This window comes from Rattus norvegicus, chromosome 6 (genome assembly GCF_021556685.1).
Source record: "Rattus norvegicus strain SHRSP/BbbUtx chromosome 6, alternate assembly SHRSP_T2T, whole genome shotgun sequence".
NCBI classification, from domain to species: domain Eukaryota; kingdom Metazoa; phylum Chordata; class Mammalia; order Rodentia; family Muridae; genus Rattus; species Rattus norvegicus.
The window spans coordinates 21,378,485-21,450,573 of record NC_141539.1 but is presented as its reverse complement, the minus strand read 5'-3'; the positions used below and the strand labels follow the sequence as shown (position 1 = coordinate 21,450,573).

General features: G+C 41.8%; 1 protein-coding gene and 1 pseudogene across 4 annotated transcripts; one reads left to right on the top strand and one right to left on the bottom strand.

Annotated features, from left to right (window-relative positions):
• Window positions 1-17,560: 17,560 nt before the first annotated feature.
• On the bottom strand, window positions 17,561-58,945 carry Atl2 (atlastin GTPase 2). Of its 4 annotated transcripts, XM_087552476.1 has the most exons (15): window positions 58,798-58,945; window positions 43,244-43,488; window positions 34,185-34,319; window positions 33,841-33,945; window positions 30,326-30,376; window positions 29,999-30,055; window positions 28,678-28,770; window positions 25,915-26,053; window positions 24,908-25,035; window positions 23,297-23,353; window positions 22,395-22,466; window positions 20,971-21,402; window positions 19,377-19,391; window positions 19,048-19,279; window positions 17,561-18,765 (listed from the first exon to the last, which is right to left on the bottom strand). In XM_087552476.1, exons 1-14 carry the CDS (start codon window positions 58,913-58,915, stop codon window positions 19,172-19,174), a joined length of 1,755 nt encoding a protein of 584 aa, XP_087408602.1. In that variant the 5' UTR covers window positions 58,916-58,945; the 3' UTR covers window positions 17,561-18,765; window positions 19,048-19,171. The 4 variants fall into 4 exon arrangements, with proteins under 4 accessions (XP_087408602.1, XP_087408605.1, XP_087408604.1 ...); XM_087552479.1 differs by lacking the exon at window positions 19,377-19,391 and having other exon boundaries at window positions 20,967-21,402; XM_087552478.1 differs by lacking the exon at window positions 19,377-19,391.
• An 11,319-nt stretch (window positions 58,946-70,264) lies between these two features.
• On the top strand, window positions 70,265-71,081 carry LOC148005077 (large ribosomal subunit protein eL8 pseudogene; annotated as a pseudogene).
• The last annotated feature ends 1,008 nt before the right edge of the window (window positions 71,082-72,089 follow it).

Here is a 72,089-nt window from a genome sequence, read left to right as displayed (position 1 = left end):
TGAGCTTCCTGTAGTTTGTAGAATGCATCTTGGGTAATTTGAGCTTTTTGGCTAATATCTACTTATCAATGAGTGCATACCAAGTGTGTTTTTCTGTGATTGAGTAACCTCACTCAGGATGATACTTTCTAGTTCATTCCATTTGCCTATGAATTTCATGAAGTCATTGTTTTTGATGGCTGAGTAGTACTCCATTGTGTAGATGTACCACATTTTTTTGAATCCATTCCTCTGTTGAAGGGCATCTGGGTTCTTTCTAGCTTCTGGCTATTATAAATAAGGCTGTGATGAACATAGTGGAGCATGTGCCTTTGTTGTATGTTGGAGCATCATTTGGGTATATGCCCAAGAGAGGTATAGCTGGGTCTTCAGGTAGTGTAATGTCCAATTTTCTGAGGAACCTCCAGACTGATCTCCAGAATGGTTGTACCAGTTTGCAATCCCACCAACAATGGAGGAGTATTCATTCCTCTTTCTCCACAACCTCGCCAGCATCTGCTTTCGCCAGAGTTTTTGATCTTAGCCATTCTGACGGTGTGAGGTGGGATCTCAGGGTTGTTTTGATTTGCATTTCCCTGATGACTAAGGATGTTGAACATTTCTTTAGGTGCTTTTTGGCCATTCGATAATCCTCAGCTGAGAATGTTTTGTTTAGCTCTGTACCCCATTTTTTAATAAGGTGATTTGGCTCTCTGGAGTCTAACTTCTTGAGTTCTTTGTATATTTTGGATATGAGCCCTCTATCAGATGTAGGATTGATAAAATCTTTTCCCAACCTGTTGGTTGCCATTTTGTCCTAATGAGTGTCTTTTGCTTTACAAAAGCTTTGCAATTTTATGAGGTCCCATTTGTCGATTCTTGATTTTAGAGCATAAGCCATTGGTGTTTTGTTCAGGAAATTTTTCCCAGTACCCACGTGTTCGAGACTTTTCCCCACTTTTTCTTCTATTAGTTTGAGTGTATCTGGTTTGATGTGGAGGTCCTTGATCCACTTGGACTTAAGCTTTGCACAGGATGATAAGAATGGATCGATTTTCAGGGTTGGGGATTTAGCTCAGTGGTAAAGCGCTTGCCTAGCAAACGCAAGGCCCTGGGTTCGGTCCCCAGCTCCGGAAAAAAAAAAAAAAAAAGAATGGATCGATTTTCATTCTTCTACATGCTGACCTCCAATTGAACCAGCACCATTTGTTGAAAATGCTATCTTTCTTCCATTGAGTGGTTTTAGCTCCTCTGTCAAAGATCAAGTGGCCATAGGTGTGTGGGTTCATTTCTGGGTCTTCAATTCTATTCCACTGGTCTATCTGTCTGTCTCTGTACCAATACCATACAGTTTTTTTGACTATTGCTCTGTAATACTGCTTGAAGTCAGGGATGGTGATTTCCCCCAGAAGTCCTTTTATTGTTGAGTATAGGTTTCGCTATCGTGGGTTTTTTGTTATTCCAAATGAATTTGCAAATTCCTCTTTCTATCTCTATAAAGAATTGAGTAGGAATTTTGATGGGGATTGCATTGAATCTGTAGATTGCTTTTGGTAAAATGGCCATCTTTACTATATTAATCCTGCCAATCCATGAGCATGAAGATCTTTCCATCTTCTGAGATCTTCCTCAATTTCTTTCTTCAGAGATTTGAAGTTTTTGTCATACAGATCTTTCACTTGCTTGGTTAAAGTCACACCGAGATATTTTATGTTATTTGGGACTATTGTGAAGGGTGTCGTTTCCTTAAGATGGCTTAGCTTCTACAGCTCTGTGATATGTTGTCTCCAATTGGTGCTTTTTCTTTGAAATTGCTTTAGTGGTTCAGAAACTTTTGTAACAAAATTAATGCAACAGTGTTTTGATGGTTTAATTGAATCTGTTTACTGTTTGGGGTATGTAAGTATTAAAACAATATTTATTCTTCCAATATGTGAATATGGAAAGGGGGCATTGCAAGGGAAGGAACAGGAAGCAGATTTGACCAAAACATGTTATAAGCATTGATGATATTGTGAAGCAGTAAAACATATAAAGGCTGAAATACCATAAGAAACCTCTTATTTGTAATTGATACATGTTAGAGAGGAAAGACAAACCAAATATATCAGTGTCAGAGAGAGTGCTCTTTCTTGCTTCAGGCAGAAGCACAGTACACAAAGCTTAATCAAAACGAGACTTTAATAAAAGATGCTGGGACACACACACATTCACACTCACACACACACACACTCTCACACATATATAGTCACACACACACCACATACACACACACTCACACAATCATACACACACACATACATACTCACACAATCAGACACACATACAAACTCACACACACTCACATATACACACTCACACACATAGTTACACATTCACACTCACTCATACAAACATAGACACAATTACAATTCACACATACTCACATACATATACTCTCACACCAACATACTCACATACACTCACATACGCACTCACACATACACACACCAACATACTCACACTCACACACACTCATACACACAATCACACATACTCACACACCAGCATACTTACACACACACACACTCCCATATACACATACTCACATACATTCGCACTCATACACACACACTCATACACATATGTACATACACACACACACACACACACACACACACACACAGAGTACCTAAATCTGGTCTCCAAGACACAAGGACACTTCCTTCTCTGACTCCTTTCCCATTCTCTTCAGTTCAGATGGGTTTCTTCACATGACTGGCAGCAGCCTCTAGCAGCCCTCGACTCCCATCCTCCCTGCTCCCTGGCATAAAATGCCTTCATCACCAACTCTTCTTAGAACCAACTGAGGAAAGGCATCTGATAGGACAGGATTTTGTCACATGTCCTGTCTTTAAACCAACCACTACAACCAGAGGAATGGGTACTATGCCCACTTCTGGCCAAGGCTATGGATTCATGGAGTTTTCAGTCCTTAATAATCACAAAGAAAGAGAGTAGGAAGAAGTCCTCTTACCCCAGCCAAATAGGTGCTTCTGTTAGATTAATAACAGTGATTGATATAGGACCTCATTTGAGTAGAGACTGTCTTGGAAGCTGGGCCTCAACCCAATGGAATGTTTCTAGTGCATCCAACTTCATTAATTAAGACTGAAGGAGGAAGAATCCTGAGGAGTTTGCAGAGAACCCCAGAAGGTACCTCCTCCCTTCCCTTCACACAACGGGAACTAGAAAGCAGGCATTCATATGTGTTGCTTCTCCTTTAATGTTTACTTCATCTTGAAAAGACTCTTGGTTTTCTGCAAGGGGAAGTCTGATGGTTCTGTGGGTAATAAATAACCCCTCGCTCTGAGAAATCTGATGCTTGACTCCACTGAGCCACTTGGTAACTGCAAACTGACATTACAGAAGCTTTTCCTGTGAGACCACAGATATCTAAGCCATTTCCCTCTTCAGATGACTCCAGCTGAATGGCTTTCTGTGCTATTAGTGGAACATATCCAACAATCTTTGATTTGTGGTTGCTTGATTGGGCCCTGAAAGGAGAGGCTATTTCCTTGCAAGGAGGAATAATTGCCTGGGAATTCTTCAGGGTGATATCATTCCTGTGGAGGGAGCATCAATTTTCTTGACACTGAGAATGTTTATGGGAGTGAAAGGGGGAAGAGCTTTTGAATCTCATCTCACAAAACCCCAAGCCACAGCTTAGCAGATCAAACCAGATAACTTTAAGCAAAATGTCAGCCTTCAGACTGTGCCTAGGTCAAGTGATACGCGTATATGTGGTGGGGAGGGTTATCCATGTGTGGGGGTGTATTCATGGCATGACAACCTATGGTGCTGGCCCTCAGGTGCCCTCCACCTTTTGTCTCTCAGTGGCCTGGAACACCACATGGGCCAGGCTGGTTGGCTCTTAAGCCCATGGAGACCCCCCAGTCTCTGCTTCCCATTTCACAGCACTTGGATCCCAGGTATGCTTCACACAGGACTGTTTTTAAAACTTGAATTCTAGAGATCCAAATTCAAGTCCTCAACTTGTAAGGCAAATGTCTTACCAACAGAGCCATCTCCCCAACCCCCTGCCTATGAATTCTGAACCCTTTTGCAGTCAGAGTGCAAAGAGGGCACCGAATACTCTTCACCAACAGGAGAGAAGACATTTTGCACAGGGCCATTGCAAGAGGAGCCACGTGCTTACGGCCCCACTTTAGGAGTCTTTGGCACCATCTGCTCCAAAGGAAATGACCACGCAACTCGTCACTGTGTGATTGATGCTTCCAAGGACAGCGTTTGTTTTGATGCTGGAAACCTATCTTTCTCTTGAAATCATAACAGCCAAAGGTTATCTTGGGCTTAGAAGGGAACTTTTGTCCTTAATGAGCTATTTTCTTTCTAAATAACTTGAGATTTGCAGAAAGGTTGCCAATGCAGGGCAGAGAATCCCCCTGTGCCCGCAGTCTGTCGCAGCTTTCACTGCCTTTGTCAGAATGGACAAGTGAATGCTTGCATGGGTGCTGTTCAGACAACTGGGGAGTCAAGACGTCTTAGTCTCAGCCAGCCTGTGACACAGTCTGACTTTCCTCATTTGCCAGTCTTCATGATTTTAAAGAGCCTTGGTCCAGTGTTTGGTAGGAGGTGCCTCGGTTCACTTTGGTCTGAATCTGTCAGACTAGGGCTATGAGGTTTTCAGGAAGGAGTGCCTGGGGCAGATAATTTTTAGAAAGTATAGTTACCAGAAGTTACGAGATGGCCTGCTTTGTCTCTTCCAGCCTGTTTTGAATGACGTCATATGCTGGTTTTGTGATGAATTTTTCCAATTTGAGTTTCTAGCTCCTTTAAATAGTGAGTTCCAGGCCTCTGCAGGAGCCACAGGTGGGGGAAGCAGGTGTCCCCTTTTAGAGCAATGGTTCTTGACCTTCCTAGTGCTGCCACCCTTTCACAGAGCTCCTCGTGTTGTCATGACCCCCAACCATAGAATTCTTTCTGTTGCTACTCCATACTGTAATTTTGCTACTGCTATGAATCACAATGTAAATATCTGATATTTCCAGTGTTCTCAGTCTACCCTTATGAAAGGGTTGCTGAACCCCTCAAAGGGGTCATGACCCACAAGTTCAGAGTTTTAGAGTTGGGGGCTACCTATAGTATCCTCAGTGGCCACACGTCATGGTGTTGGCTGAAGCAGAATTTCAGCAAGTCTATCATACTGCTTTCATAACGGAAAGGGACCCAGATGAACTCCCAAGTCAAGAAAAATAATGCAAGAGCAAAAGATGCGGCAGCCGAGTCTCAGGAAAGCTTCATTTTCCTAGTGATGGGAGATGGCATGAACAGGGTGTCAGAATGTGTCAGAATTGCGTCACGTTCTATCCTCTGTGTCTGCACAGCATGACTTTTGCTTATGCTTGGCAACAGAATGGGGACAAGACTCACAGGAAGCTGGCTGACAGGAAAGTCAATAAATGGGCACGACAGTGACAACTGCCCTCTCCTTGACTTCCTAAGCCCTCCATGTCACATTCTGGGACAGGGCCACTCACTGAGAGCCACATAGTTTTACTTAGCCTTGTCAGGCTCTTCGCTCCTGCAAACTCCAACCGAGAAGTCTATTTGAGACATGGAGAGAGACTTTCTGATGTCTCCTCTTCCTTGTCCGCCCTGGTTATCAGTGTTCACCCTCTCTTCAACCCTCCATCCCTTACTTTGATTGAAGACAGTGTTTCCTTATGTTGTCTAAGCTGGCCATGAACTCTTAGGCTCAAGCGATCCTCCTGCCTCAGCCTCCCCAGCCTGAGATGGCAGGCTCATAGACAGCTGCCAGTGCTGTCCCAGAATCCAGAATCCTGTGTCATGGTTCAGAACTCTAAGCCCCAGCCTCTTCTCAGACAGCGATAATAGCTCCATTCTCTCCTTTCCCACAATTCCCTAGTCCCCTAGCTTCCCACAGGCATTGAGGTGACCATGCACATTTCCAAGCACCTCACAAATGTAATTATCCCTGTCAAGAGCAAACCCAGGGTAGAAGAGGGTAAGTGAGTCCTGGACCAGGCATCAGGAAGTCTGGTGGTCCTGGTTCCAACGCCACTAGCACCAGGCAACTACCTCACCTCTCTTTCATCAGCTTTCAAATCAGACACCATTTTACCCTCCTTACCCACCTCCTCGTTTCTGTGATGTGTACGCATAGCAAGACACTCAGTGTCTCACTGGTCCTCTAGTCCCACAAGCCCAGGTCAAGTCCTTTTCTGTCTGCCATGAGCTATCCCTTAATCACAACACTTGCTGGTCACATCTGTACTCCTAACCCTCATACAAGTGTGTTAAGGACAACAGGGTCTCAAGCAAAGACGGGGCCTAGTAGAGCATTCCTGCTCTGGTACTTGTTGTAGACAGGGCATGCACATATTGTTGAATGAACAGAAGAATCAGGCAGGTAAACAAGTACTGTACGTGAACGTGCTTGTAAACTCTTGGGCTGTGCATGTATGTGAAGGGCCAGATGAGATTCGGCCATCTAACCTGTCCAGATCAGCTGCCTTGTCTAAGAACTTGCTCTGTCCTGTGGCCTGTGTCTCAAACCTGACCCTGGCCTCTAGCCAGAGTCTGATGGCAGCTGAAGACAGTTGTCTCAAATCTGCTTAAGTGGCCAACAGTTTCTCCCACTAGCTGAACCATCACCCAGACAATAAACCAGAAGATGAAAATAACTTAATTGGAGCGTTATATGGCGTCAGAGCAGGACAACCATGTGGGTCCGTTCCGAGGACCAGAATCCAAGAGGATTCCAAGAGGAGCTGGAAAGAAAGACCCAGAGGAGATCATCTGGACTTCAGAAGTGGATTCCCCAAACCCCAATTCCAATTCTACTTGACCCCTTTACATGGGTTCCGGGGGTCAAGCTCAACACACTCCATCACAGTCAGCCATCGCAGCCCTTCCACCTTAATTCTTAAGACAGGCTCTTCCACTGAACCTGGGGCACTCATTTGTTGAGTTACAGTGGGAATGCTTGCCCGTTGATCCTGGGGGGGAGACACGGCGGCTTCAAAGACCGAAAGCAAATGTGCCTCTTACTTTGAAGAGGAAACATTATCTTCCAAGGTTGTTTCTAAGCATCCTCAAAAAGACAGTCCAAAACCAGGGGCAGTCAGCACTTCACTAGCACACACACAGAAAGATGAGAGGCCAGTGAAAAGCTGCTCGCTCCCAATAATGTGCTGTAGCCAAAGGATGAACCATTAGAATCTGTTCATTCTTAGACAATAGCTACACGGATGTGATTACACTGTGTTCTGCCCCCAACCAAAAGAAAAGGAAATGAGACCTTCTAGAAGTGGAATAACTGCCTGAAGATTTAAGTGTTACAATAAAATATAGACTTCTCATTAGGGTATTATAGATTTCTTTATTTGGACAAGTGGGGTCTTTCTAATCCTTACAATCTCTAGACAATATTGAATGTGCAGATCTGAAGGCTTTTCAGTGAGGCCCTTTCTATTCCGACTGCTTCCATATCCCACGTCCTCACAGGTGAGGTGGGGACCGATACCTGGAAGTCACACATTGCACACACCCACTCACTCACCAAAAATAAAAATCTACCCATCTCTTCAGTTTTTCGATGGCACCATTGGGAGGACAGTACTGGTGCTTCAGGAGCAGTGGCTTATGAGAAAGTGATGGATGGGCAAGACAAGTCAGGGGTTGGCAAGACACATGTGACCTTGTCTACAGGACTTGCTATCTTGTAGGGAAGAAAAATGACTGAAGAGAATCCAGAGATGTAATTAGTTCTTAGAAGTGCTAGGAATTAATTCCCCAGCACCCCAGCACCCCACCACCCCCATATGTTTCCCTTCCCCCACTCACCACTACCTTTCAGGGAAATCACCCGAAAGCTGGCTGTGATCTCATGATTTTTCTGTGCAAAATCACACACAATTTGCTTTCTTTTCACCTCTGAAATTTTCCTCTGGTCACTTTCAAATTATGAGACTGTGGGAAAGGCTATTATTGTTGAAATACGAAATTGTAGGAGACGCTATTATGAAATTGGGACAAGACTAGCCAGGGGCCTCCTCCCAGCAGTAATAAAAATGGGGCTGCAGTTCACCAAAAGGAAATGCCTGAATAAAATGTCACATTGATGGAAAACTTTAAGTTAAATTCGTATTAAATCCATTTAACACTCTTTATTTTTTAAGGGGAATTGTAGTAGACTAGGACCCCTTTATTTAAAGAACTCCTCCAGCAACTATGCCAGAAAAACCTTTACTTTGGAAGATGAAATGGCCCAGAATTGTTCCTGTATAAACAAACCACAGGGACAAAAATGGAGGAGAGACTGAAGGAAAGGCAGTCCAGTGACAGGCCCAACTGGGAATCTACCTCACGGGGAGACACCAAGGCCTGACACTATTACTGATGCTATGTTGTGCTTATAGACAGGAGCCTAGCATGGCTGCCCTCTGAGGGGCCCAATCAGCAATTGACTGAGCCAGATGCAGATACTTACATCCAACCATTAGACTGAAGTCAGGACCCGTATGGTTTAGGGGAAGGGTAGAAGAAGAAGACGAAGGAAGACGGTGACTCCCTCGGAAGACCAGCCATCTCAACTCACCCGGACCCCTGGGAGCTCCCAGAGAGTGAGCCACCAACCAGGGCCCTCAGCACATGTAGAACAGAGGACTGCCTGGTCTGTCCTCAGTTCCTTGAGAGACTTGAGGCCTCAGGGAGCGGGGAGGCTTGGTGGTGGGGAAGCATCCTCTCAGGAGCAGGGGGGAAGGAAGAATGGGGTGAAGAATTGTGGGACAGGGGATGGGGGGAGTCAATGGTTGGATTGTAAGTAAATAATTTTTTTTAACTTTTTAAAATTCAAGTTTATTCTTTTTTTTTTTTTTATTAACTTGAGTATTTCTTATATACATTTCGAGTGTTATTCCCTTTCCCGGTTTCCGGGCAAACATCCCCCTCCCCCCTGTAAATAATTTTTAAAATAATAAATGTTTTCTAATCTGATGTCATATTGATTAAAGTCAAATAAATAACAAGCACAAACACAAAGCCAGATTCTAGTTTCTCTCCAAAGATGAACAAAGTTACAATCTATTGTATGGGAAAGTCTAGGCTATGGTGGATAATTTCATAAACAGGCTTCATCTGCCCCCTGCTGGAATATAGCCCTTGCTACACCCAGAAAGGAACGGTGACTGTGGCAGGTTAGCAGCTCCTAATGGAAGGCTCAACACAGTGGTTCTCAACCTTCCTAACGCTGTGACCCTTCGATACAGTTCTTCTTGTTGTGGTAACCCTCCAACCGTAAAATTATTTTTGTTGCTATTTCATATCATAATTTTGCTACTGTTATAAATCATAATGTAAATGTTTGTGTTTTCCGATGGTCTTAGGTGACCTCAGCGAAAGGGTCTTTCAGCACGCCCACCAAGGAGTTTGCAACCCACATGCTGAGAACTGCTGTCCTATCAAAGAGTCATGGACCTGTAGCTCATTAACGTGTCTCTACATGCAGCTTAGCATGAGATCCATTTAATATATGTTCTGGGTGAATGAATGAACAAGAAAGACAGGCTTCCAGCTCAGAGCAGGAGTGGTAGTTCCAAGACTTGTGAGCCCCATCCCCCCCCCAAAGGAGAAGAAAGAAAACATACAAATATTTCCCAATGCCCTCACTCATACATGCTTGAAAATAACCCGGTGCCCATCAGGCATACATGTCACCAATCAAGAACAATCTTAAGATAATTCCTACAAGCCAAGCAAACTAGTTCAATTAGAACATCCAGACTTCAAAGACATAAGTGAATTTTCTAAGTATGACTGCCAAGAAATTGTTTCTTAGGGAGTCTAACATCTAAAGCCATGCAGTGATATGCTTTAGAAGGGTTAGTAACAGCTAGTATGGCCATACAGGCACCATCTTTATTGGGGGTTCCATTCATTGATTATAAATAGTTCATGCTAGGGCTAAGAGTTCAGCATTCCATGTTCCTTAGTAGCTAGCTAGCTAGAGAGAAAATGGGACTTCAGTGAGTAGTCAGAATGACACTGGTAACATCCTTATATATGCATGCATCACAGGAAACTAGAAACAGATTTCAAATTGGGATTCGGGGGTCCTCTTTGGGAGGAGAAATGCCATGCCTCGTGCAAGGGAGAGCTGTGTTGTGATGCAGAAGTTGGAGGAAGAGGTGTGTTGATGGGGGGCAGTCAGGGTGAACTGATACTACGTCCCTCACTTTGGTAATTCTCCAAGAACTCTACCCTTTCTCAGATAGAGTGAGTCTGAGAGCACAGTGGGACCTTAAGAAGTAAAACATTATTTTGCAAGTGGGTGTTGCCGGAAACAGATATGAGGTCAGTGGCACTGAAGGTTGTTCCCATCAACACGCAGAGGCTGCATTGTGCTCTGGCTGCTTGCACGTTTAGTTCTAAGGCTCGGCGCTGTTCCCAGGAGAGCTGTTGAGCATCTGCGAGCTTCTGTAGCCTTTACGATTCCCTTCCTGCCTAAATTCTCTAGAGTGGATCCTGTTCTGTTCTTAGAACTAAGGACCCTGGTTTATTTAAAAACAAGGCACTTGGGGGCAATTGGTCTTGCCTCCCGCAGCCACAGCTTCCCTATCTTTGAATAACTTTTCAAGCACAGTGGTAAAGATCAAAAATAAATAACAAGCCATGTGCCTCACACCTAGGACATGCACTTAGCATAACTTCTCACTTCACAAACGCATACAAAAATCTAATTCCTTCCCTCCAACTTAATGTTATGACTGCTTACCTGGAAGATTTCAGTCACACTCTCCAATGTTGTCTCCCCCTCACATCCATTCTCACCACAGTAGTCAAAACAGCCCAGTTAAATACAGACAGTTAGTCAAAACAGCCCAGTTAAATACAGACAGTTCTAGCACTCTCTATTCAGTCTGCCCTAACGGCTCCCAATTCTCCCCAGTAATTCTTTTCAACAGCCTGAAAGACCCACATGTCCCGGGCCCCTGACCATCTCTTACTATTTTCTCTCTCATTGCCTGATCCCTCTCATAATTGCCTCCTAACTATCCCTTCAGAATGACACCACAGTCATCCTTAGCACACCCGAACATCTGTGCATTCCCCCACGTCCTGTCTTTGCACAACCAACACAAGTATTCACTTCTTCTCGGTGAGCCCTATCTGTCCCACTCCTAATAGAATGTTCTTACCTGCTGCCCACACTCACCTTGTTCTGTTTTTCTAACAAACCATAAAAATTTGCTTTGACATATTCGTTGCTGTCTGACTTGCCTATGAAAGCATCCTTTGCCCTTTTGTTCATTGACATTCCCTTCATGAGTATAAATACTATCCAATAAATGATTATGGGATGGATACACCAACCAAATAAATATTCCTACAATTGCTATACTCTCCCGAAACAGCCCTCTTTCTTGGCCCTCGTATATGAGACCATATCACACAGATACCTTACAACTGCTTGGTATTTACATATGACTTATTACCTACTCAGTTTTGTGAAATGAGCAAATTGAATGAGTGAATAAATACTGCTTCTATAACAGCTATACTGCCACCGCCACCGCCACCGCCACCGCCACCTCCACCTCCGCCGCTGCCATTACTAATGGTTTCCCCGTCATCCATCGACAATTACATGAACTGCAGACTTATTTTTGAGATGGCAAGAGGACGGTGTAAAAAGAGGTATTGGGGCTTTTCACATGTTCATATTTAAAGCGCTCCATGACTGATGAAGTCTAGAGGGATTCATTCTGACGTTGTATGTCTGGAGGAGTAAGAGGTTAGGTGGATGGATCCCTTTCACCTTGTGGGCAATCAGTGATGTGTGGCGTCTGTGACACACATCAGGGCAATGCTTGTGAATTCTGTAGAAGGTCAGGGACTTTATAAAAATATTTATGAGACAATGGGGAAATTCTAGATGGTGAGTTCATATTAAATAATAAGAATCATTTTCCTTTGGGAACAACAAGGGTACTGTGCTTGCTAAAATTGTGGTCTTATTTTACAACACATATGGAAACATTTATGACTGAGATGGTTTAATAGCTGGAATTGCCTTCAGAGGAAGTCAACTGTGAGATGAACGGAAGTGCACATGTGAAAACAATTAGGCTGTGTGGCATGCCATTTAGGCTAGGCAATGGACCAACGGCAATTCATTGTACTGCTCTAGGTTATGTTTGGAAATTTTCATAGAATGTCTTGAAACACCCCTTTGTCAAAGTCTTCACTAAGTTCTCATCTGATAACACATGCCACCATTCTTCAATCGGGAAAAAAACAGTAATACACACACACACACACACACACACACACACACACACACACACACACACGAGGATGAGCATGCCCACTTTTGGACTGTGGCACTGGCAGAGGCATAGTTTGGATGTTAATTAAACCTTCGCTCTTTCCAAGAACAAAGCGCTCTGTGCTAAGTAATTCAAGCATTCTTTGTCTATCATCTACAAGATTACTATAACCAGGACTTTATTCCAACAGATAAGCCTGGTCCCAGGTATAGGCAGACATTCAGGAAGCTAATTAAACCATATTGCTACACAAAAGCTCTAAAGGTAATCTAAACATTTGAGACCTTTCACCTCCATCGCTTCCACAGCATGTTACCAGGTTTTATTAATTACCGGATGCCGTAGTATACGGATGCCCAGAGAGAAAATCTAGTATCTGGTATCTAGGAGGGAGTAGTTACCAAATCCCCACCTAGTTCAACCCCAGAGCTGTTACAGGTATAAAGAAGGTAGGCAGGGGAATGACTACTTTAGCCCATTTAAAAACATTGCAAACATCAAAATGCATAGGAGACTTGTTGGGAAGAAGATGGGTGTGAGGGGAGAGGATAGGGAGCTATGACAAAGTACATTACATATGCATGGAGTCATGAAACAAAACTAAAGTGGGCTAACAAAAGACAAAAAATAAGAGAATGTTCGTTTCCAAGGCACGGAATCTAGCACGGTGCCTTCCACAGACGAAACATCAATATCACCATCCTCCCTGGGAGGCCTGACTCTGGAGGTGGTTCTCTTAAGTCCTCTCTGCTCGAAGGAGCTAAAAACTGTCAGTGTTCTGACCCATTCTCACCACTGAGATGACTGAAATGTAACTATGGCTTCTGCTTACAGGTGAAGAAGCTGAGGATCAGCTGTCCAATAGCATTTGTGCAAGTTCACGAGTCTCAAAAGTGGGAGCTAGGTGGTGGGTGGTGGTGCAAGTCTTTAATCCCAGCACTCCCGGGTAGGAGACATAGGTGAATCTCTGAGTTCAAAGTCAATACAGTCTCCACAGTGAATTTCAAGGCAGCCAGGGCTACATAGTGAGATTCTATCTCAAATTTTGGAAAACAAAGACAAGGAGAAAGTAGAAAATCTGCCTCGTGTGTGTGTGTGTGTGTGTGTGTGTGTGTGTGTGTGTGTGTGTGTGTGTGTGTTAATCCCATTTTCATGTCAAATAAAGTGAATCAGGTGATGCAAACATACATGCCAACAAAGCACCCATATATGTAAGATGAATCCCAACACACACACACACCACACACACTCACACACACACCACACACACACCACACACTCACACACACCACACTCACACACACACCACACACTCACACACACCACACTCACACCACACTCACACACACACCACTCACACACACACATTACACACACAGACACAGACACACCACACACTCACACACACACCACACACACAAACACAACACACACATACACACACACCACACACTCACACACAAACACAACACACCACACACAAACACAACACACCACACACACCACACACACCACACACACTCACATACACACACACCACACACACCACACACACACCAACACAACACACACAAACACAACACACATAAACATACACACAGACACACACACAGACATACACACCACATACACACCACACAAACACACACACCACACACAGACAAAGACACACACCACACACTCACACACACACACCACACTCACACACACATACACACACACAGACACACATACACACCACACACACAAACACAACACACACACCACACTCACACACAAACACAACACACCACACACTCACCCACACACACACCACACACACACCAACACAACACACACAAACACACCACACACTCACACACACCACACACACAAACACAACACACCAACACAACACACACAAACACAACACACACACAACACGCACATACACACCACACAAACACAACACACACACATACACACAGACACACACACCACATACACACCACACAAACACACACCACATACACACCACACAAACACACACCACACACAGACACACAAAGACACACACCACACACTCACACACACACCACACTCACACACACACAGACACACACACAGACACACATACACACCACACACACAAACACAACACACACAACACACTCACACACAAACAACACACCACTCACCCACACACACACCACACACACACCAACACAACACACACAAACACACCACACACACACCACACACATACACACCACACAAACACTACACATACACACACACAGACACACACACACCACACACAGACACCACACAAACACACACACACATAGACACCACACAAACACACACACACATACACACCACACAAACACACATACACATACCACACACACAGACACAAAGACACACACACCACACACTCACACACACACACCACACACACATAAACACACCACACACACAAACACACCACACTCACACACACCACATACTAACACTCACAAACACCACACACTCTCCCACACACAAACACAACACACACACACACACACACACACACACACACACACACACTTTGCTTTGGTATTGGCAAACTCTTTGGGAATGTGGCCCAGCAGCATATACCTAATCCAAGGCTATTACTCTTCTGTATTTCAGACTTCATCCTTTCTTTTCTCCTTCGGTTTTGTACCACGGGCTTGTCTTGAATTTTCTATTTTCCTGCCTTAAGCCTCAAATACCGCCCTAGTACTCAGAGATCCTCATGCCTCTGCCTGGGCCTCCAGAGCTCTCGGATTAAGTGTGTGGCATTCACCCAGCTGAAATTTTAGTGAATTCACCTTTAATTTCACGCGCCTCGTGGAAATGTTTTATTGGGCTAGTAACATTATTACCCCTTCGCCTTCGGTGGCTTCTGTTCCAGATCTGACTGAGGAGCTCCTGAAGTCACACTGCAGAAATATTTTGTTGCAGTTATTTTAAGGACAACTTTGCTGCCTAAATCCAGCAAAAATATATATTCAAAGAAGTTCCTAAGGGCCCAATATCAGACTAATTAATAAGGCAGCAATTCTGTGTTGCTCAGGAAGCTCCAATTTGGCTTTGACCACAAGTTAACATTTGGAGAATTCCCTGGAAGTCATCTGTTATGGACGGAGGCTGAAGACAGAATCCAAGCAAGACAGTAGTAGTTTGATTTATAAACGACAGCCAAGGGGAAACAAAGATGGCTGGCGAACACAGCTGCCAACTCCCCAAGGTGACTTTCCTTGTCCCCGGGATGGAAAATCATCAGTATGCCCGCTAAACTCATTTGGGTCGAAAGCCTAAGTGTGCAGCTCATCAAAATGTCTTATTACCTATGTGGCTAAAAGACCACACTTGTGTCTAAAAGACCACTTGGGAGAAGGGAAGGAAAATGAGGTGGTGTGCTGTGTGTGTGTGTGTGTGTGTGTGTGTGTGTGTGTGTGTGTGTGTGTGTGTGTGTGTGTGTCACAGATGACAACTTCAGTTATGGGCCTTTTACCCTGAGGCAGTGTGTCGTGTACTATTGTATATGACAGGTTATCTGGCCTGAACTTCCAGGCATTTCCCTGTCTCTGCCCCATCTTGCCATAGGAGCCCTGGGATTCCAGTTTTGGGTAGGTTCTGAGGATCCAAACTCTACCCTGAATGCTTACACAGCAAGGACTAAGCCATCTCCTCAGCCCCATCATAGATATTTGTACAGGAACGAAAATCACACACACACACACACACACACACACACACACACACACACACACACACACAATTTAAAGGAGTATCTTAAAAGTCCCTTAACTAAGCTAAAACTAAACTTTTTAAAGCCCATAATGAACTAAAGCAAGCATTCATGCCAGAATTCGTAGCCTGCTTGGTTCAACTCCACAAGCAAAATAAACCCCTGCTCAGTGTTTGAAAATAGAAGCCGTGGTTAAGAGCACTTGCTCTTCCAGAGGATCCACGTTCTGTTCCCAGCACCTATCTATACTGGGCAGCTCACAACCACTCCAGTTCAAAGGGATCAGATGTCCTCCCCTGGCCTCCGTGGGCACCTGCACTCAGGTGCACATACACACATACACACACACAAATACATAATTAAAAAATCTTTTCTTTAAAAACAAAGGCTTCAAAAGTGAAATAACACTATTTAATTTTATAAAGTGTTTTATAGACGCAAAGATGACGAGCAGTCTATATTCATGAAAAATATGACATCACCAGAGCCCCAGTTGATCCTTTCACAAAAGATATGTCTTAAAAAGATAAATTCTGTCACTGAGGAAAACCTTCATCTTTAAAAGAAAACCCTATTTTGTCCTACTACCCCAGACTAGCACAGAAAATGTGTTATTTCGATGTTTGTTATTTGATCCATTCTGTGGTGTTGTCTGCACTGCTTCTAGCTTAACAACGGCCAGGTTCTTCATCCTGAGGATAATTCTTGAGGAAAAACACGGTTTTGGGCAAGAGATATGATAGTGTCCAATGGTCTAGACTTTACTTTAAAAAAAAAAAAAAGAGGGGAGTTAAACTGTAAGTTTTTAATTTCAGAACAATTGCGTATACAACTTTATTTTTCATTCATAAAAACAATTTACAGCATTCATAAAACAAGGTGATCAGAGAAATAGAGACTTTGGGGCCGGATACTTTCTGTGTAGGAACAAATGAGAAGGCAGCTGTTCACGACAGACGGACGGAAACCAACACAGTCCATATAAAGCAGACCGGGACGGAAGCTGTACCAACCCAAGCAGATTCAGACCTTTCATGCATGAAACCCAACATTGCAATTCTCTTAAAAACCAAACAGGTGCGATTTAGGATCTTGTAAAGGAGGTTAATGAAAAAAGTAGCCTTGCATATAACACAAACACACAGTCTGTCTGTCTCTCTGTCTGTCTGTCTGTCTGTCTCTCTCACACACAACACACACACACACACACACACACACACACACAAGATGGGGATAGGGTAGAGATAGAGAGATTAAAATTAATAAATCCCCAGACAGGCTATCACGTAAAAATATCCTTCCAAGTACAGACACAGAAAAATAACTCTTTACATGCTTAGCTTTGAAGTACAATACCTTGAGCTCTAACTGTGCACCCTAACCCATTCCCTCTCAGCATCAACAAACACGAGTTATATGGTGAGATACACACTTGAAGGAACCCCTTAAAAAAGAATCACAACTTTCATTTTATATATACAACAAATTTTTAATTATGTACTGAAAATAAATTACAGGAAATAACTTTAAAATGCAACAGAGGACAAGTCACAATAAAACATTCCCATTGAATTCTCTTGGGGGTGAGATTGCAGTGCTCAAGGAAGATAAATATCACAAATATATCAAAACTTCAAACTGTCTATGCATTCACACACTGACATGAGCCACAGACATTCCTTTCACAGGACTGTACTTATTAGCCTACCACAGAACCAGATTTTGCCATAAACTACAAAACTTTTAATACAAAATTGTATTTATATATTTATAATTCATATACATGCCCTACCTGTAATTTTTAGAAAATAAAAGCTACACACTGTACAGACACTCTTAACTCACAGCTGTAGGCAACATTTTTGGATGGAATTTCTCCCCCAATAAAATTAATGGCGTATTTTATGTACATGAAAGGCTAAACTGCAAAGACAGCTCAGTTTCCCAGATAATGCATCTCCGTTCAGGGCAGGTTTACAAATTTAAAAAGGCAAGACAATGTACACCTCAGAATTACCTTCTCAGCTACGAGTTGTCATGTGATTTCTGTGAAGTTTCTGATACATGCATTTATGTAATACTGGCATTGAAGGCAGTAAAGCAATATACACTTTTAATGTAGTGGCTCAATAAAGGCTTCATTGTCATTCCGATCTGATTCTTGATACAGTGATTCATAAATTCTCTAAAAATTAAAATTTCAATGGGACACTATATTAAAGAGACTCTAAATAGATTTCTTAAAATATTTCCCTGAAATATCCTTTTACATAAGACAAATTTCACTAACATTAAATTCAGTAAAAAGAAAGAAAAGAATTAAACATGGCACAAATGTGCATGATAAACTAACGCTCCTCAGCCAATCGCCGGTCTGAGGAGACATCAAAAGAAGGCTGAAAACCAACAAACAATGTTCACACTCTGTGGCAGCCATCTGTGAGGCCAGTTACACTAAGCTACTTCTACAGTTGATTGTAAACTTTGGTTTATTTATCTGAGTTCTCATTGTACAGCAAGCATGAACAAGGGAGTCCGTGAGGAGATGAGCTGTCAGTCTGTCTTTAATCGGGCATGATGAGACACCTGGTCAGTCAGGCCTGCTTTGATAGAGTTTGTTACAGACTGCCTTATGTTTTCCTCCATCAAATTATCACCCAGGGGCTTCAATACCTGTGGTATGAGAAATGTGCAAAACAAACAAAAACATGAGGTAAAAAAAGAGTACATATAAAAACAGATATAAAAATTTCAATTTAAATCAATGACAAAAATAATCAGGAATGTGAGAAATAAAAAGATGCTTCTCCCAAAAATAAAAAAGAAAAAGAAAAAGAAAGAAAAAGTTATGATGTTACAAACAATGCAATTAAGACATTTTATAATGCAACAAAAATTACTTTCCTCTTATTCAAACCACTCACAAATCCTATGAGACGGATGTGCAATCCATACCCTATGTGCAGCATCAAATCTGGTATGTACACAGCATTATGCAGACCGGCCCACACGGTCCTGCTTATTGTCCTATGTGTATAAGTGTGAACACTTCAGATAGAGAAAAAGTTAAAAATACTGTCTAATTTTTCTTCTTGTTATTGTTGGATGACAGTCTCTGTCGCTGTGCTGATGAAAGAGCATGATGAACCATTCGACGTCTAGTGACTTCAAACAGTTTGGAAAACACCTAAAACACGGAGTGAGTGATGTGTTAGGAAAGTGACTCAGATGCCTCGAAGCTAGAGTTAAAGACTAGAAGCATTTCAGACTTTGTAGTTTCTCACCTTCCTGGGACTCCTCTGAAGCAAAGGAAAAGAGAAATGCAAAGAATTTTAGACAAGGCCTGCTGCACACAGCACAAGTCTTCCCTGACAAGGGGCCGTGATTGGTGGCTCTCATCTCCCTATACTACACGCAAAATAACTTCACACAGCCGAGCTGCTCCCATGAAGCTCCTCTACAATAATGGCACCCCTAAAGTCCCACAATCAACACTGACAGAAAGCATTGCAAAAGACACTGTAATTATTAAAATCAAGGTGGGAAAATAGTATTGATTCAAAAGTTTAAAGCATATTATTTTTAAAGCAGTGATGTGATAATGATTCTTTAATCTTCTATTAGAAAATATCAAAGGAGAGCAAGGCAGTAAGACTGGTTTTAAGAGACAAAACTTTGACCTTGACAAAATGTCCAAACACAAACTCCAAAGGAGATGTTAAACACCAGAGGTCTTTTAAAAGACACGGTCCGAGGTAATACAGTGGCTTAGTTTATTCCAATGTTCTCCACCTGTGACTCACAGCCCCTTTGGCAACCTTCCACCCACCCCAAATATTTCCATTACAATTCCTAATAGTAACGAAATTACAGTTATGAAGGAGCAACAAAAATTGTATGGCTGGGGGTCACCACAACATGAGGAACTATATTAAAGTGCTAAAGTATTAGGGGGCTGAGAACCACTGGTTTATACAGTCATATGATGGTATATAATACCTAATCAATTTCCTTCAGAAAAACATCACTGCCTCCTTCAGTCTTTGAACTGAAAACCAAAGCAAACATCTGCACACCTGAACCTCTAATAAGGCCTCGCCTCACTGACCTACAAGTGACACAGACCAGGCGTTTACCCCTGCCCATCTTAGTAATTACCACTTCCATCCTGTCCCTGCGTGTGATGAGATGATGTCTGGGCACTTAAGGATCACTGAGAAACGTCTATACGCAAACAATCCAGGTGGAGTGTAAGAAACAGTTTCCCGTGATGGATAAGAGCTGAGGCAGGGCCTCAGGCTGACGTGTGACTACAGTCGATGCTGCTTCCTCTGTCTGTGCTGCTCTGCTCTGCTCTGGTCTGCTCTACTCTCTGTGTTTTCATGGGACAGATGTCAAACTTTCTTTGGGAAGAAATCTCTTAGAGTACTGCAATAAATTGCCACCCTCCTCACAGAAGACAAGAAGACCTAACATATTTCTCCTACATTGTTTGTTAATATTGGTTAGAGAAAAAAGCACTGCCTGTGCTCAAAACTTTTCTCCTTACCTTTAAACGCTCGTTGACAATCTTTGCTCAAAGAAAAGAATTATTAGTAAACCTAGCCCTGCCCACTGTCCGGCCTAAGCTTATAAGAATCAACCAAAGAGATTACAGACGAAAGCTAATCAAAGTAAACTGTAGTTATAAACAAAGGGAAGCAAGCCTTTAACTAAATTAGATTCTACATTACCCACCACACACACACACACACAGCCCACCCAACCCCCATCCTCCTATGAAAACGGGAAAAGCAAGTGTACAAATAAGATAGAAAGTGGAAAGTGGAAATCACACAGAGTCAGATAGGTCACTGCAATATCAAAGGAGATACCAACCTGTTCCCATAGTGTTTCAGCAACCTGATCAATCATTGTTCCAATTTCTCTGAACTCCCCAGAGTACTTAACATATGCCCACGTACACAGGGAGGTCAGTGCCAGCCCCATGACAAGGTTGCATAAGACAGCTATAGAGTTCAGGCCGATGAAGCCGGTCAGTCCTGAGATTATGTACATAGCAAACATGACTGCGAACAGTGTGGCGGGGGTGCGAGCAGCATAGAAGATGTTTTTGCCATCATTGTGCTTTATGAAATTTGCATAGGTTTCTTCGATTTCAGCTTCAAGCTGGTCCTGATAACGGCGGCAGAATTCATCACCACCCATTTTTTTCACAGAACGAAACTGTTTGAGCGCCACTTCCTTGAGATCCAGGTGTTTTCGCTCCAAATCTGAAGGTGCAATGTACGGCTTGTCGCCACCACATACCTGTATAAGCCAAATTACAGTGAGAGAGGACACGCTACTAGCAATACCTGAAGAGGTTCCCTGCTGAAAGACTTTAGTCGCATGAAATTAAACCACTTAACATAGCTGCTTTAAACTGGAACATAACTCGTAAGTGATCACATTAACGGTCTGTGCTGGCTGGTCTTGTGTCACTTGACACACAATCCAGAACTATCAGAAAGGAGGGAGCCTCAAGAGAGAAGCTGCCTCTATAACATCAGGCTGTTGGGCATTTTCTTAGTGATCAGTGAGGGAGGGCCCAGCCCATTGTGGGTGGTGCCGGCCATCCCTGGGCTGGTGGTCCTGGGTTCTATAAGAAAGCAAGCTGAACAAGCCATGGCGAGCAAGCCAGTAAACAGCATCCCTCCATGGCCTCTGCATCAGCTCCTGCCACCAGGTTCCTGCCCTGCTTGAGTTCCTGTCTTGACTTCCTTCAGTGATGAACAGCAATGTGGAAGTGTAAGCCAAATAAACCCTTCCCTCCCCAACTTGCTTTTGCTCATGGTGTTTCATTGCAACAATAGGAACTATAAGACACCGTGTCAATCAAGTAACTCTCCAAGTGTGACTAAACCACCAACAGTGAAAACGCAGCTTTTACACCACCCTCTCTGACTGGTCTCCACCCACTAGGAAACAAAAGCAGCACAACAGATTACTAAGCAAAGGGACAGATTAAAGGACACGTAACACAGTGCTTCAAAGAGGAGCACTTAGTGCAGAGATTGCTACTGGTCTCAAGCTACTATTACATCCATCCCAGGCTGAAAATTCTTAATTAAAAGTCAGAAAACATACCCTACATGCTAGCCATGGAACTAACAATCTATTCCAGCAGAAACCATAAAAAGACAATTACAGAATAATGTAGCATGACAATATGTAAAGTGCAAATCAGTCCCACTACTTTAAATGTAAGTGAGAATGTAAGTAAGTAAGTAGCACAGAGCCTGGAGACACTGGTTACAAACCTGCTCCATACTTCTACAGTAGGCATCCCTTGCTCCCGCTACTGCTGCCAGGTTATTAGCCTCAGCTGTTGCCTAAAAGAAAGTAAAACAAACCATTACTGTGGGAAAAAAAGCCCCGTGACTATAAATTCCTATTAACATCATTATACACAACAAGTAGTTTATGGAAATGAGCAGAAAAATGATCACTCTCTTCTTTCCCTTCCCTTCAGAAGGGTGTGTCAGTATTAAGAGTATGGCACAGGCTTAACAGACTCCCTGTCTGACTGGGATTTGTGCCCAAACTGATTTGCAGACAATGTACCACCATGCGCTCAGGAAATGGACAGAGATAAACATGTAATCCCAAAATGTGCTGAGTCCTGGGAATTAAGAACTCCTGTGTGAACAACCAGATTCACACACAAGTTTTCAAACACACAAAACTGTCTTTTGTTGCAAAGCTTTAATATAATTACTATTAATCCACTCTAACACTGAGGAATTACCCAAAGTGGTAAATTTTAGAATATAAAAATTTATAAAAAATAACAATGCTCCCAAAGAAAATATAAACACAGACAAAGTCTAACTGCACTCAAAGCAGCCCGTTACTAGCAAGTGAAACTAATCCTTATTTCACAAAAGCATTTAGTTCAGAGGGGCCTATATCAAAGCATCGTATACAAAAATCACTTGTGTTACACTTTAGATCTGAAGACAAAGTACCAAGGCTCATACTCCTAGCAGTCAATACTTGCTCAGGGTCACCATTTGCAGTTACATATCTATTTCAGAATTCATTTAATGTTACCTTAAGCATATATAATTTATTAATGTGAAAAAATGCATGTCCCTCCATTTTCTATATTCCTCTAAAGCCATGATTTTATTCTCCCCCCAACACACTGTCTTACTCTTACCTGAAGCATAGATTTTGGATGTGGTAGTTCCTCTCCTTGATATATTTTAATGTATGCCTAAAAAGACAGAAGATTCGCTGTATTGCTGTACAATACAATCGGATACAACATCCCCCAAAGAAGTTATTATTAAACATGAGTTCACACCACAAAAATGAAGTTCTAGACCTTAAAACTCACACACTCTAAGTACAACAAAGTCAATCCTGTCCTGAATATTAACACATCGGTATGTTGCCAAATAAAATCCTCTGCAGAAAATTTTAAAATATAATTCCAACTTATCTAAAATATTTTTAACATTTGGATGTTTATATCTAAAGTATCACCTATGTTATAAAAAGACATCTTTAACTCTCTCCTGCTTTCAGTGTCTCAGATGTGTATGTTAGAAAACATGTTAAAACATCATTTGACTCTTAAATATTTTAACTCAAAAGAAATCCTAATTTGTAGTCAAAGCATAATGCTGGGTCTTAAAAATGTACATGAAGTTTCAAGAACCAGCGGCGAGGGGCAAGGGGATGAGGGGCAGCGTGGGAACAGAGTGTGGGTTTAATCAACATACAAAATGAAATCCTCAAACACAAGGAGGAAGGAGGAAAAAGGAAGAGGAGGACAAGTTCATGGCGTCCAAACAGGAGATTTTCCCTTGACTTTCTACACACTCAAATTTCATTCATAATTAAACAACAACTCATGAAAGAAAGTGCTAAGTACCTAAGTACCTACCAGGAGAGCAGAGCCCGTCAGCCTCCCTAGCTGTGCTCTCCACCCACCCGTCTCTAGCTAGTAATACAACTAACTCTGTCGGCAACTTGTCCCAATAGGAAAAGCTGAAAAGGAGCAGAAAAAGTCTCCAGAGCTAACTCACTAGACTCAGATCAGACACTTCTCGCCACTGTTATTAGTTCTCAGACCTCTAGGGGAAGACTCTGTGAGGACTTGTGCTATAGAGCTATTCCAGGCATCACTCACAATGGCAAAACTGTGTTACAATGTAATGAATGGCTCTTCTCTCCACAACAGAGATGTAGAAAAGGAAGAATATTCTGAGAACAAATAGTGTCACCGAGTAGAAGACTGTGTGCTGTCATCTTCTTAAAAAGATTTATCTGTTTCCTTATGTGTGTGTATGTCCCACATGCAGCCACGGCCATCTGTGAGTGTTTACGTGCACGAGTGTCTGGGTGCACCCTACATACCATGGAGAGACCAGAGGAGTCACGTGCTCTCTTCTCATGCTCCAACATTCCCTTTATTCATGGTCTTTCTCTAAACTTTGGCCTCACATTTCTGCAGTGATCTGGGAAGCAACAAGCCCCATCCATGCCCTACTGTCTCCTCCCTCTCACACAAGTCACAACTGTGTGAGTCACCCAGCTTGTTATGTGGTACCTAGGATGTGAACTTGGGTCCCCATGATTATGCAAGTACTTTTAATAACGGTCTCTCCAGACCGTTCTGTATCCTTAATGCTGATATAATGAATTCAAGGCAGAAAAATATACATTTTTTTCTAGACAGTAAATTTCTTGTCTGTAAAGATGTGTTAAAAGCTTAACGACATATCTTTTTGAGACGGAGTCATTTAGCTTAGAGTTCACCTACCTTAAAATACTCTACAAGATCTCTACAAGTGACTTTAGATCCACTTATCTCTTTCTCAACGAGATTCTCAGGAGCAAGCAGCAATGGAACCAGATTCCGAAGCTCCCGTTTAAAGTCTTCATCAATATCTGATGGACATGAAGTCAGTCACCACATTAGTCCAAAAACACAAACAAGTTCTCAATGACATGAACTTAAGAGATTTTGTTTATGAAGAACACACAGTGAAATAGATTCTATTAGTGAAAATTCTTTTTTCTAAAAGTTTTGCTAAATGCGCCATGTTTCCTTTAAGAAAGAAAACCCCCATTACTCTTCTGTCCCACTTCTCCCATTGTCCCATAAGTCTTTCAGCTCAAATGATGAACTTTCAAGTCAAAATCTAGAACAACTAAAACACTAAACATTTGTTTAAAAAAAGCAAATCATTCAGGGCACTATATTAAATTCCAGCATTAGGCTGTTTTTCTAGGTGTACCTGCAGATAGAGCGCTTATATACATAAAATAAATAAATCTCTTAAAACATTTTTACATAAAATGGTTAATCAGTATGCTATGGTCAACCAGTATGCTAAAGAGTGGCAAAGCAACCAAAGGCAAGCTAGACCCAACACAGAACACTGCAACCACACAGGTATCACTAAAATGGAAAGGTTAAAGAAACATTTACAGGTAACTAAAGAATGCTGAGAGTGGGAAAAGTAGTCTTCCTCAAGAAGACCAAACCAAACAGTTGTTGGTTGGCCCTGAAACATAAACATGAGTAACAAAGCACAAACTGAGCAGTTCTACCTAGAGACAGGTATGTATATGCACACACATATACACAGGTCAGAATAATTCATGGAGAAAGAGGCCATGAATTGGGAAGAGAGGAAGGAGGGCGTGTGGGAAGGCTGGGAAGGAGGAAATGTTCTAACCACATCTACAATATCAAACATAAAGACAGCACAATGCAAACTTCAACTGCTACCCAGTAGTCTCAGCAAGCATAGGAGTATTCACCTTTCAGTCGTCCATCAAAACTAGGGTTCGTGGCAACTTTAAGACCAGGATGTGGTAGAAGGAAGCAGCCCAGATTTGAGAAGCAATTGTGAATATGCTTCCTGACATTCTGTAGCTCTTCGTGCTGGTTTTGTTTTACCTAAAAGCAGAAACAGTAAAGTTGTAAAAATGTTTGGTTTTTGCTCTTAATTTAAAAAGGACACATATACACCCACATACATGCACATTAAACTCAGACTACTCTAGAGGGGAGTTTTATTTACTACCACTTAAAAAGTTTATTTCTGGTCATTTTTATCAACTTGAAAGGTATTTTTTATCCTTAGAGAAAGCTGTCTGAAATTCCAAAACATACAGACAACTAACACCTAATAATACGTTGAGATTATGACTTAGCAACTAATAATTTGCCTTCAAAGCACTATATCAAAATTATACTAAAATTGAAGCAAAAAAAAACAAAAACAAAAACAAAACAAAACAAAACAAAACACCCAGACCATTAATTTTCCTAAGATTAAGACAGCCTCTGAGCAAAGTATAAAGTCCAGTGAAAAGTTCCAGTGTAGGGGCCAGTGGTTCAGTGGTTTTAAGTATAAACTATTCTTGCAGTTTTTGGTTCCCTCCAGGACACCCACAATCTGGTCTCCAAGTGCACCACCCTCACATACAGACACAGACACAGACACAGACACAGACACAGACAGACACACACACACACACACACACACACACACACACACACACACACACACACGATGTTTTAAAGAGCTCAGAGTAGTCCACACAAACAGAATAGCGTCAGTGTTCTCAATTCTCTACAGTGTATGCCGATCACTGATCTTTGGGAAAGAAGAGACTGCTATGTACTTTACTTAAGAACATTCTTTAAAAACACTTTTACTACATTTTATTTGTTTCTCTTTGTGTGCATGCATGTGCATATAAGTGTGAGAGGGTCTATGTGTGCTAAGATCAATTGTCCTCTCCCTTCAGCTATGGGTCCTGGGAGATGAAACTACAGTCACTGTGCTTAGAAGCAAGTGTCTACCCACTAAACCATCTCATCAGCCAATGAAACAAACTTTCCAACTTAAAAAAAAATTAATAATTACTAGCACGTCGACATTAGGAGGTTTTTCTCAGACAGGGGCTCACTATGGAGCCATAGCAGGCCTCCAGCTCATGACTGAGGTGTGTTCAGTGTCACCGCTCCACACCTGTGTCCAGGTTAACATGCATTCCTCCAAGCGTTTCTCCAAAGGCCATTCTAACTAAACACGCACTGTTCACAGCTTAGACCTGTAAACTCCCTACATCTCCATCGACACAATGAAAGGTAGCTATTTATCAGTATAAAACTCGGTAGTAACAGTGAACTAATAAACTACATAGTTTAATCTCAAGAACAAAACACTGAACAAATAAGACATAAAAGAATATATTCTGAGCCACCCATGGTGATGCAAACCTCTAACCCCAGCAATAGGAAGACAGAGGCAGGTGGATCTATGATCCTTTTTGTACTTTGTATGAAATACAGAAACGAATCTGTTAAAAATGGTAAGAGGGGGATGCCCAGTTTGCTCCCAGCTTCCTTCGGGTGAAGCTGTAGAACTCTCAGCTCCTCCTGCACCAAGCCTGCCTGGATGCTACCATGCTCCCACCTTGATACTGGACTGAACCTCTGAACCTGTAAGTCAATCCCAATTAAATGTTGTCTTTTATTAAAAAAAAAAAAAAGAGGTTTTAGCAAAGTAAGCATATGGAATTAGGTGATTCTGGGCAAGTTATACATCTATGATCATTTTACAAACTCATTAAGTGGCGCCCTTAAAATGTGTGACTGGATGCACCACTGTAATAACCCTGAGACCTGTCTCTGACATTCAGCTATATGACTAATATGTTGATTTCTTCTAAATAACCAGAAAAAAATAAACCTGGTTTAATTACCTCAGTCTAAGAACGCCTTCCAAATAACCTAGGAAGTAATCTCATTTTGAGACTAAGAAAGTCATACTATGTCCCAAGTATCTGAATGTGGTCCAGAAATGAAACGTACCACACATAGACAAAGGTTTCCTGAGCCCCGCATATAACAAAAGGATCTCTCTCCATGGTCTTCTGGATGTGGAGATGTAATCTGCAAATACCTGAGTATTCCTGCAGGAAAGAGCCTCTAAAGGATAAAGAATCATGACTTGTTCATGAGGTCATTTCCCAGGAATGCTTTGCAAAGCATACTGCGTAGGAAGGAGAATATGTGGTTCTGTAAAAGAGGCCTAGATGGCTCAGCATGTAAAGTGGCTGTCATGCAAGTCTGGTGACCTCAGTTCAGTATCAAGAATTCATGCAAAGGTATAAGGAGGGAATCAAGTACACAAAGCTGTCTTCTAACCTACACACATACCCTGTGACACGTACACACCCAAACACACAAACACAATAACAACAACAACAGTCACTTTCAAAAACATTAGTCTTTGAATATTTACTGGTGGGTAGTTCCAGAGACAGAGAGGGAGAGGGAGGGAGGGAGGGAGGGAGAGAAGAGAGGGAGAAAGAGAGAGAGAGAAAGAGAGAGAGAGAAACAATTGCTCCTTTATGTTTATTTAAGACTATCTTCTTTGGCAAGAGTCTGACTATATAGGACAATTCCTTTATTCCCTTGACAGTGACCTGGTAATGTTAGGGCAGTCCAGGAAGCCCACCCTTTGCCCAGCCTCAGGCGTCTGCTTCCTCTCCAGGAAGTTGGCTTACCTGCAATCTCTTTTCCAGGAACTGCTTTCCACCTTCCAAGCCATATGAATGCTCATAAGGATAACTCCAATCTCGAATCAAAAACATTAACGTCTACACACAGAAAAAAAAAATACAAATCATCTGCTAACAGATTCCTGAGGTTACTGAAATTTCCTCCCATAAACAACGCTAACCAAGACTATGATGAGTAGCTCAGTGGGTCGAACACATGAGACTGTTATTCTGGAGGTCCTGACTCCAATTCCCAGCACCAAAAATTTTAAAATAAAAATGGTTCCAGTAACCAAACAGTCAGTGCACTCTGTGTGGTTACAGTCAACGCCACATTAAAGCAACAAGTGCCCAGCCCGGCCCCAACTGTTGGCTCCGCTTGAGACCGTCACTACACAGGTGTCATCGGAGTAATACCACTCAAAGCCACACATGAGCAAAAGGTGTATGGGGGGTCACTTTAAATCAACCTATAGAACAACTACACTTTTCAACACTGGTTATAGATTTGGTATTAAAGAGTCTGTTTTTTCAAATGTCTTATCCATATTGTTATTTGATTTCTCAGCACGACTGACATTTTGAGCCAGGTAGTTACTTATGCTCGGCTGCCCTTTTGATTACAGAAGTATTTCTGGCCTCTACATTATATGCCAGTAGCATTAACCACCACACAAAACTGTGACAACCAAAAATATCACAACATTGTCAAATGTCTCCTAAGTGGATAAATCATTCTAGACAAGAAAAACTGATATAAACCAAATATAGTATGTTTTACCCATATATACAAAGGGAAGTCATGATCTGCCCAATTATTTCATAAAAGTGATTGTCTAAAACAGCTGTGTCAGATAAAAATGAGGCAAAATTAATGTAAGCCCACTAATATAATCACTAGGAAGCCAGCACACAGGAAGCCCTCCCTCCACACACCAACAGACACACAGTGATTGTCACTGAGAACAATGTGAGCGACAGCATGCAGACCGGAAACTATCTGTATGAAGTGAGGAGTGGCAGGGACTGACTTCAACTTGTAATGCATCACAGAAAAGGAAGCCTGTTGACAGTTTAAATTAGTTTGTCATGTCTAAAATCAATTTGCTACTGTCTTAGTTCTAGAATAAATAACATCCAATTAAGAGAAGCACCCTCCACCAAGTAAAAGTCATTTCTGTTTCCTAGCCGCTGGGCGTCAGCTAGTAGTCAGCTGAAGATGCTAACCAGTAGTTTGTTTTGACTGTGGCGCTGAAAGAGTTTATAATGTCCTTGTGGCTTGGAGCTTCTCACAGTCCATGTTTAAAGTGTGATAATACTTACTCACCTGAAATGGCTTCTGGTAGATCTCTTCCATTGCAAGTCTCCCATACTCTGTAAATAACTACAGACCAAGTGAGTTAAGACAACACCACCAAGGGACTGATACAAGTTATTTATAAAACTGTCTGCATCAGAGTAGATGTCAGTCTCTAATCTGAATGTCGGGCATTTCACTGGCTAATAACTAGGTATATCAGAAATGTCGTCTAGGTAACCAACCAACAATTTTAAAGCCATACAAAATTCAAATGTATTACAGGCTTCTAAACATGAATTTACAATAAAAAAGAGTTAATTTTTAATACTTTGGTATATATTCTCTAAGACATACTTGTAAGTGTTGAAGATCATCTTCTTGAATATTCTGAGACAAATTATATACCTGTTAAAACAATATTTTGTTTTTATTAGTGTTTTAATGAGTATAAATTACCTTTTAGTAAGGAAGCTTATTTTAGACCTCATCACAAATTAATCATTTAGCCACTATATTAAGCAGTAGTATATGGAAAGCATTTCCTTATTAAAAGAGAAGCAATAAAATTCATGAACGCATACATACTCATGGCCCGAGTGTATTATGCACTGTCTTTTCCTGCTTCTCAGTCTCTTTCATAGTATGTCATGTCATTTTTAAAAGAAAGAACAGAGAAGCTGAAGCCAGGTGTGACACAGTCCTGAGAGCCCAACACTTAGAATAGGGCAGAAGAGTCAGATAGAGACAGAGGCCACCCTGGCTACACACTGAGCTCCAGGCCAGGGAGAAGCCAAGGCTGCTTCACTCCCTGTGTAGGTTGAACAATGTGAGGAACAATGTTTAGAAAATGTTTCCTCTTGGTAGAGGAGATGTTCATTCAATACGTTCTGGGCTTTTGGTTGTTTGGTTTTGTTCTGGATTTTTAAAAAGGATTTCCCTACTTAGTCCAGACTGGCCTCAAACTTCCTCCTGCCTCTGCCTCCCATGTGCTAAGACGTCAAAGCACTGCAATGCCTGGCACACAGTGTCTTGCACGCCATGGTGTGTCACGCACACCATGGTGTCTTTCTACTTTCTACTGATCTGAGGAGCCTAAGCCACATGAAATGTTTGCCAGGTCATACAAACTAGTAAACCAGCAGTAGGTGGCACTATCGCCCTTTTTAGAATGTTCTGGAGGCTTTCCAAAACACAGAGCAGAACTGATAATGGTTGTTCTCTGCTCTTGGAGAGGGTGTGTCGGGTCCAGTCCTTTTATGACAGAGCATTAGAAAAGGAGGCACTACAGCGAGTGACACCTACCAACATGACATGTATGACAGAATTCAGTGTCTCAGTAAACGCAGCTGCTCCAAAGACAGAACAAAGTGTTCTAACAACAAACAGGTGATAACCTAAATAAACTTGAGAGGTCAAGAGGATAAACAACAAAAGGGGATGCTTAGTCACTGATTAATCCCAAACAAGGTATCTAAAATATAAAAAGCTAACTGCATAACCAATTCATTCTTATCTGTGTGGGTTCTTTGGAAACACAGGAGGACAGTCAGAGTGAAGGGGGATGAACACCTGTCATCTTAAATCATCGTGTCCCAGCGCACTGCCTTGGACTCAGTGAATCCTAAGAGTCTGGTGGAAGTAATCGAGGTCAATGCTCCATCTGTCTACCATCCATGCTCCGTCTCTTGCTCCAGAGCCTGGCACACCTCTGACCAGCTCTTCCTGTGGAGCTCTCCAGGCGCTGAGACTACAGACCTGCACTACCCTGCCTGGAAGCCACAACTTAGTTTAGGGAGAAACGCCTTCCAAGGTCTGTACAAAGTCTGCTGGCACCATGACACCACATGTCAATCCCTATTACCTTCCCTCACAGAACAAGCCTTATAAACTAAATACTAGTATATATTACTATTACTATTATATTATACTAGTATATTATTACTATTACTAGTATATATTACTATATTACTATTATAGGCGTTATCTCTCTTAGATTTCATCTTTCACAATACACAACGACCACATTTGAGATGGGCAGATTAAGTAAAATCCTCACTTAAGAAAGTGTCTGAGTGGTTGGTGTAAGTTGTCCAAAACCAAGTCTCCTACCATCAAAAGGTTATATAAACAAAAGAAAAGCAAACAAAGTTTCGGACAGAGCTCCTCCACTGTAATCTAAGAGGGCAAGCCTCAACTGGAACGTCGGCTAACCCCAGAGCTAAAATGTGAGAAACAGAAAAAGATGGCCCCTGCCGCCTCTCAGGTCCATAGTCATGCTATTCTGTACAGGAAAAAAACAAAAATAAAGACTTCTAAAGACCTTCTGAGGGCCCTCGAGAGAGAGAGCCTCTTAGTGAGCAGTGAAGGTACCCTGGCCTGGAACAGAAAGCAGGCTGAAAAGAACTCCTCTTAACACATGGTAATCCAGGCTTCTGCCCAGTCAGGTGCTTCAAGTCATGGAAGAGGAGAAAGGGAGCTAAAGAGAACGTTGATGTTTCTGACAGTTAGAAATCATCACAAAAGCCCAAGGCACCCTGACGTGTTACTTATGAACTGATGCACACAGTTTCCATTGTATGAGGACTTTCAAATATCCTTCCTCAGATATGATCACCAGCAGGATCTAGGAGACCATCCTCCCAGCATTAATTTTTGAGCCAGGGAGATAGTCATATAAATGATCTGGAAAAAGGAATACAAAATGATGTATGTCAACTGACCTCACTCACCTAGATTACACAGAGATAATCTACCTGAAGCAAGGAGAACTTGGTAGATAGGACAAGAACAATTAGAGCACACTATGAGTAACACAGAAGGACATTACCCTTTCCAAGCCAAACCAGTGCTATAAATCCCTGTCAGTTGGGTTTTCTAAATTAAATATTGTTGCTGGGTGGTGGTGGCAGCACACGCCTTTAATCCCAGCACTCAGGCAGCAGAGGCAGGCACATCTCTAAGCTTGAGGCCAGCCTAGTCTATACCATGAGTTCCAGGAGAGCCAAGGCTATACAGGAAATCCCTGTCTCAATAAAACATACACATACATACATACATACATACATACATACATACATACATTCTTATGTTTTGTTTTGGGTTTTTTTGTTTTTTTAGTTCAAATAATCAAGATCTGTCAGAGAAACCCAACAGAAAACTAGGTTGCTATTTAGTTATTTAGTATTTTTATTTTGTTTTTGGTTAAGCAGTCATATGATTGATTTTTTTTTTTTTTTTTTTGGTTCTTTTTTTCGGAGCTGGGGACCGAACCCAGGGCCTTGCGCTTCCTAGGTAAGCGCTCTACCACTGAGCTAAATCCCCAGCCCCATATGATTGATTTTAATTATAGACACTATCCAATAAATTCCTCTAAAGATTTCTTAATTTTTATCATATGTGTATGAATGTTTGTCTGAATGTGCACATATACACCATGTGCACACCAGCAGCACAAATTGGACTTAATAGTTTGTTGGTATTTTTAAAATGAAGACACAGTGGATAAGGAGGATCTAGAAAACATGATCAAAATATGTTGTATGAAAAACAGTTCTCAGAGAAAAAGAAACAATGAGAACAAAAGTTGGGTGGGTAGGAAAGGGCGCGGGATCTGGGAAGAGTTGGGAAAGGCAGTAAATGTGGTCAAACTATGCTGAATGAAATTCTCCACGAACTAATGAAAATTCCGTTCTGTGGTTAAAGCAAAGGTGGCTTTGGCATAACGGCATCTTTCATATCTAATTATATAGAACTTTACAGCTTATGACGTCCAGCTCTCTCTAACGTCTAACCCATTTTTCTTCCATCAAAAGCGCTCACAGAGCTTGCACAAAGGTAGGATTTTATGAACTGACACAACGTGCGCTCACCTGGACAGAGCTGGTCATGGTGCTCAGAGCAAACACCGTCGCACAGTCTTTAATGGTTGACTGGCTATCAAAGGCACCCTGGGTATCCATTAGCAGCACAGCCACCTAGGGATTTGTTAAGTTTAAAATACTTAGTGAAACAGTCACCAAAAATGCCTAAAAAACCATGCATCAAATAATGAAGTTCAAAGTAGTAATTAAATCAAGAAAAGTATCTATATACTACTATACACTTTAACATATGAATGACTAAAGTTACTGACATTAATAGTTTTGTGTTCTTTTAAATTTCAATACCAGAAAATTGTTCAAGAGAAAACAGCCAAGTGTAAGTAGAATTTTACTTTTGTTCCATTAGGTCTGTCGATCACAAACACTTCATTCCAAACTTGTATGCCTGTTGTTTCTCTTTCACAACCACCTCGCCATGTAAAGCCAGTCAACGGCTCATTGCTTCCACCAATCCAGCTTTGCGAATCCTGTTAAAACAAACACACCAAAATTAAAACTTCACATCACCCATTCCATATCTCATAAAGGAGAAGCCAATGCCCAAAGAGACAGAGCACCCAGTCTGGCAGCATGCAAACAGTCCTGACAGCAGTTGGAGTCCTGTGCAAAGCGCTGAAGGAGCAGTGTCCTCAGATCAGCCTTTGTCAAGTGATTCCAGCCCCCACCTGCTCTAGACTTCTAGGTACTCGGGATTACGCACGCCCACTCTCTCTCTCTTTTGGCGAGCTTTTCTATGTTTAGAGATCAAAAAATATGGGAACTAGCTATTTTAATATCTTGTACAGAACAGTAAAACCAAGTTCCAGACTGAGCAGTACTGTCAAAACAGTAGCCCATTCCTAGAATAGTATAGTTTTTAACTACTAGGTATCTAAGTATTTATGATGAAAAAGATGTATCTTCCTGGTAATTGCTTTAAAATAGCCCAGGAAACACATACACAGAGAAACAGATAAAACAAGACTACCTGTCTGCAGGTACATGGCAATTCATAATAGTATCCTCTTTATTTTGAAGTATGTTTGAGAATTTTCTGTCATAAGATCTTTGGAGGTTGGAACATCTTAATGGTATAACTTCTGCCTAACAAGCCCAAGGCTCCGGGTTTGATCCTCATCACCAAGAAAAGGAGTCAGGGAGCATATCTCTAAGTCAAGCCACAGAGCTACAACTGCTGTAATTATAGAGCATGGAGTTGGGGTACAGTCCAATGGGAGAGCACTGCCTATAAACATAAGGCCCACCACCATAAATAAATACTTGTGAATACAGTTAATATACCACAGTGTAATTTGTCTAGAGTATTAATATGTGTCAGTTACTAACGGCCTTATGTCAAAATACCTACACTTTAATGTCTACATATCCCCTATTTAAAGCATTTCAAAAGAAAAACGTCTTTGTTTCAGAAACTTGAATCTAATTCTAACAAATTACAAAACCCAAATTAGGGGAGAGAGATATTTAAGACAAGAGCAGTGCAGGATGCTCTGATGACGAAGGGCACATACAAGGTAGAAAGACAAAACGAAGCCAAACTCAAACATCATCTACTGAGAAAACACAGCCGTGACCTTGACTCAACTATTACTATTCACAAAACTCTATTCCCAACAAGCTACAATGCTATGCACTACAAAATCCCCCCGCCTTCATTTATTGTCCTCGGTTGTCAACACTCTAACCTATTAGGCCTTCATTTCTGCTGGTTACAAGGAAATCACACCATACAACTCCATTCACAGTATTTCCTTGACTTGTGTTTCACAAAGGGTACTTCATAGGTGTTAGAAAGTCAGTGGTACCCCTGGACAAGAACACCCGCCTGGACTCCTGTGTCACTTTTCTATGTCACCTCTCTATCTTCTGCAACACTACCTATGGCTTCCACACAACCTGTGAGGCCATCTGGAGACCTGCTGGTCACAATACATCTTTCACTTTTCCAATCTGTTCCCAGTACTCCGCAGAGATCCACACACAGGCTAACACACACAGGCTAACACAAGCCTTCCTGTTTCTAACATGCCTGACAATCAACCCTGCATACACACCGTTTAGCTGATCTTCTGCTTATACTCAAAAGCTCTGACACTGAGGGATGAAATGGTACCTGTAAGAAACTATTATTCATTCCCCCGCAATGTCAAAAAATCTGCTACTGCAGAAGTTCTTTTTTTCCAGTTTAACCTATACGAGTAAGTTAAAAGAATGTTCTCAGAGATCTGTTCTTACTCAATGTGTTGCTTCTCTGTCTCCTATGTGAGAATGTAAGTTCATGAAAACTAAACTTTAACTTCATTCTGCCTGGCTTATAAGGAAGCACTAAATGAATTAGCATTAAATGAATATAAAAGTTTACTCATAAAATTCAATATGCTTTCTTTAGAATATAGTTATCAGGTATAAAAGAAAAACAATTGTTCTGGTCCTAGAAATAATAACAGTAAAAAAAAAATTGAAAACATGACAAAAATCATAAACCTATATAACATGCTTGTAAATCCCCATGTTCAAAGAAACTAAAAAGAATTGGTGTCCACATATAATCTCTTCTTAGTTTACTCTATGTCTAGTAAGGAAAAAAAAGTGAAAAAACTAAATTAAGGATTCTAGATAACCAAATTCTCAAACAAAAATAAAATCTATTATGTCTCTAGTAAATGAACACAGGTTTTAGAAAAATAATTATTAATTCAGTCAACAAATTATTTACTGACCTACCAAATTCTGAACACTGTTAAAAATCTAAAGTTCTCTACAAACATATTCTTGTCCTCAAAGAACATTCTAATGAGTTCTGGAAGCTACCTTGTTTCTAACAAACCCTATTTCCTCCTGGAATGTATTAAAAGCAAACCTAGGAATTCAAAAGCACTAATCTGGTACCATTTCCCACTGTAGAGACAAAAACATCTCAAAAACCCATGTTCCTCAGAGTGGAAACTCGACGATCCTCACAGTAGAAAACACAGGTCTTTAAGGTGAATCTCAGCTGAAAAGGCAAACTACACGTTTAAGTGGCGCCAAAACGATAAACGCAGCCCTAACGAAAGACTCACTACAGAATACAATTATGAGCAATGAACTCCACCTCAGGAGTATGATATGACGCCCCTCGTCCTACGAAAAGCAAATGCACCCCATAACAAAGCAGAACGCTAGGTAAACCTCGCAGTATCCAGTTTCCCTTGGCCAGCAAGCTTCCTCCTTTCACAATGGTGAGGCTGGATGAGTCTAAAAGCCATAACTCATAACAGTTAGCAGTAAAAGAGATGAGAGACGTGGAGTTAAGTCCCCAAATTAAGGAAGAACTACTCCTTCATTTCAAGGCATTTCCCAAAGTAATATCACAAACAAAAATCTTCATCTATAGAAAGTCCAAATTAGCAGATAGAACAAGTAGGGTTTTTTGACACTTTAACCACCTACTGCAGTTTAGGACAAATTACAAACATTCCAAACAGTTAAAACTACAGTTAGTACCCATGCACCCAAACTGTCCCATGTCCTCTATTCTAGGGTTGGAGAAATAGAAATTAGGAGTGGCCTGGGTCACAAACTCAGACACCAGACAATTGTAACAACTTGATTACGTTCTAAAGAGAACGTTTTTACAGCTCATCTGAGTAGCATTCTTGACCATGAAGTCACTCAGATAAGACAAATAAGCCAAATACGAAAAAGATGAGCATGGCACAGTCTACTCCTAAAGGGTGCACAGTAGTCAAGAAAAGAAAGAAGCATGCTGGCTTCCGGAGCCTGCAGGGAAACGGGTTAGGAATCTAAAGTTTCGTAGGCTTCACACGAGAAAGATGAAAACATTATGAACAAAAGATTCATCTGCTTAGAAACAATGTGATTGAACTTAACACCACTGAACTGTACACTTGAAAACGGTTAACACACTAATCCTATACCATGGATATCTCTTTAAAAGACAAAAGTGTCCTAAGGCTGCTAGAAAGGAAGGGGAGCTAGTTCAGCTACGAGTTGACGTGTGACCTGGAGCTCTGACTTGCACCTTCCATGAGACTTTCCGTTTAGCCTCATTTGTAAAAACTGAAGTCTTTCCAGGGTCTAAAAAGGGAAAATTATAACTTTCTTTCCTTGGACAAAAAAAAAAAAAAAAAAAACACCACCACCACCACCAAAACAAAAACAAACAAACAAACAAAAAAAAAAAAAAAAAAAAAAAAACCAACCCACCGAGTTCCCAGTCAAAATGCCACTCCAACCCTGAGAGGCCATAGTGAGTCCCTAGAAGAAGCAGTCCCAGTAGCTGGATAACTGGCAGTAATGTACAAATACATGACCATCTGCCAGAACGAGGTAAACTGGACTGAATTAAGAAGACACCCAGGGCACACCACACTTGTAGGCATTCCTCACAGAACTCCCATGTTCTCATGGTTCAACTAGAAGAAAACAGTCATTTTTAAATTCACTAGGAAAAATGATTATTTTCAATTACATACATCCAGAAGTGTCCTTGCAGCAGAGGCCTGTCCTTATGTTCAAACTAACCTGACAGAGATTTATGGAGCCTGGCAAAGGCATACTTAGCCAATGTCAGCCCCTGTATTCCTGTCTAGGGTAAGGAATGGAGGTGGGGGATAAGAACTGGAGGACCAGCACTGTAATCCCAGCACTCAGGAGGCTGAGGTAGGAGAAGTCATGCTCCTTTCAAGACTAAGCTAGGCTATGTATACCAAGACCCTATCTCCAAAACTTAAATAAAACAAAAAACAGTTAGTGGAGGTCAGAGCCGCCGTCCTCTGCATCATCTCAAAAGGCACAGGAAAGACTTTGACAAGTCTTACACCCACTGACAAGAGCCTCAGAGAGGCTAGAAATAGAAAGAAAAACCCTAGTGTAATCATGGCCACATAAACATATGGCCAATATTATAGTAAATTGAGAAAAAAAAACAAAGTGTTCTTTCTAAAATCAAAACTGGAAGGTATTCTTCCTTGTCCATTCTTCCTCAGTGTATCCCTTAACCAGATAACTAAGTAAGGGACAGGGACGCAAGAGAAAAGGGAAGAGGCAACCACTCTCACTTCTACATGAGAACCTGGACTCCACTAGAGAACTGTTAGCACTGATGGAAACCTTCAGCAAAGCACCTGATGCAAAATCAACTTCAAACACAGCAGCTTTTCCTCACAATGACAAATATGCTAAGAAACCAGGAAGACAGTAACTTCAAAAAATAAAAGACAAGAATAAATCTAACCAAAGAAGTAAAATAACCATCATAAAAATTCTAACAATGGTAAATATACTAAGGATAGACCATGGGATTGTGTGAAATTAAAAAGCTTCTGTACCACAAGAAACACTGCAGAGAAGTACTCTCTAACCAAAACTGGAGCTTTCAGGACAGCCAGGACAACAGAAGAGAGAGCGCAGAGGAAAGCATGCGGCCCCACAGCTGAGAGCTCAGACAAAAGCTTCTTGCTAGAGAACAAAAGCCTCACATAAAACCCCAAATCTCTTAAATTCCGATACTTCACACCTGACTTTCAGACATCCAAAACTAAAATTCTACATGACCAGGGCAACAATTTTTATAATACCCAAAAGGGCCATGCACACATTCTGAAGCTTAAGGGTGGAAACTGAAAAAGTATTTCAAATGCTACAAGGACATTTCCCAAAGATTCTCATTTTCCGATCAAAAAGGCTCTCTTGAAGCAGTGCCCAAAGACATCAAGTGATGTCTAGAAACTTCTCCATCTCATCCATTCCTAACTTCTGTAGATCAACAAGATTTCACAAAAATTTTCTAGCTAAAATCATTCACACTATAGGCTCTACATATGAAAACATACCGAAGACTGAAAATTTCCAATTCCAAAATCAAAGTCTCAGAGAAAGAAAGGAAGAAAGTCCAGAAGCCACTAAGCAACATTATCTATCTCAGTTTGTATTTGGGGGAGAAAGGAAAGAAACTGAATTTTTTTTAATTATTTTTTTTAATTTTTTTATTTTCTTCATGAATTCAAAATTCTGAAAATTCAGATCAAGCTTTGTTTGCTTCTCACATTAGCAAAAATAATAAAAATTACATTTTAGGCGGCCTGTCATATTAAAGTTATAATGTTTAACTTGTAATGAGTAAAACAGTAAAAATCTATCAAGAGCAAAAAATAACCAAGAGAAACCAGAGTTTAGGAAAGGCTCAAAAATAAGCTATATTAAAGCTAGCACAGCTGGGCATGGTGGTGCATACTTTTAATCACAACACTTGGGAGTCAGAAGAGAGCAAATCTCTAAGGTGAGGCCAGCCTAGCCTACAAGTGAGTTCCAGGAAAACCAGGGCTCCACAGAGAAATCCTGTCTCAAAAACAACAAAAAGACAGAGATACTATAACGTATCCAAAAAGAAGAAAAATAAAGAAATGGCCTAAAACCTGAGACTGATCTAGTCTCTAGACTCAATTAACAATTTACAGAGAAATCACAGGACAAAGACCATCACATCAACTCCACCTACCACTGCAGGTAAAGCCAGAGCAAGAAACTGCAAGACCAACAGTCTTGTCAACAAATGAACTGCCAGAAAACAGGAAGACGGAGGGTGAGACCACTTTAAACACGGGCTTTCACAATGTGTGCCTCAAGTGGAAACATTTGAAGCAACTGAAAAATGGACCAACTAGAAGATACTGTAAAACCTTAGAACGGACTGCTGGGGGCGGGAGTGTATTGAAAAAAGACCCTGAAATATTCACTGATGTAGTTTATATGTCAGAGCTTACTCCTAAACACCAAGTAAGGTATGGGATAGTCAGATTATAGAGGAAAGATAACTGATAGAGCTCATGAATACAACAGAATGAAAATAATGGGCACATGTCACTACCTTTATACACGGTTAAATTTTTATCATAAAAAGCTTGAGAGAAAGCATTATGATTGAGCTTATAAAGTGGAAACAGCTGCATAGAATTCATCTGTACCGTCATTACTATCACCTAGTGTCAGGATTCTAAGTACTGTGTTATGCTGTCCACACAGTATGTAATGTAATTCTGTATCATTTTTCCCTTTAAAACTGATTCCTAGAACTGAAATTCAATGAGCTTTGCTCTAACAATGCCTACCAACTCTAAGATAACCTACTATATTTTCAAAGAATGTGATTCGTACAAGCAACAGACTAAAAAATACTAAGGTCAAAGCAAATCAAATATAAATATCCATCAACAGACTAATGAGTAAGTAAACACATTTTAATCATGTAGCAAAACACTGCTCCGTGCAAAAGCACCAGTGAATCCGAGCACTAGGAAACGGCTGAAGTAAGGCAGCAATTAGCCATGGCACAGTTTCTTTTACCAGGGTCAAACCCAGGAAGGAGCAGGTGGGAAGAGGTCACAATAGCAGTTAATCTGGACGGTGATCATGAAGGTGTAAATACATGTATAAAGTTTCATCAAACTGTTCATTACATATTTATGTATCTTTCAGTTTGTAGATCATACTTATTTTAAGGAAAAATATATGTATCTGAACTATCAGTAGAGACAATTTAGTACTCCACACAGCACTTGAGAATGTACACATACTCTGAAAGAGAAAAGTCAACCATTTCCCATTACCATCAAATTCTGTCTCTGGTTGCATGATTTAATTTGCCTTCTATAAATCACATAAAGTGACTGTCATTTCTCCTTTACCTACATCTCATAGGAAAAGCAAGACCCACCATGAAAACAGTATATTATCAACAAAGTCAAAAGTCACACACTGTCTAATGCAGTTTCTAATCAACAAAATAAAGTGACTTCTATCAGGCATTCTACTATATATAGAAATTGTCTAGTTGACAGCTAAGGGCGCTGTACCTTAGAAGCCACTAAATGAGCATGTAACATTACTTGGGCCAGTCTGTGTGCAGAACCTCCTACAGCTCCTAAAGGGAGAGCTTCTCTAGTCCTGTGATTCTTAACGCAGTAAGTGAGAGATGTCTCTCCACACTGGACAGTCACTGACTAGCCAGGGAGGTAGTGTCACTTGAGGTGAAACTTATCTATTATTCCTAGACAAGTGATCTAAGTTTCCTTCCCCTCCCCAACATTCTATCTTTGACCTATATAGAATCAAAGGTATTTACAGCTCACAATTATACTATTAAAAAGTTAACTTAAGGAATCAGAGTCTCAAAATACAGAGAATTTTTATTGCTTTGAAGTGTACAGATTTTTTTTAAAGTAACATAGCACTATTCATACATTTCAGTATTTCAGAAATAAGTCCTAAGTGGAAAACTTTAAAATAACTTTAATTGGCTAAACAAAATATTGTTTAATAATATGAACTACATTCTTGATACTAAGGTGCGTTTAAGAATGCCTGAGGAGATGTCTATGAAAAGAATTTACTGCAGTGCTTCCCAGAAAAACCAATGAGCATGTTCACCTTCTTTCTTATTTCAAGACAGATGCACTACAGAGGTCAGTAGTCATCCAGGTGTTTAGATAACTACACAATTCAACTAAGTGTTAGTGTCTTCATGTAGCTTCTGAATGTCCAAGATCCCGGTAAAGCAAGTCCACCTAGTTTCCCACTTTAAAATTTCCCAATACCTTCTTCTTCTTGCTCCCTGTCAAATTCCCATTCCCTCTGCTCGACTTTTGACTATTAAAAAAGCACTCTGATTGAAGTCAACCACTTCCCTCCACTTTTCTATAGGAAAGAAAAAAAAAAATGAAAACTCTCATACCATCTGAAAGTGAGAATATGTGGAGGAAGAGAAATACACCTATCAAAACAGGCAAATACGCCTAGTCAAAACATTTTTGGTAGAAGCTAGAGTTATGTAATCAAGAAAAGGCCTTTCCTAACAGAGAGCAAACTAGCTAGAAAAAAGTTAACTAGAAAGTGTCATTAATTAATATGCCTAAACCATGAAAGCAGAGAAGGATACATAACAGCCTCACAGTATAGGAAGGCCTCTTATGGAAAGGTCAGCCACCAATAGGGAAAGATTCGAGAAACAGCAGCCTATTCTTTCAAAGAAAAACAAAAAACAAAAAACATTTAACTTACAAGAAGAGATAAGGCTCAGACGACATAGAAGCCACTCTAAAAGAATTGAATTTTAGCAATACAAATACAACTGGTGAAAAATACCAATATACAAGGTCTCTATTTCACTCACTGTACATCACCTAAACAGGAATAGTATAAAGAAATAACAAAGAGGTATGTGTGCATGTGTGTGCATGTGTGTGCACGGTACCTCAGTGATCTTTCAAGATATAATCAGATATTTGAGACATAGCTAAAAAGTAAACATATAACTGTGCCTCTGTCTTTTTTTAAAGTTGGTTGGCAATTTTGTATATTAGTTGGGGTCAATTTAAAAGACACTATTCACCTTGTTATACATATATCTAAGCATGAAGTCCAGGAGAAATGATTTCCCTTTACGAAAAGCTCCTGCCACAGATACCACGACTATGTTAAGGTCCCGGATGTGCTCCTGCAGCAGTATCCGCTCCAAAGCCTCTTCGTCAAGCTCAAAGTTATGGTCGTCTTCATGGGCAAGGACAATCTGTACTGGGCACGGTTTCCTCATGACCTCATCTGAGTTCACTAGGTCAGCATCTTCATAATCCTCACCTGGAATTTAAAGAAGAAAGAAACAGGTTACTTTAGTCCCTGAATTACCAACTTCTCCTCAAGTACCACACCTAAAGCAAAATCTGAAATACCCCCTCTCAGTAGAGCATTTGAGAATAGTTACAGAAAAGGGATAGATATTCAAGTTCCTTAGATTTTCTATCCTTCTATAAAAAGACTATCAGTAAGATTTCCCATTTTATAAACAGAGAGAAAGAAACAACTACACTAGGTCCTCTCTTTCAGTTAAGCAAACTGAGCAGCTAACTGTGAGCCAGAGCGGTTCTCCAGCGCTCCACAAACACTGTGTGGTACGTAGGACCACTGCAGCTAGGCAGACACAGACAAAACCAACTTCACCAGATGCTTTAGAGACCAACTTTCCTATAGTCATCACTTAGAAAATTATTCCACAGCACAAAGATTAAATCAAATAGAATGTAGTGATTTTCATTCTGGAATTTGAAAAGTAAAATTAAGGTTCTAAAGGTATCCAAATATGACCCAATAAAGTTAACAAGTCCTAAAATCTTCAAATAGGACTACAGCGCCCTCGCCAAAGCAAAGTACACAGACTGTTGCCGTGAAGGAAGATGGCCACTGAGATGCCAGGGCCAATGTCCACTGGGGCTTTTTGTCAAACACCACCACTACAACTTAAGAAAGAATATGCAGCTTCTGTACCCAAGCAGGCCCTTTCTCTGTTCACCAGCACACAGGACACTGAGGTAACTTGTGCAGAAAGAGCTTCACTGAATAATAATGGTGAGATAACTATAGAAAATGTAAATGGAAGCAACTGCCCACGGCTTAGTTTTCTGTTCTTTCTGTGTCTAATAACTGCTGGTACGTACCTTGTTCAGTTTCTCTCCCAGTCTCCTGGTCCCACACAGCAATTAAGTTAACACTAGGGTCTTTATCGATGCTTCTACATCAAAAATTGTAAGCCACACTCACATTGTCCCCTAAGTGCCAATCTCCACTCCAAGGAGACCTCTGATATCTACTGTGTCCCATGCAAGAACTCCCCATTGTCCATGATGGCATTATTTGTGACAGTGAGACAAGCACTACCCACATGACCACCACCCACAGAGCAGGGCCTCTGCCCACAGCAAGGACTGAACAGACTGGACACCTGATCTGCCTCTCCTGCCACATCACAAGGCACCTCTGACACTGCAGAGCCAAACGAACACAGTATCTCAAAACGCGCTTTGGTAAGAGACTACAGAGAGTAAGCAAGTCTGAAGGAGAAACTTTGGAAGTAAAAACAATCTCCATTTAATTAGAGAGAGAATTGTCATTTCCTTTTTCATTTGGCTGCAACCCATTACAACATCTGAATTCACAAATTTGACTTTGCAGGACAGGTACACACAGTTAAAAATCCCAAGCTGAGACATCCTTAGGAAAGACTAAACCAGATGAGAGATAAAACAGTATGCAAATTGTAGGATTAAAACTTTCCAGGGTTAATCAGTGGTTAACACCGGAAAAAGGTAAAATTCCCAGATCCACTGAGAGCCTCTCTGTGCCTATACTCACCTGTAAAGACTGGCCCTATGCTCAAAGAAGGATATCACCTAAGTATTCACGAGCTCACTGTACCACGTGTGTGTTGTTAAAGCCTTGAAGCAACCATACCTTGGGACCCCTATTTCTACAAACCTGTGATAGGGGAAGGTGGTCACAAAGGTGGTGACAAATAGGCACAAGTTTGCTTCCCACTGTTACTTCTGGGAGCGAAAAATCAAACCCAAGTGTCTCGAAACTGGAAAATGTTTTAGCCATAACCGACAAATTGGACAGCTTAAAATAAATATACTCTCTTAAGAATTAAAAACTGTTTTTAAGATCTGGGGTGTGTGTGTGTGTGGGTGTGTGTGTGTGTTTCTTCTGTGTCAGTAGTATATGGACATGTGTATGTAAGTACAAGTGCCTGCAGGTCAGAAGTGCTGGGTCCCCCTGGAGCTGGGGTTGTGAGTGTTTCTGGGACCCATGAAGTAAATTCTGGAACCTGAACTTAGATCCTCTGCATTCTTAATTGCTGAACTTCTCCCCAACCCTAAGAATGATTTGTAAATCAGCATAAAATTGACAGGAAAAAGCAGTTAAAGTAGAAGGCCAGTCCCAACTCTTCTTTTGATTTTTCTTTCGCTTTGTTTTTTAAAAATGTAAGTAATCAGACACATGAGAAATTGGAGACATGAATGAAATCACAAAGAGTAAAGGGTGTAAGACAAGGCACTTTGCTACAGACAAACAAAACATACAAGGCTTTTTTTAAACCCTGGCCAGAATGTAGCACATAACCATAGTCCCTAAAAAGGAAACTCATAAAGTGAGCACTATGCTCATTTCCAATCCCTTGGGAGGGAAGAACTAGGCAACAGGCAAATCTGAGTTCACAGATACTGACACAGCAGGATCAGTGAGGCGGGGGGGGGGGGGGGGGGGGGGGGGGAAGCAGCCAGCAGCCCTGGGGCAAGAGCAACAAACCTTCACTATACAAGGCTCAGCTGAGGTGTACTACTCAAGGCTGGAAGGGAAAGCAACATCACAGAGCAGGCCCTTTACAGAAGTGGCTGTGAGAGACTGGGAAGATCTCACACATCAAACCTCAAGCTAAAACACTAGAAAAGCCCCAATCCAGAATTAAGGATCTTGCCCTCAATTTAGATCCTACCTAAAATATGCCCAAACAAAGCCTAAAACTAGGACTTAAAAAGATCTGTAGGATGCAGTTTTGAAACAGTACAGGGGTGAGGGAAATCAGCTCAGTCAGCTCAAGTTTTTTTCATAAAAGAATAAGACCAGATTTCAAACCCATTGCATCAATGTAAAAAGCTCAGAACATGATACACACCTATAATCCTAGCAGAGGAGTGGGAACCAGAAGGCCTCCTGCCCAGTGGGACTAGTCAAATCAGTGAGTTCCAGGTTCACACACATGTGCTCACATACAGCAGAGAGGAAATTAGTACAATGAGAAGTTCCTTCTCAGTTTTCTGAATATACACCCCAAGGGTGAACCCTTATTTGTCAATTCTGAATGATCATAAAGTATCAGCGAGGCTAATTTTATCACAACAAAATGAGTAAAAATGAAAACTCTAGAATGCATAACATTATCATCAAGGAGGGATCCTGTCTCAAAAATTAAGGAAAACACCCAACGCCAACCTCTGGCATCTAAGTATGTATGTAAACACACACACCACATACATACTCAACACACAGAAAAGAAATTTAGTATAAACACAAACTGCTTGCCACCCAAGCATCAGAAAGTAAGTCTGGATCCCTGGCACCCACAAAAAACACCAGGCGCACATCTCAATCCCAGCACTGGGGAAGCAGCAGCAAGATCCCAGCCAGCCTAGAGAACTGATGAGCTCAGGGTCCAGGAGCAGACCCTGTCTCAAAATGAGGTGAATGGTAACTAAAAGGACATGGGGAGCATGCATGCATACACACACACACACACACACACACACACACACACACACAGAGAGAGAGAGAGAGAGAGAGAGAGAGAGAGAAACACACAGAACAGAAATAAAAGGGAAATTTAGAACTAAATAGTAAATAAAATATTCACTGAATAGACATAAGGAGATGGGAAGACACAAACAGTTGATGGTTGATGACCTTGAAAACATTCAAGGAAATTCTCCAAGTTGCAAGAGTAAAAAGAATGAAGAAAAAAACTAAGTCTCCAAGATGTGTGGCACAACATGCAACGTGTAGCTAAGAGTTCTAAATGAAGAACAGAGCTAAGAATAAGTTTAAAAAGAACAGTGCAAGTGAAAACGTCACCATATTTGTTTTTAGAGACTTACAAATTCAGTATTCAGCATAAACACTATTAACGCAAAATTTAAAATTACTGGCTTTTAAAATCCTGAATCTCTGCTTAGCCCACATATATACTGCTGCTTTCTGTACAAATTTTTTTCAAATTTTAACTTTTTTACTTTGTCATCTCAATTTTTTTTTTAAAAAGGTAAATGTCAAACATCAAATTGTTTAAAAGTAACCCAATTGTCACTCTGGAAATGTACAGTGCTATTTTAAACTTTGAAAAACAAGAAATGAAAGAGCCTAAGTTATCTTCCAGCCTTAGCCAATACTATCAGCACAGCATAACTGTGAAGAACAAGGCGACCTCGCTGCAGAGTGCAGCTCCAGGTCTGTGCAATCACCAGCCGCTTCGGTAGAAGCTGACAGGGCTGACTAATGATGTGGGAAACAGGATAGCACGCCTGTCAGCAAATACAGAACAGAAAACATAACCAAAGCAATAATGTTTTCAGACATACTTTATTCTGCAATCTATAAAATGCCTGAACACTGGGAAGAAGGATCTCAAAGAAGTAAGTTTTAGTGTCAAGTATGAGACACTGGGGAAGACAAAAGATTAACAAGTGTCATTAAAGTTACAGAGGAGTGTTCCAGTGATATTACTGAACATTAAAAGGGAATTACTATTTGAGAATATCATCAACAAAATAAGAATTGCTCAGGAAGTGAGTGCACTATGCTAAGCTACAACGCCAAGAAGAGCAAGCAACAAACAGCCTCAAAGAACACTTAGCTGAGTCACCAGACACCCGATGAAAGGACTCCATCAATAAAACACTTTCAAAGTGGGGGGGTCATTAAAAATACTTGTTCTCTGGTATCTACTACAACATTTTAGAACATTAACAAGAAAAATAATAACCAATTAATAACTAAGAGATATTCCTAAATTGTTTGGAATAATGTAGTCCTCCTAGGTTGCTAAAATCTACCAAGGAAAGGGTGTCCTAGGCGGATTTAATTCTATTCCTAGAATAGCTTTAAAAGGGGATTCATGACACCTCCATCAATCAATTTAGTCAATCTCATTGAGAAAGTTCCTTTAAAAAACTTCATTAGTACTAAAAACACCCACCACTCAATAAGCTTTATTTGTTCTTAATGAAGGCTGCCAAATGTTTTCCCAATCATTTATTTTCAGACTAAATGACATACAACACAAAATAGACTTTCTTTAAAAAAAATCCTAACTAAAACTATTAACAGGAACTGATGACCTAACTTAAGCCTGTAAGTGTTAGTTCAGGGGCAGGGATGACTTGCAGGTCTGAGCACTGGCTGCTCACAACCTTCTGTAACTCCAGTTCCAGGCCATCCCACGCTCTCGCCTGGCTTCTACACACTTCAGGCTCAAATGCAGCGCATGCACCTACAGACAGAACAGGCACACACATAGAATAAAAGGTTTTTAAAGAAACATTAAATTCACTAACAGCTGGCTGACTAAAAAAAGGTGCTTACTGGTATGAAAGACTAAAAACAATCAGCTTTAAAATCAAATCCACTGACTGCCTTCAAAGAAAAAAATAGGTGCAGATGGCTTCACGAGTTAATTATACTAAACATTAAAGGAAAAAATAAGACCAACTCTATAGACTCTTCTAGGAGAGAAGAAAGGAGAATTCCTTCCAATTCACTTTATGAAGCCAAAATTACTACAGGTATCAAAACCAAAAACAATGACAGACACAAGACTATACATTAGTAACTCTTACAAGTAGACACAAGAATCTAATACTCAGAGTAAACAGGAACCCTCACTTAATAAGAACTACTTTAAATAGACATCTGTACCACAAAATTCAAAGAAGATGTACAAATACGTAAACTGGCACAGAAAGAAACACACGATGCTATGGGATGTTAGGAGTAAATAAATTAACACCAGGCCAACTGCAATACCTTACATACCGCTAAATACTTGTCAGCACTCACACTCCTAGGTAGCTAGACAAGTGACAACATGTGACAATAAAAGACTTAAACACAAATGTTCACAGCAGATTTATTCCCAATATCCAAAATCTGGAAATAATCCAAATGTTTGTTCATTTACTAGAAAGTAAATAAATTCTGTTAAATCCATAAAGCAAACTGCTACTTGGCAGTACAAGAAATTGGGAATATACTTGCATCCAGATATGTGTGTGTGTATAAATACATACATACACACAGGTAAGCCTAAGTCACTTTGTATGCTAAGTGAAAGATGTCACACAGACATTGCTGCACTATGTGGTTTCCTTTTATACAATGCTTGAATCAAGCCAAACTGCAGTCACAGAACGAGTAGGAGCTATCGGGCACTGAGAATAAACACACTGACCATATCGTAGCAAGACATATAATTATGGAACAATGATAAGAATAAATGTGTTGAGGGGTTGGGGATTTAGCTCAGTGGTAGAGCGCTTGCCTAGCAAGTGCAAGGCCCTGGGTTCGGTCCCCAGCTCTGAAAAAAAAAAGAAAGAAAAAAAAAAGAATAAATGTGTTGAATACAAAAGAACTTTTAAAAGGAACTTTTTAAGGTATTATTCTATATCATGATTTTAGGTTATAAACTATAAATTTGTCAAAACTTTTCAAATATACTACTGAATCAGTGGATTTTATGTAAATTATCTTAGCAAAGCATTTTTAATCAGATGTGCCTAATTCTTCATTTTCATTTCTTAATATAATCAATACTTTTATTTAAAAATTAAATAAAAAAGCATTTAAAAATCACTTTGCAGAAAAAAACATTCTAATCAGTATTTTCCACTTCTATGAAAATGTTCAGAAAAATTAGATCAATGTGATTAAAACCTGGAGCTGCTCTTGAAAAGGACCTGAGGTGACTTGGCACCAACCACAGGCAGCTCACAACTCCACCTGTTAACTCCATTAGTAACAAGGCCTCTGGTCTCCACAGGTACCCGTAACTCACCTGAACACACACACACACATACACACAGGCCTCCACAGGCACCTGCACTCACCTGAACATACCCAGATACAGACAGACACACACACACACACACACACATACACACACACGAAATAAATATTTAAAAACTGGAGCTGTCCACCAATTCTAACACTCTTCGATCTAAAATATTTCCTCATGAACTAATTATAGGATCTTAAAAACATAATTTTGAAGTTTCTGATGGTGACAAATCTCTTGTCCACTTTAAAAAAAGGATTAACTCCTATTTAATTCTAAGCTTCTCATACTAACTTGTTTGTTGTTTGTTTTGTTTTGTTTTAAACAGGGTTTCTCTGTATATGTAACAGCCTTGGCTCTGGGGAACTCTTTTAGTTAGGGTTTGGTTGCGGGGGGGGGGGGGGGGGGGGGGACGGTCTTCTAGACCTAGTAGTGTCTTAGGCATCATCAATAAACTACACACCCTCCTTAGAAGATATTTCATGCACACATTGAAATACTAATACATGCTTAAAACTACCTCAACATTTAAAATTAAATGCCAAGGGCTTTACAGATCATTTAACCTAATTCACTTATTCTAAAGCTACATGAGTAGGTAAGGTAGGCAGAAAGAGGCTAGATCATGGTATGTCTTCTACAGCAGTCGGTCTCAAACTTTTACTACAAATCTAAGGATCTTGTTACAATGGATATTCTGACTCCTTATATCTAAGAGGGGAGGGATTAAAACTGAGTTTGTAATTAGTTTCAAGATGATGCCAAAACTCATAGTCCTAAAAACATATGGAATAATAAAGGTCACAATATTTTACTGAAGTTTAGTATATAAATGTCATCCATTTAATCTTATTTCAGCTAGTCTCTAATAATGTTCAAACAAAGTCAGAAAAGGGAGAAGTTTTCAGGCTGTGCTATAATATTCTATTCTTCCTGGAGACTGCTGATATTCTTGGACAACCAAAGTCAGTGTAAGTATTGAGTCTATAGGAAGCACGAGAGACAAAGAATTAAACAAACTCTACTTATACAGAAAAGATAAAAGAGTATTTTAAAGTGTTAACACATTCTGTAGCAGGACTGAAAACAACTGCTCCAGAGAGCTCAGTGGTCACTTAAGTGAGCGAGTGTTCACAGTAGTAGTACTAGGACTGGCCTCCCAGTCTAACTAAGATGAGAACATTCACAAAGGTGAAGGAGGCCTAAACTTCAATGAGATTAAATGTTTTATTGAAGGAGGAAAGCAGTATTAGCCAACCAGGCATTAGAAAACAGTTTAATTCCTAATTTGCTCCTAAAATAAAAATACCAGTAGAAATTTATAAAGTTAAATTTTTCTCTACAAAACTGAAGCACAATGCAAATGGAGGTAGTGGGGAAGATTCAGGATGCATCAACAGTGTCAATTACCATATACTTTTCCCCTGGATTAGTTCTGCCCCTGGTCAGGAATATGCTACCCTAAGAACCTCAAAATGCTTTGGAGAGTATATAATAGCTTATCTCCTCTTCATTATACTCAAACCAGAAAACAAAGAGTTTTTTTTTTTCCTGTAAGATTCACATATTATCTTCTACTTGAAATCTATCCTGTTTCCATAGCAACCAGCACTGATGCCATACCATTTTTGCTGTTCCCACTTAAAGAACACTATGGCATAAAATCCTTTTATACATTTTATGGAACTAGATGAGGGAAAATGTAAAATATATTATATGTGGATACAAATTATTTTTTCCAAAAACTGCCATGAAGTGCTGATCAGTTCTTCAAACAATATACTTGGGTATCAGATGTATTTTAGGATTTAAAAAAAAAACTACTTAAATTAAGCTCTGGACCTAGTTTTGTACTTAAAATCAGGTTGTCAATGAAGACATCCTAGAGATAAGAACATCTCTCTGTCCCCAGAGAGGTCAGGTGAAGGCTAAATTTAAAACTATAGGCTAAGAATACAGGGCATTATCCCTAAGGACAGCCACGAAAAACTCTGTAGCAGAGGACTGACAAGATCAACTCGCTGCTGAGATAAACTGAAGGTGATGAGTAGTAAGAACTGTAAAGGATCTAAAAACGGGAGATCAGATATAAGGCATCAGAAGAGCTTGATACAGGGCCAGAAGCCCAGGGCTAAGGGGACAGTGAAAATGGCAAAGACAAGAGCTCCTTCATCAAGGCCCTTCTTTGGCCTCCGACAATGGGCTAACCATAAAATTATTCCACATTTTTATAAAGGGTACTGTGTTTCCTTAAAAGTGTTTACTAAGTAGCAATATACTCCATGTCCACTTCCAAAATACTGGCACAATGACAACAAAGTTTTATAACACAGTCAGGAAGAATAAATCAAAAACCAAAACAGGGTTCCTTGACTTGGACAAATAACAGTTCCCTTCTTGGCCCAAAAAGTAACTTTGTGACTTAAAGGGTAACAAGTCCGTGAAAACCATCTAGCAAGGGAACTGCACATGCACACGTGGGCTTAAATTCAGAAGAGTTAACAGGACAAATCCCAAGTCGTGAGAAAACTGAAGACACAAAGTTCTATTGTACCCTATCCCTCTGCACCTGACAGAGACAACTATTACAGCAACAATTCAAAACCAGTACATTCCAACTCAGATTTATCTCAACGCAGGCAGAATGTCTGCTATGAGATTGGCTATAAAGAGAATGGTCCCCCAACAAATAACTATCCTTCAAACTAGATAAAATGTAATTAATCGGGGTTGGGGATTTAGCTCAGTGGTAGAGCACTTGCCTAGAAAGGGCAAGGCCCTGGGTTCGGTCCCCAGCTCCGAAAAAAAGAAAAGAGAAAAAGAAAAAAATGTAATTAATCTGGAAAAAAACAAAGGATTTCAAAAGTCAGTTTTGCCTCAGCTGGCTGGGTGGCACACCCTTTAATCCCAGCACTCAGGAGGCAGAGGCAAGTGGATCTCTGTGAGTTCTAAGCTAGCCTAGTCTACAGAGTGAGTTCCAGGACAGTCAGGAATACACAGAGAAACCCTGTCTCCAAAAAAAAAAAAAAAAAAAAAAAAAAAAAAAGACAAAAATGAAAACTCTTGTTTCCTACTCTCCTCTCTCCTTCTGTCCCTTCTAAGACAATGGTAGAGTCCATGTCAGGATTCTCTGTAGTAAACAATACACCCGCTCAAAGCCAAGGGGAAGAACAACAACTGCACCACATTTTGAACAACCAAGTTTCTCCTAAAATTATTCAGTCATCTAAAGCCAATTTGGGGGCATGGGGAGTTTGAGACAGGGTTTCTCTGTGTAGCCCTGCTGTCCTGGAGCTCGATTTGTAGACCAGGCTGACCTCAAACTTAAAGGAAGATCCACCTGCCTCTGCCTCCCGAGTGCTGGGATTATGGGTGCGCCACCCCCTCTTCCTCCTCCACTCCAGCATTAAAATCAAACCTTTGTTCCTCTTAACTACGGAAAAACAGCCCATATTCCTTTATTATTAAACACGCTTAACACAACTGGATTTTTCCAGTAGATTCCAGTTGCTTTTAAATACTTTTACACCTCTTTAGATTGAAAATTCTTAAAAAATTAGAATTTCAAGAATGCCATAGCTTTCTAGAATGCTTAAACTGTTTTGTAAAAGAAGCAACATGCTGCCTACTAAGGTACATGTCTTATATTTCACTGAGACCCACACAATCTTCAAAGCCTAATAAAACCCACACTAAAACTGGGAGATGCTTCGAGTAAGAATGCTTACTACCAAGCCTGAAGAGCTTGAGTTCGATCCTGAGACCCCACATGATAGGAGAGAAGCACTCGCTGCATGTGGCGCTCTAGCTGGTAGGCACACTCACTGCTACAGACTTTGGCACCTGACACAAGCTACAGAAAATGTCTCTACCATTTTGCCTGTAGGCATGTCTGTGGGGATTTTCTTAGTGATTGATGTGGGAGGGCCCAGCCCACTAGAGGTGGACTGTGGTCCTGGGTGGTATAAAAAGCAGGCTGACCACGCCATGGAGAGCAAGGCAGGGGCAGGGTCTCTGCTGGAGTTCCTGCCTTGGTCTCCCTCAGTGACAGACTGTGAACAGGACATGCAAGTCAAACAAACCCTTTCCTCCCCTAATGGCTTTTGATCTCTGTGTTAATACAACAGTAGAAGCAAACTGAGACACACACACAAATATGTTTTAGAAAGCAACAAACATATACTCTATCATGGGCTTCCCACAAAGGTCTTATAAGGAGCTTATGAATAATAGATGAGGACTTCAGTCACAGTTTATAACTCTTCTACCATGGTCCCAATTGGAAATTTTGCCAAAAGGAAAAAAAAAAAAAAAAAAAAAAGTACTAGAGTCCTAGATAGCCGTCTCGCATCAGGTAGGTATCTTTCTATCTTTGCACCCGGAGTTCTGGCAGTAAGCTAGCTAGCTATCTGGGCAGCCACTAACTGGCTACACAAGCTTCAGTCAGAGATAGATGCAGTTCTATGAAAGAATCTCCATTAAACTAAAGTTAGAAAGTAAATCCCCTTTATTCTGCTTGTACTGGCCAGAAAACCATGTATGGTTAGTTAAAAGTGCATATTACCCCATTGGGAAAATGACTTCATGACTTACATGTCATATACCCATAAAATCAACTATTGCATAGCTATTTATCCCAGGGTGGTGAAAATCAGTAATTTACTACCAAATCCTATCTGATGTGTGCATACACAAACACAGAGACAGACAGTGTAACCATCGTGTGAAAACCGCTAACAGCCCTTTGAGTTTACACTATGGAGCCCTAGAACCCTCACAGCTCTCACAGTAGGGCGGCCTACATATCTGACTTTTTTCCACGGGCTCCACCTCTGCCTGATTCCCTTTCATTCTAAGGATAGTGTGACTACCACAGCTCTATGACAGGTCACTCTGCTCTGCCCCAAAGGGCCTGGGTCAAGCTTAAGCACTGCAAGGAAAGCTAACAAAAGCACCCAGCCCATTTACTTCACTTACACAGCAGAGCCTTAAGCATATGTGGCAATCACTAAAGGGCCCTCATCTCCCCTAACCCTGGTGAGAAATAGATCAAGTACCTGAGAAGTTTCTGGGACTGGAGAAACAGCACACACTCCCTTCAGTGGGAATAGTGACTGACCTCCCTCCCAAAAACACAGGGCTTTAAGAATAAAATCAGGGGCTTTAAAGTACTTTATTAAGAACCAAATAGTACCTGTCATCTAATAGGATATGAAACAAAACTTCAGCAATAAAGTCATTGTGAGATGAAGTTCAGTTACTCTGTGGTCACATCTATCTTCCCTAAGGTTTTAAAAAAAATAAAAAAAATAAAAAAGCTTGATTTCTCTGAAGTAACAAACCTGAGATCTAAAAACCTTCAATGGTTGCAAAATAAGAAAACCACTGCATTTAAGGAGGAGGAAAGAAATAAAGTTGTTTCTCTGTACTTTCCCCAGAGAAAACCATCCTTATAAAGTCACTAAATCAACATTTTAAAAAGTTATTCCTACTTCTGAGCCTAACGTTCCTGGCTTTTGAGAGCTCACCTGAAAAGGCTTTGCTCTCACTTGTACATCAAACCTATGTTCCAACTGAACACAGACAAGAACTGTCCGTGTGTCTCACAGTTAAAGTGTCTTAACTCCAGCAGCATCACCCTGGCTGGCCTTAGTCACCCCAGGGAGCTGCCTGGTTCCAGTTGTGGAAAAATGTGATGTAGGAAGAGGTCTGACAATTTTATTTCATGGAATAATCAGAAATTCTATCATGAAGTTAAAAGCCACACTAAAGAAAGGCTGTAGAGATGGCTCAGTGAGGACAGCCCGTGCTCAGTTCCCAAACCCACATAAAATGGTGCACAGTAACCCAGAACTCCATCTCCAGGGGATGGAGACCTCTGGCCTTGTGGGCACCTATACTCACACATATTTTTAAACATAAATATTTAAAAAGAAACAAAAAACCCTGAAAACCTGTACACCTATGTGGACTCCACTACAGCTAGAGTCTCATTTTCTCTCCTGACTTATGTCCCTATAATAATCCCTTTACTGTAAAGTAGCTTCTTCTCCCCCTCCCCATAAAAAGAATTCCAGAGAATTTCAAAAGCACTTTACCAAACAGACTGAGCACCTACAGAAAGAATCCTAGAACCCTATTAACTTAAAGGTTCAGTCATACTCTTTCACTGAGTGTTGGATCCTAAACCCATTCTGGATGTGGGCGTAACATACAGCACTCACCCTAATATTTGGAAGATCCTTGGTTTGAGCTTCAGCACTTGGAGGGAAATGACTTGGGGTTGTTTTCTTTTTTACATGAGCACACCCAATTTAGTTTGTAATGCAGGTGACTCAGGAGCAATCTAGTAGGTGTAGGACCTGCCTTAGAAGTCATTGATCGGAATGGCTATTAAGTGAAAGTCTTCCACACATGACCACCAAAGGAAAGGTCGATATCTATGAGCAGCAGAAGAACAGTTAATAAGTGTTAGGCAAGCACTACTTATCAATAGTGACAACTTTGGAGTTTGGTTTCTGTAAGAATCTGTTTTCATTTTAATCCCAGTGTGGGAGACGCGGCTGCTTCACATGGTGCCCAGCAACTGACTAGGATTCCCCAGCTGCAGATAGTTTCTATGATTGTATGACGACTGGAATTCTGCGGGGTTTTCAGAGGGTATATAAATGCTAGGGCCCCACGAGGCCATGTGGGTTGTTGGTCATTTGCTGGTGGTGGCGGTTTGTTAAATAGTTGGGCACAAAAAAGAAACAAGAAGAAAAAATTAGATATCCTGACATCGAAGATCAAACTTGCCCTAATCAGCAGGAAGTAGTCTAACGATAATGTCACCCCTTTCCCACCCCTAACTTTATTCAGGGATCTCTTTCCTCTCCTCTCTCTTATCTAGGGGGTTGTAAGTGTGGAAGAATGTGGTGGAGAAGGGTGGAAGAAAGAACCCACAAAATAGCCAAAGGCAGCAACAACATTCCCAAGAGCCTTATCTCTTCTCAACGTCTAATAGTATAAAGACATGCTCTTAATTATGACTGGATCAAATGTATGCTTTTCCTACTGCAGAAAGTATTTTGACACTACATTTCAAACTGTACACACACACACACACACACACACACACACACACGTGCACACACGCACGCTTTCCAAAACAAAAATCAGCCACCTAAAGGTTAAAAAAAAAAAAAAAAAAAAAGACTTTCTGGAAGTACTTTCAAGGGCAGAGGGCTCCCATTGTAAACAGTTCTGATAAGAGTCTGTGGTTGACAGGTGACAAACTTTATTTCCTTTTCTTTTTCTCGTTGGAAAATTCTAGTTTATCCTCATCTCTGACTTATGTCCAAGATAAATGATGAAATGCAATCTAAAGTTTTCTATAAAGAGTCTGTGGTAATTAAATTTAATCAAAATGTCTTAAATTTCATCCAGTAAAACCTTTATCAGATTGTGGAAAAGGAAATACAAAAGCAATCTCATACTCAGTGTGTTTACTCTACGCTTATTCAGACCTCACGTATCTAACCGTCGGCTCTTACTATTGCTAAGCCTTTGAAAAACTTTATGCCTTTAACCATCACAACTCTCAATAAGGACTTCGTGCGTTCATTCGCACCACGGTGAAAGATCAAATGCTAAACTCCTAAAAATAGGGGTGCTGTGAGTGAGAGCAACACACAACACCGCGCTGCCAACGCAACTGCGTCTTCGAGGGGGCAGGGGCGCCATGTACACATACAGTAGGAGCTCACATTCAGCAAAACCCAGGAACGAGACGGATCAGGTGACCAGACACTTTCAGCCTGAAGCGAATGACTAGCAGCCCCAGGGCTCCTAACCCCAGTTTGACAACCGAAGCCAACACTTGCAACCCTGGCCGATCCATGCACAACTCGTGAGAATGGGTTTGGCGGATCCAAGAGCTGGTGAGGCTGAGCCCGGGCCCCAGCCCTGGCCTGTGGACTGCGGCTCCCATCGGGAAGGGTGTGTGTGAAGAGAGAGCTCTGCGACCTGGCAGCCAGGTGCCAGCGGTTCCCGCGTCCTCCACCGCCGCCGCGGGGCCCAGCGCGTCCCGCTCGTCCCTCCCTTCCCGGCCCGCGCTAGGCACAGAGGGCAGCAAGTGCCCGCCGGGTGACCGATCCCGCACCACCCGCCGACCTCCGTGCGTCCCAGCCCCGCGGCCCCAGCTCAAGGCCGCCCCCTCGGGTCGGGGCGGACACCGCTGCGGCCACGAGGCGGCGGCGGGCAGGGGGCCGGGCTGCCCGTTCACCCCGCCAGCTGTGAGAGCCGAGGCCCTCGAGCCGTCCTCTCAGGCCGCGCGGCGGAGCGCGGGGCGCGGCTGAGGCTAGGCCCTGCGAACGAGCTAACGAGCGTGCGAACGAGCGGACGCAGAGGCGAGAGCCGAGACCAGCCAGCCGCGGTCTTCGACCCTACCGGGCGACCAGTGCCCGCCAGCCCGAGCGGCCGCGGCCTCCCTGACTCCCGGCCCCCGTGGCCTCGGCCCCGCCCGCCCGTACCTAAGGAGGTCGTGGACGAGACGTGGTTAACCCCGACGCTCGAGTCGCTAGTCTGTCGCCGGCGCCTCAGCCCCTGCTGCGGCTGCTGCCTTCGCGCTGCCTCGTCCCCCTCCGCCATCTTGTACCGATTTAAAATTAACTCCCCACTGACGTCAAACGCCGCCGCCGCTTTATCAACCTCCCGGGAGCCGGCGGGGCGGCCTGCGGGTCCTAGCGCCGCCCTCTAACTTCGCGGCCCAACCACGCCCATCCGTGCCCTCGCCCCGCCTCCGCCCCAGCCAGCCTGCCGCGGGGCTCCGCAGCTCTCAAACTTCTAGGAAGAATTGGGGGACCCCCACTGCGGCCTGCGCCACCCCGCCCCCACCTCCCCGCACTCGGTGCCACACCCCCTTGCCGCAGGGCGGAGAGGGCATCCCTGGAGAACCAAGTCCTTCCTTTCCCAGATCTCTTCGCATCTCTAAAGTTGACTGCACGTGAGGTTACATTAGCATCCTTTCCCTCTTAGCTTTCTTATCCCCAGCCCTCTGCCCTGTGAAGCCAGTGCCCCGCTTGTCTTGATATTTCCTTTGCCCTGCACAGAAAGGATTTCTCTTTCCACCACTGTCCTACAATTTGTTTGCATTCCCATCGGCTTCTGAAAACCTACTTTCCCCCTCTCAACTATGCATGTCTGGTGCCCAAAAAAATCACTCAGAGAAAGAATTCTAACACACCCTTTCCTAACTGTGATGAACCTTCTGGGGATCCAGTGGCATCATGTAGAAAGTTCGAGAATCTCAGTAACAGAAATGTCTACCTGTGGAGGCATCTATGAAACACAGTTCCTATTCTCATGAATTTGTACCACAACCACGGCTACATGAGAAATTCCTTTTCTCTGGTAAATGTGGGAGCCCAGGTGTCCAAATGACTGTCTTGTCCTGATCTCTTAAGCCTAAACTTTGCAACCTTTAATTCCACAAAACCTCTAAAACAACGTTAGTGTCATCAAACTTCGAAGGACTTCATTCTAAAGGGGCTTTTGTTGTACTGTCTGGGGATTATTAAGTTACCTGTTCTCTATCTTTGGAGACACCTATTGTGAGATCCTACTGCACTAATTCCCTGTGTGCTGGCTCCATGTTTCCTGAGCAAGCTAGTAACGTGCTTGCTTGACAATAGATTTGCTTGCTTGCTTTTCTCTTCTTTTTGTTTGTTTCTTTGTTCTTTTTCAAGATAGGGTTTCTCTGTGTAACAGCCCTAGCTATCCTGGAACCCACTTTACAGACAAGGCTGGCCTCAAATTCACAGAGCTCACCTGCCTCTGCCTCTTGAGGGCTGGGATTAAAGGCCTGGGCCTCCACACCGGACTTTGGATTTTCTTTTATAATTTCCCTATGCAATAACTGTTGGATATTGTACACTCTGCAGTGTGCAACTACTAATTTGGGCACGAGACAAGATGCCAGATGAGTGGTTTTGCCTTCGAAGACTAAGCTGCCATTTATTGCTAGCAGTTATGTGGCACTAAGTACAGCCTCCCAAATATCCTGGGAAAGTTAACCATTCCCAAAGCTGTGCTGCTGGCCAATCGGTCTTCAGATCAGGTTCTGCTGTCAGACATTGACACCTCACAGGCTCGGCTACAGTGCCCCAGACAGATCCACATCTCCTGGCTCCAGTGAATATAGAGAAATCTAACTCGGGTGGTCACAGAATGAACACTGACCCACAGTCACCTCAAATCCAAATTTAAAAAGCTACCTTCATTAATTACCTCTCTTCTATTTCAAACCAGAGAGAGGTGTATTCCAGACTTCTTTCTCGTCTTTCCACCCACGTCTTACATTATGACTGCTGAGTCTCTCCCTCACTGGCTTCCTCTCCAGCACCATCCTAGCCTGTAGATCTTCAGCCCCTCATCATCTCCCCCTAGTCCCCTGTAACAAGGCACTTTTCCTTCTCCTGTAGATTCTTTACCCAGCCGCAGGTTTGAGATTTCTTCATACAAATAGGATCGAGGGGTTGCTCTGCTCAGGGCAAAGTCCAAACTGTAGTTGACAAAGCCTTTTACAATGTAAACATTGCCTTTTTTTTTCTTTCCATTTCTCTGAAATTCAGATTCATCTAATGCTTCTAAACTTCCAGGTTCCACAGTGCTAGGGTAAAGCATTTTCATGGGATCAAATCAGCTTTCTGACACCATGATCTTGTATCTATGGAATGCTTCCTTTTCTGGGCACTTAGTGCTTTAAATGTTAAGTCCTTGACTCTGTCAAATAATCTTGAGAAGTTAATGCTATCACTGCTGTCTGCTTGCCCTGCTGCTGGTGTGACCCAGCCAGCCTCAATAGCAGGTGTCATGTTGGAAGACGTGCAGAGGACCTCCTACGATCATCACCACTGTCCCAGTGCCCTGCTTACATATTGAGAGTGTCTACAGGGGGCAATTCATGGCTAAATAGTGTTTAAAAATCATTTTGAAAAAGTAAAGGAAATTCAAATAATCCTAGTAATTTACAAATATTGGACCATAACCATTTCTCAAGTCTTATTCAAAGTCAGGAAAGAACACACTCAAAATCAGAAGTTCTTTTTAAATAAACCTTTTTATACGAATATAGACAATGCAATTCTGCTGGCTAGTTTTTATGTCAACTTGACACACAACTTGGCATCTTGGAATAACTTTTAACTGAGAAAATGTCTCCATAAGTGAGACCAGTAGGCAAGTACATAGAGCATTCTCCTGGATAATGATTGAAGGGCCAGGCCCAGTACCAGGCCTGGATGGGTGGTCCTCTGTGGGATGAGAAGGCCAGTTAACCAAGCCGCAGGGAGCAAGCCAGTGACTAGCTTCCAATAACCACCCTCTTCCATGGTCCCTGCCTCAATCCTGCCCTGACTTCCCCGGATGACAGACATTAAGCTGTAAACTGATACAAACTGTTTCTTCCACCAGTTGTTTTTGGTCAGTGTTTTGTCACAGCATTGGAAACCCTGACTGCAATAACATTAAATCTGAATCTATTTTAGATTTATTACAGGATAAAGCAAATGAGTTATAAACTGTCTTCACGTAGTGAAGAGCCATGGTTGTCAATGGGAAAGAGGAGTCCTAAAAATAATGAGAGGGAAGGCTAAATGACTCTTAAGGAATGGATTTACTTTTAGGTGTTGATACAGATTCAGAATTTCTAATATGCACAAAAGTGTGTGTATGTGTATATGTATATATATACACATATGTTCATACATGCATATACACATGCATACACGCATATATACATATATATACATATAAACATACTTATATGTGCATGCATATACATATATGTGCATATTAACATACATATATGTGCATACATATATACACGCATATAGGTATGTACATACCTATATGCATACATATACATACATACATACATATATATATCCATGCACAAGCATGAGGACCTCCTCAGCACCCACGTAAATAAACTGTGTGTTATGGTACACACATGCACATAACCTTGCCAGATGGTCTGGAAAATTAGCAAGGACAGGAACCTTCTGACCAACCAATCTAGTCAATTAGTGAGTTCCAGGTTCAGTGAGAGACCATCTCAAAATATAAGACAATGGATCAATTAAGAAAGACACAGCATCCCCATTCTGGCCTCCACACATGTCCCCATGGGTGAGCACCCCTGAACATTTGCCTGAACATACTTGAACATACACACAACTATTCAAAGTACAAAGAAAATGGATATTTATTTTACAGAGTAAAATATTATCTTTCTAATAGATTAAGGATTAATACAGACATTCATTCCACATATTATTACAATGTTGTGAAGAATCACAGTCACTCACAATTTAGCACTAGAGGAAACACTTATGTCAGGTTAATGCAAAATAATGAGATCCAGCCATGTAAAATGTGTTTGGATACAGAAAAACTTGGAAAGAGATGTTCAAGGGGAAAGGAGATGAGGTTACATGGGGATATACCCACGCTCTTGGCACTGTTTGAGGAATAACTGATGTTCTAATTCTGAAATCTGAACCAGCGACATAATCCAAAGGGTAATTAGCATCCTCACCCCCACCCCCACCCCTTCATAGCAGGCTCCTTGAGGCCGACTTGCTATGTTGCTATGTTGCTCTGCCTTTGTGATGTACAGTTTGGCAAGCTCCATTTATCAAGATGTTATTATCCCCAAGAACACAATGCTTTCCCAAAGAGATTAGACAAAGAGAAGGGAGAAAGGCTTGAAAGGATGGTTCCAAAATGGTCTATCTACTGTCAATTACCCATCAGAAGAGAGGCACACAGAATAAAGAAGGCACTTGTTCACAGGATAGTTAAGAATTCAAACCATCGGGAAGTCATTTCTAATGTCAAAATAAAAGCATAGTTCTTGCAAGATGAAAGTTGATACAGTTAAGCACATGTGGCTACCGGAGAGCATTCTGACCTGTGCTCTCTCCCACATCATCTCACCCTCTGCTGTTCAGAGTAATCCTTCTTGAATGGTGCAAACATCCAATATAGCAAGAGCCTGCATGGCTTTCTTCCCTCACTCTTACTAAGGAATCTATTAGTCCAGGCTTCTGCAAGTCCTTGTGTTTCTCTTCCCTCCCTCTCTCTCTTTTCTCCACTCTCTCCCCTTTCACCCCTCCACGCCACTCCCTCATCTCTCTTTTTTTCCGTTTTCCTTCCCTATTCTTTTTATTTAAGAAAACCTCTTTTTGCTATTCCACTTATCTAGAGCCCCAAACCTACCCCCTTTGTAGTCTTCAGTCGCTACACCTGAATCAAGATGAGTCAAACTTTTATTTAAAAAAATAAAAATAAGATAGACAGACAGACAGACAGACAGAGAGATGGTCAAGAGTACTTGCTACTACTCAGAGGACCAAGGTTCAGTTCCCAGCTCCCACAACAGATGATTCTCAACTTCCTGCAGCTCCAATACCCTTATGTGCCCTTACATATAGTGCCCTTCATACACTCAGGCACACACACATACATACAAAATAAAATTTAATATTTTTTAAATTATAAATATATAGAACTAGGCATGGCTGCTCAGTGTATAATCTGAACATTTGGAAGATGAAAGCAGGAAGATCAGTAGTTCAAGGTCAGTCTGGACTACATGATCCACCCTCTCTCTAAACAATAAGCCAGCCTGTATTATTTTCTATGTATGGGATGCCCACCAAAAGGGGCCATTATTCCTAAAGAAAACTTAACCCATCACTTCTTAGGGAGAGGAGAGCAAAGACCTGGTGAGGATTTACCCTGCCTTCTTGTTAACCTTGAGAAGACAGTGTAAGGTCGGGAGACTCTCCCAGGACAGGGAATGCAGTCTTAGGTTCCAACCCCAGGACCACATAAGCCAAGCATGGTGGCACACACCTGCAATCCTGGTACTCAGGAGGAGATGAGGGACACAAAACCCAAGGTAAATAAACACTAGCTACATAGGATCAGTCTGGGCCGCTTGAGACCCTAGGGAAAGAAAGAAAGGAGGGGAGGGAGGAAGGGAACAGGAAAAGAAACAGGAAAGGTGGGAAAGGAAAACAGATCCCTGTAAGATGTAGAGATTTGAACATCATTAGTGGAAACTACTCCCTTGATATCAGAGAGATGGGGTAGGGTTAGGCTGGGGGAATTGACAAGAAAAATATAAACCAGGCCGGGATAGAAAAAGTATTCGATATTGTTGTTATTCAAATAAGTTAAGGCTGCCGGAATTCTCTGTAGACCTGGTGGCCTTTTCCGTGACGTGCTTTCCGGAGGAACTTCAGCCACACACACTTACAAATTGTTGCTCCCGAAGATACGGCTTATAGGAAATGGGTTGCTGCTTCCCAGGAATATACAGAGCTCTGCATATTGGCAGAGTCACTTCACGGTCCAGAAGATGAAAAGAAAGTCAGCCTGCTAGGGAATGACCTTGGGGACAGGTAGCATTTGAAGCTTGGGGAGTCCATGAACTTGGCCCAAACACTGGCATTCTCGGATGCACTCTGCAGGAGACTTCCCTTGACCTCAGGGGCCAGCAGTCACTGATTAATCCCAGAAAATGAACAATGGCTGTTCCTAATAAGTTGCTTGGCCTCACAAGAGGCTTCCCGTGGGATTAAACACTTCATGGAGTGGCCAGACCAGAAAGTTTTCATAGGCATGAGGGAACCCGGATTTCCTGCTGTAATAGATTAAAAACTAAGTGTCTGTGTTTCTTTTTTGTTACTACCACAAGTAACTAAACTAATCTATATGTAAAGACAGAAGGTTATTTGGGCTCCAAGATTTGGAGATTCTAGTCCGTGACAGGGCCGACTCACTGCTCCCAGGTAGCTAGTGGAGTGCCTGACTCCAGTTTTACCGAGTGTGACTGAACAAGACCTCTAACTTCCTCGCAGAGAGGAAAGGGCCAGAATTCCACATCCCCTTTAAGGGCCAGTCCCAAAGGCCTCTTTAGGCCACTCCACCCCCATGCTCACACACTAAGCTCCATGTCTTAAATGGTCCCAGCCCTCACTAGCACCGCCCTGGGGATCCATTCTTCTTGAGGTTAATCTTTATGGGGCAGAGAACTAGGCATGCTTTTCTTTACTTTACTTTTTTGAATGTGAATTGTTCATTTACTCTTTTTTTAAACGTATTATTTTATGTGCAATGGTGTCTTGCCGTACACATTTGTCTGTGTGAGGGGTGTCAGACTCCTTGGAACTAGAGTTACAGAGAGCTGAGAGCTGCTGTATGAGTGGTGGGAATTGAACCTGGGGCCTGTGAAAGAGCACTATGTGCTTGCTCTTAACCACTGAGCCATCTCTTCAGCTCCCAAGTAGAGCATTTTCTTAATCTACTTCTTTTTTTTTTTTTTTTCCGGAGCTGGGGACCGAACCCAGGGCCTTGCGCTTGCTAGGCAAGCGCTCTACCACTGAGCTAAATCCCCAACCCAGTAGAGCATTTTCTACCTGGGCTTGCTTCTAAGATTTAGGAGTCCATTTCTGCCCAGAACAAGGGACTTCTGTCCTTCCTGAATGCAAGAAAAAAAAAAAAAACATGATGGTCCCTCCAGCCCATTTTCATCTAGAGGTGCAATGCCTTAAACTGGGACACAGGAGTTTCACACGAATAAATCTAGCCATTAGATGTAATGAGAATGTCAGCTCTGCTTCTTGGCTTTATGAACCTGAAAAAATACTTAAGCCTTCTGACCTCAGTCCTCTGCTGTGAAGGTCTCTGCCCAGCAGTTTGCACGGTGATCCCGGGTAATATAAATAAAGTCTTCGGCCTGCTAGTGACACATGTCAGTAAATGAGAGCTGTCGCTATTGGTTTTCCTGCAGAATCAGTGGGCAAGAACCACTGACACAGACTTTCACGAGATGCGGAAGCTTCAAAGGTTGCAGAACATGCTCAGGTTTGCACGACTAGTAAACCAAAGAGCTAAGAGCTAACCTGTTTCTGCCTGCTTGGATGACCCATGTTTTTAAACATGTTATCTTCTCCTCATAACATTGTCTGAAAATCTATACTCATCCAGGCCCCTAGACAGCAGGCTGCATGGGTTCTGGACGTCTATAGGACTGAGCAGGAGCAAATGAAGTCCAGACCGAAGGCATCCACGGGAAGCACTATCCTGGATGAAACAGGGATCGTCTCTCCAACAAATGACTGATCCGGGATCCCAAAGGACCGTGTATCACTAGAGTAGTAACGGTTTGGGATTAGCAGGATGGCTCAAGGGCTAAATTGCCACACAAACCCGAACACTTGAGTTCAACCCCTGAACCCCATGGTAAACGGAGAGAATACAACCAACTCTCTCTCCAAAGTTGTTGCCAACCTCCACACGTATGCCACGGGACATGCTAACACATAATCGATGTTTGAAATTTTTTTAAGTATTACAGTTCAGTAGAGAGAACAGCAAAAATCCATCAAGTAGAACTGCCTGAATATTTTTGGAAGGGCGCATAACTGTTTTTTACATCATGACCTTCATATGAAATAATGCCTGGCAGGGCTTTCTAAGAACTATATCACGCTCTCTAACACTTTTCTCAAAAATGGTGGACGAGTGAAAATAACCACCATGACAGAGAAAATGGTGCTTGCAACATGAAGCAGACATTGTCTTGTGCTTTCAAGTCCTCTGAGAACAGGATACGGAGCGGTCTCTACTCCAGACAGCCCGCGCTGACAATGCCCAACACGTCTGCCTGTCCACCCTAGGGGATGCTTTTGAAGTTGGTGGGAAACTCTGGCTTCATAGAGAGGCTGCAGATCCGTATCTCTTAGCATTAAGATAATGTCTACATTTATTATTATCATCATTATTATTATAATCAACAAACTTCATTCACAACTGCAGGGCAGCCAAATCCTCCTGTCTCACGCCCAGGCATAATTAACGCTTAAAAACTTACTAGCTTGCTGGTGGCAGAACCGTTCCACCTCCGTGATGTCCTTAGACACCATTGTCCTCGAAGCCTGTTTGAATCTTGATTTCACTCCCACTGAAGAATTTCCACCACTGTGCTTTGGTGATTAAATCTGACCCAATACTGTGCCCCAGTTTAATGTCCTGTCCCCTCTTGCCCAGTACCTTTGAAATATGTCTTCTACTATAGTCAGTTAGAATACAAATCCTATCTCTCCTTTTTGTGTAACAGTTTTTTAACTGCATTTTTAAATTTACATTTTAAATGTTACTCCATTTCCCGATTTCCCCTTCAGAAACCTGCTATCCCACACCCTCCCTTGCTTCCTCACCCACCCACCCACTCCCTCCCAGCTCCCTGCCCTGACATCCCCTACACTGGGTCCAATTAGTTAATAGGACCAAGGGCCTCTTCTCCCATCGATGCCCAACAGGGCTATTCTCTGCTGCATATGCCAATAGAGACATAGGTCCATCCCTGTGTTCTCTTGGGATGGTGGTTTAGTCCCTGGGAGCTCTGGGGACTCTGGTTGGTTGATATTGTGTTCTTCTTATGGGGTTGCAAACCTATTCAGTTACTTCAGTCCTTTAACTCCTCCACTGGGGACCCTGTTCTCAGTTCAATGGTTGGCTGCATGCATCGCCTCTGTATTTGTCAGGCTCTGGCAGAGCCTCTCAGATGACAGCTATATCAGGCTCCTGTCAGCATGCACTTCTTGGCATCTGCAATGTTGTCTGGGTTTGGTGTCTGTATATGGGATTCATCCCCATGTCAGGCAGTCTCTGGATGGCCTTTCAGTCTCTGCTCCACACTTTGTCTCCATATTTCCTCCTGTGAGTATTTTTGTTTCCCCTTCTAAGGACTGAGGCATCCACATTGTGGCCTTCCTTCTTCTTGACTTTCAGGTGGTTTGTGGATTGAATCTTGGGTATTCTGAGCTTTTGGGCCATAATATTCACTTACCAGACAGCGCATACCATGTGTGTTTTTCTGCAATTGGTTACCTCACTCAGGATGATATTTTCTAGTTCCAAGTCATTGTTTTTAATAGCTGAGTAATATTCATAACAGTTTTTGATTAATCAAAGACAATGCCATGTAATGCTACCAAGAGAGTCAACAAATAATTACCTTTGAATCTTGTCCTGACCACTGTCCGAGGGGAGATTTAGTAAAATATTATAAAATGCTACTTGTTTGAAAATGTACGGTTTTGGTGGAGTTTCCCGTGCAGCAACAGTTAACAAACACATAGTTTAATGCCATTCTGTAAATAATAGGATGCAAACACACAAGTAAATGCATCGTCACAGTAAACACTGGGCTCAGGTATCAGCAATCACTCTGTTAGTTTCTGCTGTCCAAAGCAATGGTTCAGTCAGGCACAGTGGTGTACACCTGGAGTCACAGACCTCAGAAGGCGGAGACAGAAGCATCTATGTAGCTACAAAGGGAAACCCTGTGTCAAAACACAACAAAGCTAAGCGTTTCTTAATTCTGCTTTGTTTGAAGACCGGAAGTAATAATGTAGCATTCACGGCAGGACATGTTCTCACAGATGTACCCAAATTTCCACGGGTGTGACCATTGTCAATGGATTATGGGTCAGGCTGCTCCAATTGGGAACAGATACAGAATTTGTATCTAAAACAAGAAGCACTTCTTTAAGTAAGATTATGAAACTTAATGTTTAAGTTTTAAAAACAAACGCCCTGCATTTCATAAAGCCAACCACGGGTACCATAAATATACACACACAAAAAAAATAATTTTTCAACTGATTCACTTTTGAAACATTTTCCTGATTTCTTAACTGTAGAATCTCCAGTCAGTTCCTCACACAGTATCAATTTGGGGTTATCATTTCTCTGAAGAGAAAGTGTTGGCATTTTGTCTAGGCTCCACCCCACAGTTACCTGACAACAGCCAGGGGACATTTGCCCACTAGCTCTCTCTTACCTTTGTGCTCTCCCTCTGTCCTTTCCCACCTTCCCCCTCTCCCCCATCCCTTCTCTCTCTCTCTCTCTCTCTCTCTCTCTCTCTCTCTCTCTCTCTCTCTCTCTCTCTCACTTTCTCTGTCTCTACTACCCTCTCAACTCCCCTCCCCATGCCCTGAATAAACCAATAAACCCTATTCTATCCTATGTCTCCTGAGGCTGTCCCTGGCCTCAGCATGGGCCAGCAGAGGCACTCCCTTCCCCCACACCTGACTACACATCCACCAAACGTATTCCTTCTCTCTTTATTTTTATAAAACACAACAGAAAGTAGAAAGAGTTTATTTATCCTGAGTCATAAATAGTGAGTTTTCATTTATTGCTCCCTTGGAACTTGGACTTCATAACATTTTATTATTTGTATGATATAAATTTTTAGAAATACTATCAAACTTAGAGAGGCCTCTCTCAGGGTCTCTTTCATGTAGAAGCTTCAGATATCAAATTTCCTTTTTAGTGGCAAGCTTAAATACATTCGGGGTTGAGATGTGTAAGATAGTCATAATTTACAGAATATTACCAAGACAAGATTCTTTTCATGATTTGACTCATGTAGCGATGGAAAAGATTTCTTACATGTTGGTTTTTGTCTTGTGTCTTTAAAATATTACTTTCTGCTCCCCATATGCATAACTCCATAGCTAGGCACTGTAACTTTTAACCTCTGACCTGACAGGTGTACATATCACCTTTGAACCCAAGAAAAAAAGGCAGTGAAAGACAAGGACACTTGTGTTCTGGTTTTTTTCCTTGCTGGGCTCAAATCCTAGAAGGTTTATTAAATAGATTGGGGAGAAAACAAAGTAAATGGGGACTTGTGAGCCTTTCTTCTGTGTGGAACTTGAGAAAGGAACTTATGTTCCACAAGATATAGTCTAATTCTGTTAAAAAGAAAAATGCAGCGGATTAACAGAGACAATGATTAGTAGTTAATAAAATGGTCCTCCGTTATCACTTCTGAGCATGCCCTGTGTGGGGTCCAGAGGTCATACAAGCTATCAAAGGACCAGGAAGGCAGCAGAATTAAGAATCAGAGGTCATGCTCTCTCCTCCAGCCGAACAAGATGCCCAAAGAAAAGAAGGCCAAGGGGAAGAAGGTGGCCCCGGCCCCCGCCGTAGTCAAGAAACAGGAGGCCAAAAAGGTGCTCAATCCTTTGTTTGAGAAAAGGCCTAAGAACTTCAGCATTGGGCAGGACATCCAGCCCAAAAGAGATCTAACACACTTCGTCAAATGGCCCCGCTACACCAGGCTGCAGTGGCAAAGAGCCATCCTCTTTAAGAGGCTCAAGATACCCCCTGCCATCAACCATTCACCCAGGCCCTGGACAGGCAAACAGCGACTCAGATGCTTAAGCTCACCCACAAGTACAGACCAGAGACAAAGCAGGAGAAGCAAAGGTGACTGGCCCGCGCTGAGAAGAAAGCTGCTGGCAAAGGGGACGTCCCAAATAAGAGACCACCTGTCCTCTGAGCAGGGAGGACAGTCACCACCTTGGTGCAGAACAAGAAGGCTCAGCTGGTGGTGATTGCCCATGATGTAGACCCCATTGAGCTGGTGGTTGTCCTGCCTGCCCTTTGTCGAAAGATGGGGGTGCCCTACCGCATCATCAAGGGAAAGGCCAGGCTGGGGCGCCTGGTCCACAGGAAGATGTACACCACTGCTGCCTTCACACAGCTTAACTTGGAAGACAAGGGTGCTCTGGCTAAGCTGGTGGAAGCTATTAGGACCAATTATAATGACAGATAAGACGAGATCTGCCGCCACTGGGGAGGCAACATCCTGAGTCCTAAGTCTGTGACTCGCATTGCCAAGCTGGAAAAGGCAAAGGCTAAAGAACTCGCCACTAAACTGGGTTAAATGTACACTAAGTTTTCTGTACATAAATATAATTACAAAATTAAAAAAAAAGAATCAGAGGTCATGGTGCTGATAATAGTGTCTAATCCAAGCCAGGAATCAGAGGGAGAGCCAGCCCTGGCCTCCATGAGCAGAAAGGAACAGTGAGTGCTAGTAAACACCAAGAAAAAGGACGGATGGGTGAGCTCCAACCAGCTCCATAGATGTGTACAACAAGGGACTAACTAGACAAGTAAGTCACAGCAAATCCCAGTGAGGCCCACACAAGAGCTCAGAAACCAGACCTCCATCTCATATGTCCTCCCCTTCCAAGTGATCACCCAAGGAAGCAATCACTCTCTCAAGCCATATTCCTTCAGCTGTCGCTCCAGGAAGAGTCTTAATGTGTCAGAACCATAAGGGAAGCTCCTTGGACCCTTCCATTAATACTTTTAATAACATCTAACACTCACCAGGAAATTTGAATTACCATAACGATGCTTTGCTTTTTAGATTACGTCCCACAATAACTCTAAAACAGGGGGTTTTTTTGCGTTTTACCTGGAGAAACATAAGGGCCGCCTTGCTGTGATCCTACAAGTAGAACTCAGGAACTCACACTCAAACTCAAACGCCTGAGGCAGCTTGAAAACCTCTGGGTGTCTAAGACCAGTAGTTCCGTCTTTTTGGTTTGACTATTCTCTGTAGAAAATCCTTTCTCCGAGTTAGGATTTTCGTACCCTTCAGGATAAACAGCCCATCCACGCAAACATCCAACTAAGGGTTGCCTTCATTCCACCGTGGGTGAACCTAGAGAGTGTTCCTTAGGTTTTCGTTTGTTTGTTTTGCCGCCATGGCCAGCATATGACGTCAGTAACAAACCTGTAAGAAAAATTACTCGCTCCTCCAGTGTATTCAGTGTAGCTTCTCACAAAACAAAGCTCAAAAGGCTTCAAAGGAGGGATACTTTCTGGAGAAACAATGAGTGTCCTTCAGGATTCTGTGGAGCCCACCTTGGGGCTGTGCTGC

What these genes read in the sequence shown, in the direction of transcription:
- Atl2 (XM_087552476.1), bottom strand. Translation starts at nt 58,915, where the DNA reads ATGGCGGAGGGGGACGAGGCAGCGCGAAGGCAGCAGCCGCAGCAGGGG. An exon ending in TTAGATATATGTATAACAAG is followed by an intron (nt 34,320 to 43,243) that starts GTGAATAGTGTC and finishes TTGTTTTAACAG; the next exon opens with GATTCGCAAAGCTGGATTGG. An exon ending in ATCCAAAATCTATGCTTCAG is followed by an intron (nt 22,467 to 23,296) that starts GTAAGAGTAAGA and finishes ACTTTCTTTTAG; the next exon opens with GCAACAGCTGAGGCTAATAA.